The sequence below is a fragment of the Hibiscus syriacus genome, unplaced genomic scaffold (genome assembly GCF_006381635.1).
Source record: "Hibiscus syriacus cultivar Baekdansim isolate YM2019G1 unplaced genomic scaffold, ASM638163v2 tig00110013_pilon, whole genome shotgun sequence".
In the NCBI taxonomy this organism is placed as follows: domain Eukaryota; kingdom Viridiplantae; phylum Streptophyta; class Magnoliopsida; order Malvales; family Malvaceae; genus Hibiscus; species Hibiscus syriacus.
In genome coordinates this window covers 2,713,303-2,785,391 of record NW_024062563.1, presented here as the reverse complement: position 1 = coordinate 2,785,391, position 72,089 = coordinate 2,713,303, and the positions used below count along the sequence as shown (strand labels likewise).

Genomic DNA, 72,089 nt, shown 5'->3' with positions numbered 1-72,089 from the left:
GATAGAAGAAGTTAAACTTGTGATAAGTCTATCTCCGACATTTTAAATATAAGATGGTACGAGTAGAATAATGATTTATGATTGTACTGTGTGATATGCCTTGTATACATTATATTTTATGTGATGATCTAATTGACCATATAAGATTATATGCATAGATAATAACAAGGTAAAATGAAATAAGTTCAATGACATTGATTCAGATGATATGATCTACGTAAGTATGTGAAAATGTGATATAAATAATATGAACATGAACTAGGCAAGTACATGATTGTGTGATAATATATGAGAACTAATATACTGAAATTATATGATTAAATGAGAAGTGAGATAAGATAAGTAGTATGGACCTATAGAATAATAGGAAAAATAGTATATCAATTTGGAGACATGTACATAAAGGGTAATACGAATATGTAAGATGAGCTATATGGGAAAAATTTATATGCTTAGATGAAATTATGACATATGAATTATATGGTAAAGATTTACGAAGTCATAGGAGAAGGTTATAGGAACAATGTGAAATTGAACTAAGGGAATATAGGAAATTAGTATATAAATGGAGTTATATAAGTGATATATGTTGGTATGTTATGACATATGTTACGTGATCTATGTAAACATAAGAGAACAAAATATAAGCTATGTGGTATAGATATAAATGATTTTATGAACATGTAATATAAATTAGGGAATGATGATCTAGGTGTTTATATGTCTATAAGAAGATATAAGAACAATATATAAGCCGTGTAACATGAACTACGTAAATTAAATGTTATGTGATATTGTTTATGTGACTATATGAAAATGTGTACATTAGTACATGTATAAGTTTATATATTATTTTATGTGCTATGTGACATATGGGAACATATGTGAACAAAATATGACATATATGTTTGCATGAACACATGAGAAGTGATATAAGTTATGTGACATATGAATATGAAATCATATTAAAAGTGACATGAACTACGCAAAATTAAGCTACGTGATTACATTTACATGTGAATATGTCTATACAAGTGATATGAACTATCATAAATGATAATGCCCATGTTATGTGACCTGAGAGCTAGAGGTATAGTTGGTATGCCAAGAGTCGATGGTTATATGTGGTCCTTCGGGACGTATTTGTTATATGTGGTCATTCGGGACAAATTCATATGCCCCTAGTGGGACCTTATACAAGCTGTGGTGACAGCATATGTGCACAACCTCTATGTACTCACATATCTTTAGTTCTCACAAGTGTACCTGGACAAATAAAATATATGACATAAGAAACCTTGTGTAATGTTATGTGTTTTATTTTGTGGAATGTATGATATGATATGCATAAGTGTTAATGATAAGATCACAAGATTAAAGGAATGAATGTAAATAATACTGTTAATAATAATAATAATGTGAATGATGATAATGATAGTATAAATATATATATGTATGTAATGGTCATATGAATGGTTATATGCTTTTGCATGATATTAGTGTGTGAATTGTTTGTGCATTGTTAGATAATTAAAGTTTTTCGTATTTGTTTTATATGCTTTTCTAAGTAATAAACTTAGAGTGTGAGTGTTTCACACGTAAGTTTTGAGAAGATTGAAGAGCAAAGAGGAGCAAGACAAATCAGTTTCTTCTTTCCGTATATCATATCAGAAAAGTCTTTTATTAATATGTATTTTGTTATATGGAATGTAGTTGGCATGTAAATAAGAGATTTGCATTATATACGCTCTGATAAGTTTTGTAAATCTTTTATTGGAATAATATGAAGTTTTATTTAATATTAGTGTGAAATTTTCATTATTATGTACAAGTAAAGGTTTTGAAAAGTCAATGTGACATATCAGACTCGTATTCAGGTCGGATACGGGTTGGGGGTGTTACACCTACCCTGCATTTCAACTTAAGAAGTACAGCAAAAGTCATGGGTCTTTAATAATATTTCATAATTTCTTAAGAACTAGAAGAAAAGTGATAGGGTTAATTTCTTGTTTGGCCATTTCTTGGTCCACCATTTTCGCATAATTGTTAAACAAGGTATCCAAGTTTATCCCATTTCCAAAATGGTTGTAAAGCATGGATTCCTGGATTGCCTTCACGGTAATCGCCACCGCGGTGCCGTAGCTCTCTCTGCCTTTGACTTGTTTCTCGATCTCGTACATCTCCACCCTTTCCAATTCGAACGAACCATCTCTTCTCACTTGGTCTTCTATTTCATTTCTCGACGCTGCATAAAAGTGCACATTGTAACAATCAACCTTCTCCTTCTCAATTTCTCCCTGCAGAATCAAATAAATGGAACATGTTCATATTCATTGAGAAATTGATAGCGGAAACATAATCAACACGAGATTAACATGATCAGATATTAAAAGTTTAGGACCCGTGAAACTGATATGGCCAGACATCTTGAGAGAATCTCCCAAAAGAAAGAGTTGTCTCTATGGACATGTTCGTGGTCTATTCTTCCCAAAGTGATGAGCACCATTCTCCCGTTTGTGACGAGCTCTTCCGATCGTGATTTCAGGAACAATGAAAAATCATCCTGGAATTGGTTCCTGTATGCTCTGGACACACTCGGAGGGCTCTAGTCTGATATATAAACGCTTCCTTTGTTGATAGACTTGCTATGCTCATCGTAAAGGTCTGGAGGCACCTGCATGGCATGCATGTACGTAAATGATTAATAGGAAAAATGCAGTTTCAGTAACATAAATTAGGGTGAATGCTGATAATATTTGGATTCCACATTCAAATAGTGGTAAATTCACCCATAATATTTGATAAAATAGTCATTTTGATTCTTATATTTTTTTTTGAAATATTTTGATTCAAATATTTTATTTTGGGCAAAATATCTCATGATTGGATAAAACACTTAGTTGACTAATTATCAACAATTATCGCTGATGTGATAAGTCTTATGTGCTCAAATTGATAACGTAGTACATATCATATGTATATACATATATATATGACATGACATATGTCATGTGTATATAAATAATGACGTGACATATATTGTGCCATTACTTTGGACACATAATTTATCTGATCAATAATAAGTATTCATCGTACGTTAACTAATTGATCACACCTAATTAAAGGATATTTTATTTTAAAGTAAAATATTATGAGTCATATTATTTAGAAAAAGAAACATGGATTAAAGTATATATTTTCAAAACGTTAAGATTGATTTTTGATATTACGTCTAAAACGAAGCAAACCTTGGAGAGCCAGCGCAAGCTGTAAGAAGAGTAGATGAAGTGCAAGCAATTATTGGGGAACAATCTTCCATAAAACGAACCAGGGTAACCTGCTATGAATATAGCAGGACACCTTCCATTTTTTTCTTAAGGTCTCTGTAGAAATCAGGCAGGGACTTAAAAACCGAATTGAAGTCATTCGACGGAAGATCATTAAGGAAACTCGAAACTCCGGTAAGGGACGAAACATTTTGTGGCTACCGCCACCTCCTTCCACGGCTTCAACGACGTCTTTGATGGGTAACAACGAGTTGGGTCCTGAAGAGCAGCCCAAATCAGCTATGCCCAGACTCTCTGGACTCACTTCGTTGTAAAGCTGTTGTATCGTTTCCATGTTTATGTGTTTCACCATATCCGAAGCTTTTTTCTGGTAGAGAAAATAAAGCAAAACCAGTCAAGACTATAGCAGACACGGATTTAAATTGCAGTTACGGTGTATTTTTAATTGCGTTTCGTTCATTGTAATTATGAATATAACATATATTATTGAAGTCATTATAGATATTATGATCGTACAATAACGATTTCGGACGCACCATTATCATTATTTAAAGAGAAAATAACTTCAGTGACCAAAAATGCCTTATAATATACGATTTTAACCAACTTTTTTTGGATTTGTCAAAATGACCAACTAAATCGCAATGCGATCGATAATTCGCAACGCGATCTCCGGTATCGCAAATTAGTTTCCAGATTCGCAAAGCGAACTTCGACTATCGCATTGCGATTTACATATTCGCATTGCGATAGTCCAAGTTCGCGTTGCGATTTATTCCAAATTCGTTGCGATTTATTCCAAGTTCGCATTGCGATTTATTTCAAATTCGTTGCGATAGTCGAAGTTCACGTTACGATTTATTCCAAGTTCGTTGCGATAGTCCAAAATCGCAACGACGGTATTTCATTTGTTTCTTAAGAATTTTCTCTAAAAAGATAGTATTCGGGCGGACGTGTCGAAGACACGTATTACCACGACCACGACCACGACCACGACCCGAGACGGGACGGCGGCGGCGGCGGCGCGCGAGAGTCCCCCTTGTTCTCTATCACTCAACAAGGAAGTGGGAAAGCCAAGCCTTAAATACCATTCCCAATAGTGTTTCCAATACTATGTGGGATTGAGCATTACCAACACTTGTTTCCAATACAATGTGATTATTCCGGAAACAATTAACAATCATGCACCTTAAAACAACTTAATCAGCAACCAATTGCATTAGCATTATACGATTAAATATGTCATAATTAAATGTCAATCTACAATCAATCGCGATTATTGCAATTTTAAGCAAAATATTCAAAAATAATATCACTGTTTAAGGCTCAATCCCACATAGTATTGGGAACAAGTGTTGGTAATGCTCAATCCCACATAGTATTGGAAACACTATTGGGAATGGTATTTAAGGTTTAGCTTTCCCACTTCCTTGTTGAGTGATAGAGAACAAGGGAGACTCTCGCGCGCCGCCGCCGCCGTCTCGTCTTGGGTCGTGGTCGAGGTCGTGGTCGTGGAAGAAAATAGTGAGAAAAATAGAAGGGGAGGCCAAACCTGGAGAGAAGAGTTCTGGGCATAGCTGGTTTTGCCTACTCCTCCACTCATATGAAACACTTTCTCTATATCCATGTTGGAAAAGCTAGCTGTCTTACTGGTGAAATTCCAGTTGGTTCTTGATTTAGTCCCTTTTTAAAGCCAAAATTTAATGGAAAAAGCTTGCCCTGAGGTGGCGGGTGACCAAATAAGTAGTTTACCCTATATATCACTACTCGTTATGGTTGCTCAAGTTGCATTAACCCATAGTGGTGCTGAAAAAGCAAAGCAGATCTCAGATTTTGCAAGTGCTTGGTTTATGATGGGGACATCCATTCAATGAACAAATTAAAGCTTTAATCATCACTTTGATTCACGAATATAAGATTACATTTGGAAATAATATTATTGAAATATAACATTTTTAAATATTATATCATTAAGTTTGTTTAGGAATAAGATTACGATGTTTGGTTGAAGGAATATAAGATTATTTGGATATATATTTTATCAAATTATTCTTGTGATATATATATTTTTAAAAAAGTTAAACTTTAATATTAAAGTATAAATATTTGAATGAAAATTCATAAAAATATTTTAATTGTTATATTATCTAATTTTTTAAAAAATACATTTAATATATAATTAATATAATTAGTATACTAAGTTTATATTTTTAAAAAGTTTTCGTAAGTATCATATATATATATTTACATAAAATATAATATAATATGAAAAATAATATTATGATATCGAAGAATAAATATATTATTTTTTAACGTATTGGATCCATTTTTTTAATAACCAAAATTTATATATTATTTTAAATAATTATATTTTTATAATAATATTATTTTTTTATCCTAAAAATAATTAATATATTAAATATTAAAAAGATAAAATATTTTTAAATACTCAAATTTATTAATATTTTATTAAATCAAACTTTTTGTATATTATTATCATGTTTATAATTTTTAGTAAAGCGTTAAAAATTATGTAACACTTAAAAATTTGAAGAGAATAACATCCCACCATTTTAATAAAAAAATACTAGATAATAATTTTTTTTCATGAATTAAACGTGAGAATATAATTTCAAAAAAATATTCTCTTTAATAATAATTTTTATCGGAAACCAAAAGTGTCTAAAGTAATACTTTAATTTCCATGCCTCCATGAATTCACCACAAGGGATGTTTAGTTTTACTTGGAAGCGATTGGGTGGGATGAGTTTGTGCACCATTTGAAGCCTTGATGACCACCCTCATATCTTTGGTTCAGTGCTGTCTTGTCTTTGGCTTTTGATTAGAATTACAGAGTTTATCAAATCACAGTACTGTGCGTTAAACTTGGGTCAGGTGTAGGCAAGAGTCGCGCAAATGGCAGCCATGAGCCATAAGCTTCGTTGATCATGCAAATTAGGCAAATGAACCACTGTCATTACCAAATATAATACGAAAAAATAATAAAATTATGAGAATTATGGAGTGTTAAAATGATTGTGTCGCCAAAGATTCCAAGCAGCGGGTCCATTAAAACCAGTAGGGGGCATATGCAGAGGACCACAAATGACGTCCCCATCTCATTCTCACTTTAGCTGAGCCTGAGAGGCTTCCCCCTTTCTTTTAATTAATATCTTCCCTATGCAATACATTATTGCGTTAGGATGCAATCATGTCGAAGCATAAACTTATTTCCTTCTTTTTGGCTTCCTTCACGGAACTAGTCTTTGTCCGCCTCAAATTAACTAGAATAACCAGAAACTTATAGTTATACATACCATTCCCTTTATAAATTATAATCCTTCCAGCACGATCATACTCCACTCGCCTCTTGCTTTGTCCCAATAGAAGCTTCATTAGGATCTCTTCTCCAATTGCTGCATTCTCATACTTCTCCATTATTATATCCTTAGTCTTTGATTTTAACTTCCCTTTAATGACCATATAATTCCTGAAGATAAGTTCAGCTTGGGTGGATCGACTTGCATATGAATATCTTGGCCTTTATCGAATGCTTCCCATGCATGAATATTGAGCTGCTTCAACTTTAATGCTTGGCCACTCTGTCTATCACACCTTCTTCACGTTTTGCTCCTTTCAACGAGAAATCATGTGATTTTGTGAGTCTTTTTTGGGGACTTGTGTTTTTTGTTAACAGAATGCAAGTTTGCAATGTCGGTGAAGTATATCGTGGCTTTAAGAGGAAGGGGTGGCTAGCAAGTTATATTCGGGTCTAATAATAGAATTGACAATTGAGACTTGAGATTGGAGAGAGTTTATGGGATTGAAAGGGAGAAGAAGAGTTGGCCTGCAACTTTGTTTTGACTTTGTGAATGCATGCCTCTGCCTTCGCCATTGATATTTTGGGGAGATTCAACTTCAATCTCGGTATTTGATTGAGTCTGTGAGGATTGAACCCAATAAACTTTGCTTTTCCTTGCCGTGAAAGAGACCTCATTTTTTTTATAGAATATTTAAAAATGAAAATTATATTTTATCTAAAGTTCAAGGTCTAATTAATATTCTATCTAAATTTTATTAATAAAATTAAAAATTAATTATTTTTAATTAACGTGTCACATCATCCAACCAACTAGAGTTAACGTTCAATGATTAAAAGGAAACAATCAATAGCAATAAGTAATCAAAATTCAATATATCAATAACGTAAATGACTAGAAATTAAAAAATTTCAATTTGGTGACTAAAAGTATAAATATGAAAAAAATCAACTTAATAGTTTATCCATAAATTAAATAAAAATATTTTATAAGTTAAAAACAACTTATTAACGTAATATTGTGTTATATTAATAACTTTTTTTTAATATATATTATATCAGTAATTCAAAACATATGAATTGTTATATAAATTCTATGAAAAACTTAATACCTTAATGATCATTTTATCTAAAATCACATCATTATTATTAAAATAAGAATGATTGATGATTAAATTTAAGTCATCACATTGGGTAGTTCTACTAAAAAAAATAACATTTTTAGGTAGTATCTGATATTAATATTTTTTGTAGAAAACAATATTTGAGGTAACGCTCTACCGAAAATGTTAAAAAATATTAACATTTCTGATAGCATATTTTCTTAACCTTATATTAGGTTGCATTTCCTTACACATTTATGTTATATTATATCTATTTTTCAGCATTGGAAAGAGCCCAAAGTTAGGAAGTTTTACAGTGTGACACCCTTAATATACAACTAAAAAAAAAGACGTTACCGATTTTGTTATTATTTAAATAACAAAACCGGTAAAAAATTACTTAAAACATTATTATTTCTACCTAAAACATCAATGTTTTTTAACATTTCCGGTAAAGTGCCCAACAATAACAAAACCGGTAAAAAAAATAAAATCGGTAGAAATAATAATGTTTCCGGTAATTTTTTACCTGTTTTATTATTTAAATAATAACAAAACCAGTAACACATTTTTTAAACGACACTACTAAACTTATCAGGTCAAACCAGTTAATATATTGAAAATAATAAAAAAATTAGTCAAACATGTTGGAAACAACAATTAGTCAAATATGTTGGAAATAACAATTTTTTTCTGTCAGATCTTTTACTGGCAAGATGTTGAAAATTACAAAAAAAATTAAATTACAAAATTTAACTAAATACATTTAATTACAAAACCAAATATAATCATACATATAAATGATCTAATTTTGATTTTTAAGTATACTTTACTTTCTTCTCAACAATACAAGGTAATTTTGATTTTTAAGTACATTTCACTTTCTTCTCAACAGTGCATAATCCTGACCCGACCCGTCATCTTCATTCTCATTTTGATTTCTAAATTAGGGTCTGATTTTTTTATTTTATATAATTTTATTTTATTATATCTTTTTTATTTTGTTGCATGAATCTTGTTCTCATTTGACACATAAAAATGTCATTTTTTTTCTAAAAACAACTCAAATGATGTTGAATTTTCTATATCGACGTGCCTTTTTTCTCTAATCAGGTAAAACAATCACATATTATAATTTTTTTATTTTATTTACTACTGTATATATTTTGCAAGAGAATATCGTCCTAAATGAAATTAATTGAATTTTAGGTGTTTCGCTCTCACGAAGATTTAAAAAAATTGGGCGCAAAGCAAGGGGCGCTCTCTTGGTTACGTCATAATAACTCAAAGATCATACACGGATACAAGTGGTTTTTTGTATGAAGTCACGCTTATGTGTGATCTTGGTTGTGAATATAAACCGAATGAAACAAGTAAATATTATGCTACCCGAAAAATTAATTGTCCATTCCAATTGGTAGAAAAGTATTCAAATATATATAATGGTTGTTTGATAAGTGTAATATGTGATGAATATAATCATCTTCCTGCACAACATATGGAGAGGTATCCATATGCGAGACGATTGTCTAAAGATGAATATCGATTAATTGAAGATATGACAAAGAAGAATGTGCCGTCACGTGACATTCTATCGATATTAAAGTCGTAAAATGAAAATAACGTGTCAACACTTAAAGACATATATAATGCACAATATAAAATTTGCAAGTCCTTACAAGTTGGGAAAAGTACGATGCATGTAAAACATTACACATCTTTTTATGTTTCCTTTATATTTTAACTTTTTTAATTTCAAATAATCAAAGTGTAATTTAATTATGAAAATTTGAATGCAGGTTCTTATGTCTCTTTTACACTCCAATGGTTATGTTCACGACTTTTCTACAAATGATGTTACAAACAAGCTGGAAGCTTTATTTTTTGTTCATCTGACATCTTTTAAGATATGGCGTGCATTCCCATATGTGTTGATGATAGATGCTACATACAAGACGAACAAGTATAATATGCCTTTTGTTGAGATTGTTGGCATAACTTCTACAAGAAAGACATTTTGCATAGCTTTTTCCTTTATAAGTGAAGAAACGATGGACAACTATAAGTGGGTGTTAGAGTGTTTAAAGTTGACACTAGATGATTGCATGCTACCACGTGTTATAATTACCGATAGTGAGTTGGCTCTCATGAAAGCATGCGAAAATTTTTTCCGAATGTTACTCGATTACTTTGTAGATGGCACTTTAGCCAAAATATTTTGAAGAATTGCAAGCCAACAATCAAGACGCAACGTGATTGGGACTCTTTTCTTTCGACGTGGAAGTTACTAGAAGATTCTCTGACGTGGATATCGTACATGGAGAACTACAAGCAACTTCAATTAGTATTAAGGAAATATCCACATAATTTTTTATATTTGACATATTTTTATTTTTTAATATTATTTTTAATATTTCATATCAAATAATTATATTTTAATTTTATTTAACTTTTTAGGTGTTTTAAGTTATTTGGATGAACAATGGCTGAATAATTATAAAGAAAGGTTTGTGTCTGCATGGAGTGACCAGTCTCTCAACTTTGGCAATCGCACAACCAACAGAGTTGAAAGCCAACACGCCAAGTTAAAAAAGTACTTGAAATCCAAAAAATATTCATTAGATCAATTTATGGGCTATATCAATCAAATCGTGCAGTCTCAGGTTACAACAATAAATGAAAGCTTCAAAAGAAGTAGAATTTATCGTTATCATCAACATAACCAGCTATCTTTCAACTTATTATGGGGTTTTGTTTCAAATGAGGCTCTTGATATGATTTTAGGAGAACAACATCGATTGAGTGATCTTGAGTTTAACTACTCAACATATGGTTGTCAACTTCGTAAGAGTTGTGGGCTACCTTGTGCTTGCGTACTTTTAGCGTACTTAAATTCGAGTCAGTTTATTTAAGTAAAATCATTTGATTATTTGGAGGTCTTGGTTTTTTAGAACTAAAACTTATTTTTTCAGGTGAGGATATTCCTTTGGATTCAATTGATATTTTTTGGAGGACACTAGATGTTTCATGGTCAACACCCTTGGAAAATGAAGATATTCAATGTGACGATGAACTGCACATTTTCAAAAAAAGAATTCAAAAAGCAATCCTACACTGGAAAGAAGAGTTTCTTAAGGAAGCTAGGTGATATATTCAATCTAAGCACAAATCTTATTAGAGAACCCGCAGTTAAAAAAAATACTCACGGGCGGCCAAGCTTGAAGAAACAAAAAAAAAAGAAGTGTGTTGATCCGAAAAATCAAGATCCTGGTAAAAGTAGTTATTCCACCAGATTTTTTTGATATAGACTTGAATTTGGAACCGAAAAATATTGAAACGATGAGACACAGTTCATATGTAACAAGCGCACGCGACTTGTTCCTGGATTTAAACGAAGAACCCGTGAGAAACAGTTCATATGTAAGCCAGTCGTTTGCCAGACCTGGATCGGAAAGATTTTTGAAACAACTTCCACAAATTTTCCGTCCTTATCTTACAGGTTTACAAGATGTAATAGGTGACGGAAATTGCGGATTTCGATCAGTCGTTGTCGCTCTTGGTATATCTGAGGATCAATGGCCTCGAATTTGATCAGACTTGGTGCGGGAGTTAGATGTTAACCAGCAAAAGTATAAGTATATATATTTGGAACGACATGTTATAAAAAATCTATAAAACCGTACAGTTAGCTGGAAAATGGATGGAAATGCCAAACACGGGATTGATTATTACTTCTGCATACAATAGAGTTGTTATAAGTCTAGCTAATGAAGGAAACGTCGGAGGCTGTACTACGATTTTCCCGCTTTGGTCCAGTCCACCATAATCAGAGCCACATGGGACAATCGTCATTGCACATGTGAATGATAACCATTATATTAAAGCGACATTACGCGAAGGTTGTCCTTTGCCGATGACTCATCCACTTTGGATTATATATAAAAGTGACATTGTATCTGCATAGGAAGACCCATATGTTAGTCGTCAAGAATAGTTTTGTGAATATTATTTTCGTATTCCTGAAACTTTTGACCTATCGAAGTAATTATGTAACGTTCAATTTATTGTAATTCTAGTTTATTTATTAATTAATGTTTTAATATTTGCTTTTTTTATACATGTATGTATAATTAAATAAGTAAAAAAATAACAAAAAATTATTATTACCATGTTGAAGAAATAAATGAAAAACAATTTAATAGAAAACTTTAATAATGAAAGAGACCTTAATAGAAAACTTTAATAAAAAAAGACATCATTTTTACATAATGATAAAAAGCTTTAATAAAAAATTAAAAAAAAATATAATCATTACATTAATCTTTTGGTGTTTTAATAAAAAAATAGAAAAAAAACATAATCATTACACCAATCATTTGGTAGGTTTAATAAAAGAATTAGTATATTTAGACTAACCCCTTTTAAAACCGTATATGAAGGCTCCCAACAAAGTTGGGATAAGAAAGTTGAGTCACTATAACAAAACATGTTTTTTGTGGCTTTTTTTACCTATAGCGGCGTTTTTAAGCGTCACTAAAATCACATGCGGTGTTATGACAAACGCCGCAAAAAGTGCCACTGAAAATAGTACCGCTAAAGTTAGCGGCGTTTTCTAACAAAAAACGTCACAATAGGTTTTGTTATTTAGTGGCGTTTATCAAAAAAATGCTGCAATAGGTGTTGATGTTTAGCATTGTTTTCCCTACAAACGTCGCAGTAGGTATTGAGATTTAGCGGCATTTTACTTACAAATGACGTAGAAGGTTTTGATATTTTGCGGCGTTTTTCCCATAAACTTCGTAGTAGGTTTTCAGATTTAGCGGCATTTGTATCGAAAACGTTGCAATAAGGGTTGAGAATTAGCGGCGTTTTTATTTATAACGCCGCAATAGGTGTTGATATTTAGCGGCATTTTCATATAAACACCGCTAAAGTTCGGTATATAGCGACGTTTCTAGTATACAAACACTGCTAAATGTATGGTATATTGCGGCGTTTGTAGTTACAAACGCCGCTAAATGTATGGCATATGGCGGCGTTTTTTTTACAAACGTCGCTAAATAACACATAATTTAACAGTTTTAAAAATAATGCTTGATTACCCCAAATTTGTTTTTTCAACCTGTTCCATTATCCAACAAACAAAACAACAATAACATATTCTCTTTATCCATAACAAACAACATCAAATCCAATATAATAAATAAAAGTTTTCATTAACGTAATATAATTTCAGTTAAACAAGGTTCAGTAACATTAACAGAATGCTCATAACATAAATGAGACTACGATGGTGGATTCTGAGGTTGCGTTTTCTGTATCATTAATATCATATCATTGAGTCGTTTTTCAAATTCTTCACATCTCTACTGATATGCTGCTTCTCTCTGTGCTGCCGCTGCTTCTTTTTCTACTTCCACTACTGCTCTGGTTGCTTCCGCTGCTGCTCTCTCTGCTTCCACTGCTTCATTTTTCGATTTCAGGTTAGTCATTTGTTGATCCATCTCAACCAACTTTTCTTTTAAACGACTAACTTCGTGGTGGGAAGATCGAGACTGTGATGATATGTACTGTGATGAGCTGGATCCAAAATATTTGGTGGGAGTAACGAATGACCCTTGACAGCGCACCCAACCATATCTTACAGGACACAAAACATCATTAATAGCCTGGTTTTCAATGTCATCATCATAAACAATACCGTGACTCGATGCAGTAGCATGATGCTCCGCCTTTTTCTTCCTCAATTTTTCCTAATAATAAAGTGAATAATTAATTAAAATAAAAAAATGTCATAGTACAAATATAAATAAAGTCAGGTAAATTTAAAACGTCTACCCAATAAACGTACCATAATTTCTACAGCGTCAGTAGTCATAAGAGTGTCATCCTTCTTCGTATGTGTCATGTCAAAGAGTTAGATTCGACCAACTTTAGAACTGGATGTATTTTCCTACAATGTACCATAATATAATTACTATGAGTTAGTATGTACATGGAATACAAAAAACTATTTCAATAATCTATAATACCTCCTCATGAGCTATACAAGCAAAGCTCTTTGATCCAGCCATGTGCGTAAACTTTTGTTGTTGCCTGCTAGCAACACCAACATGCTCTCGGTCCTACAATGTAAAACAATCACTTTTAATAATGATTTAAAATTTGTTACAATTATTTCTGAAAAATACATCATACCTGTCCTTTTTTTAACTCGAAAATCTGACTGCATCTTCCCATTGGTACCTGAGCATTCATGGTGGGACTGTTTGCAACTTCCCTTCAAGGCTGAGATCATTCTTGAAGTATTTCTTCTTTAAGGAGCTCTTGTGGTCCCTCTATCTCTTCCCTAACGCTTGCTTCACATAATCGTCAGAGACCTCTAAAGAAAAGTTCTCCTATACAGCAAATAAGTGTGCACCGTAACTATAAATTAGTATTGAATTTCTATAGAGTATCTATTATAATGACATTATTACCTTAACAAAATCCAACGCTTGATTTTTGTTACTATTAGGCATTTTGCACCATGACTCGTAATTGATCGGTAACAGATTCGCATTACGTCCAACTATACCTAAGTAACCTGCTAGTAGACGTGATTCTGGGCCACTAGGTTGACCGACATCATTTCTTGAAACTTTGACACGATGCCCAGGAGGAAGTTGGTATAATTCCTTCAAAGTTGTACGTCCTCGAGTCTTGCGCGTTCCAGCATTTTCAACTATATAATAAATTATTAAATGCCAGTTTTGAAAATGAACAAAGTAATAAATAATGTTTCGAAGATTACTTTGAATTTCTACTTATTCATCAACAGTTTCAGGAACTTTGGAAGACTCAGGTGCATTCGATTTCTCGTTATTTCTTTCTTCATGGTCTTCAGAAGCTCGAACAACCCGCAAATCAGTTATTTTTCTCATCGACATGATATCTATAATAAACAAATATGAGTAATAAAAAAATGAATTAATTAATGAATATATTGAAAGACAACATGTTAAAGGTTATAACATTATAAATAAATAAATAAAGATATAAAATCGTACAAAAGTCTTATGTAATGTCGGTTGTCATAAATATCTTCATCAACGTCCTCCCGAACCCATTGAAATTGTGTTGTATTAGTGATAGTTTCATCTAAGTTTTGTGGTAGTAGAGGTAAACATTCTGATCTTGTTTCAATGTCATCTCTACTTCCATCCCCGATGTCTATCAAGTCTCTGGGAGTATTTTGAAGCACAACATACCAACCGTCATCCATTAGATCGTGACAATAAAATACTTGTTTCACTTGAGAAGAAAAAACATATGGTTCATCCATCAAATGTTGACCCGTGTGAATTAATCGAGAGAAATTCACCATTGTAAACCCGATTTTATCTCTTTTTATACATCTGTTTACATCAACCCAGTCACACCGAAACAACACAACCTTTCGTTTTCCATAATAATCTAACTCAATAATGTCCGTAAGATTTCCATAATAATCGACCTCTCCCTCATACGGATTATTGTCCCTTACAGTAGCATAACTTGTAGTTGACGAAGTAACTACGACTCCACATTTTTGTGTCCTCCTTAATCTTTCACGAGATTTCGTGTGGAACCTAAACCCATTATTGAGGAAGACATTATATCTTTTAACTATTATATTCGGACCTTGAGAAAGCCATTTAACTTCATCACTAACTTCTCTCCCACTCCAAACCTATTACACATGAATGGTGAATTAATTTGAATTGATTTCAATATAAAAAACAAGACATATATAATTTATAAGTGTGCCGTAAGATTTAGTTGCTTACCGTCTGGCCTAACCATTCATGAAAAGTTTCTGTGAATAACTTATGTAGCTCTCGCTAATTTAATCTTCGGGAGCGTGCTCGAGATCTCAATACTTCTTTAAACTCACTATAAATAATATTATGTCGTTATAAATTGATAAATATAAAAGATAAAGAGATTTCATTAGGATTGGATCCGAAAGACTTATGTACGAAAGGGATCTATTGAATTGTGATGGAAAAGAACATATCGGTATGCTTGTACCCAAGACGTGTCATCTAAGTGTGCAATTTCAACTTTCCCTAATGGTTGACCATAACTTCCAAACAAATAATGTTGAGGAAAGTCATCAGTACTTAACACATCATTTCGATTTGGTCTATTCCATCTTGTTTCAACATCTTCCAAATATCTTGAGCAAAATATCATGCATTCATCTGCCAAATAACCTTCAGCAATTGATCCTTCTGGATAACGCTTATTACAGCAATAAGACTTCAACTTGCCCAAGAACCTATACACAAAACAACATACTATGTAAAAACATTTGAGTGAGAGGTATAATCAGTAGTTCATTCATTTCGTGTAATTCAATTAATACCTCTCTATAGGGTACATCCATCAATAGAAAACTGGAACCACCAACTCTTGCTTCGTGAGGAAGATGAATTAGCAGATGCACCATAATTATGAAAAATGAAGGTGGAAATATCTTCTCCAAATTGCATAAAGTCAAGGCGACTCGATCTTGTAGTTTATCAAGTTCTTCAACCATTAGAACTTTCCCACATATGGCTTTCATTATATTAGAAAGTTCAATGATACAAGACGTCACCTTACTCGACATGCAACCGCGAACAGCTACTGACAGTAAATCTTGCATTAATATGTGATAATCATGTGACTTTAAACCATAAAGTCTTCGATCTTTAACACTGACACATCGAGAAATGTTTGATGCATACCCATCTAGGACCTTTATACCCGTCAACACCGTGCAAAACACTTATTTTTCTTTCTTCGAAAGAGAAAAAATAGAAGGTGGCAAGAAATTTATTCCATTTGGACGTAATTGTGGATGAAGATCATGTTGAATTCCCATGTCCACTAAGTCAAGTCGACACTTAAGATTATCTTTATATTTTCTACCATCATTCAGAATGGTCCGGATAATATTCTCACAGACATTCTTCTCAATATGCATTACATCAAAATTATGTCTCAAAATCTGCTATTTCCAATAAGGCAACTCGAAGAATATACTCCTCTTTTTCCATAAGCATACCTCATTTGGATCATCCTCTTCATCAGACTCATTATCAGTTTGTTCGTCAACTTCAACCTCTTCATTGACCTGCTTTGCCTTTTTCTTTGATCGTGTACTACTTGGTTGATTCATCTTTCCATAAGTAAAATTTATATTTTTCAACATTCTCAATATTTGAGAACTGATTGTTTGGTCAGGAGTATTTCGAAACTCTTCATCACCATCAAACATATTCTTTTGACTTCTAAATCTATGATTATCAGGTAACCACCGACGATGTCCCATATAAGAGAACTTCTTTCCATTAACCAACCACTTCGAACATGTTTGTAGAGCACAACAAGGACAAGCGTAACGACCTTTGGTACTCCAACCAGATAAATTTGCATACGCAAGAAAATCATTAATTGTCCATAATAAAGTCACATGTAAATTAAAGTTCTCATTAGTCAACATATCATACGTTTCGACCCCTTCCCATAACTGTTTCAACTCTACAATTAACGGCTGCATGTAAATATCAATATCATTTCCAGGGCCTTTCTCGCCATAGATTATCATGGATAAGATGAAAGATGATTGTTTCATGCAAATCCATGGCGGGAAATTGTATGGAACAAGTACAACAGGCCAAGTACTATACGAAGTACTCATGATTTTGAATGGATTAAACCCATCAGTTGCAAAACCGAGTCTGACATTTCGAGGATCTCTCGCAAAACTTGGATATTTGTTGTCAAATGACTTCCAAGCTAAATAATCTGCAGGATGCCATAATAATCCATCATCGGTTCTGCCATCATGATGCCACCTCATAGACTCAGCAGTCTTGGAGGACAAAAACAACCTTTGTAGCCTAGGTATGAGAGGAAAATATTGGAGAATTTTGACCGGCTTCTTTCTTGATGGTGCTTGAGCTTCATCCTCAGTAACATTTTCTGCATCCCTACTCATCCATCGAGATTTTCCGCATATATGACAAGACTCCTGATTTTTTCGATCACCCCAATACAACATACAATCATTCGGACAACTATGAATTTTGTCATATCTAAGACCCAAATCTTTTATCATTTTCTTCATATCTTTACTTGATTGAGGGATTTTTGCAAAAGGAAACACTTCTAGTAACTCTAACAACTGCGTAAAGGAGTTCCAGTCCAGCCTCCCAGGCATTTTAAGTGGAAAAGACGAATGCATAAAGAAAGCTTTGAAAGCTTTGATCCGTCATAAAGTTGTTCATTCATTTCATTCAGCAACTTGTAAATCTTTGCCGCTTCTCTATTTGGCTCTTAATCGCATCCAATTCTTCCCATCTCAATGGAATCATTAACATCATTCTGCCAATAATTTTCTGTAACATACGGCTGACTATTGTGCATATTAAATGCATCTCGTAACATCCCTTCCATGTCATATTCTCTAAAAGTTGGATGGTGAGAAGGAGCAGGATAAGTCGAATAACTCGTGGAAGCATGTCTATCTGATACAAACTCTCCATGAAAGATCCATTTTCTATACCCCAAACAAATCCAAAAATAACTAGATGCTCATACACAACTTCACGAATGTGTCAGTTAATGTTAACACAGTTCCTACAAGAGCAAAGATTCATATTCTCTTGGCTTGCATTCATAAAAGCTAAATTTAGAAAGTTTTCAACTCCATTTCGATATTCGACGCTTACCCTTGAGAAATCCATCCATGTCTTATCCATTTCGTATTTCTGGAGTTCCAATTTCAAATGTTAAATGGTAACATTATAGAAAAAGTTAGAACCTAAACATAAACATTAAACTATCAGATTTAGTGAATACTAATATTTGCATAGTATACAACTAATCACTCCTAAATTATAAGAGTTTTAAATTTATAAAATGATATGGGAGCAATTGTATCTATGTTATTTTATAAAAATTATAGGGGTGCATATATAGAACTACATAGTATAGAACTAATCACTTTAGGCAAATTAGGCAAAGTTTTTATTTATAAAACTAAAGGTCAAGATACCGAATTAGGCAAAGTTTTTCAGTAAGAAAATAATATAAATTAATCAAAATGTAAACTGAACTAACTGATGAATCATAAGTATTTGAAAATGCTAACCATAACAATATTATTGAACTATATAATTACCTGCACTGTACAATTTTGAAGAAGAATACGTTGGTCAAAACGGTAATGAACACTGGCTCAGATAGCAATGCATTCAGAGGTGACTCGCCTACAATTTACACAAGTATACTAAGCATAAGAGGATGGAAACCTCAAATGGCTATAAAAAGGGTAAATATAAAATAAAGTATAAAAGTATAAAAGAAATTAGCCACAATAACTACAGTTCGTATACAAGGGTTCTACAGGTTAAAGAATAAGAGAAGAAATAAGCTTACAAAGATCTGGAAATGAAAAAGAAAGAGCTGAGCATGAAAATGATTTATTTTGGATATGTAATGTCTATCACAATTATTTATTTTGGATGTGTAAATAAAGAATATAAAAAGAAATCAAGTAGTATATCTCGAAACGGGACATATGCTTAAAATGAACATAATTTGAGAAGGTAGTGTATTTTAGTTTTGTGAAAATATGACAAGAGGAACAGGTATACAAGAAAATGATATGCATTCGTATAACACATAAATACATACATAGTCCATTATAATTTCACCATTAACAACCTAGATTTTGCATTATAAACTCAGACAAAAAATCAGATTTATGCATTTCCAGAAATGTAAAAGAAAAGGAAGAGCACAAGAGTTTAAACGTATACTGACTATTTAAATGTGTACAGTTTTTTTGTAAAAAAAATGAATATTCGAAACATTGCTTACATGTATTGAAGAGAATGCATATGATTGATGGAATAAGGGACACTTCCTGTAAATTGATTAAATGCAAGATTGCTACAGACAAATAAACATTATGTTACACATTTCTAATATGGATAAACTATACAACTAGTCACCAAACTATTTTAACTTTTCTAATATGGTCACTAAACCATTTTTTTTTTGACAAAATCACCACTAACATTTATACGTTTGGTATGATTTAACTCTACGAGCAAAACTGGTCATAAGTTCCCAACTGCTAAGAGTATCAAAGTCAGAGAGATGGAACCATAAGGGGTTTATGCAAATTCCTCGGTAATGGCATGACCAATTTCTTTGTAGTAGTTCTTGATTGTTCCCTAAGACTACTGTTTTTTTCTATATATATATATAACTCAATCAAGTTCTTAACTTTGAGAATTCTTATATTACCAATGGAGGTTTGCAAATGCAGATTTATAACCAAAATCAGTAACAAAATAATATTTTTTATGAAACCAATAATCAAAAATCTAGAGCACATGTGAGTTTACAAGGAAAAGCTTAACTATTTCATAAGTTGTTAAAATATTTTGTCATAACATGGAGAAGAATTAGTACAAATCTAAACTCGAAATTGAAAAGATGAGTAAAAACTCTGACGCTAGACAAAATAGTGATTATCCTGCAAGCGCTCCAACAGATGATTCACAAGAGAAAATTCGCCCAAAAAAATCCAGAGAAAAAAAGTCTCTAGGATTTAATAAAATATTATCAAATCAAAACAATGTCAAAATCAGTCCACAAGCCGGACTGTTATAGCCAAAAATCCTCTTTATTCGAATTTTGCCAAAAATAGCAAAATCCCGAAAATCACTCTAAATTGAAATTCGAAATAAAATAAGTAATCTCCAAAAAATCCGGCCTAAATCGGATTTAAATTGACTTCCTAATTGACAATCGAAATATTACCATAAATAGTAAAAAATATCTAATTATAGTGATTCGGAAGGGAAAACGGCAGAATTTGAGGTTGAAAAAAAGGCCACATGGAACATAGCTCATGTGAAGAGCGTGCGCATCGAAAAGAGCTTTTCGGATTGGGGTCTTATGCGCGATTCTGACACCTGTAGCCAAAGTTATGGCCAAAAGACTGAAACATACTCAAAACGACCCCAATGAGGAACATGTCACAATCAATTCCCGCCTTTGCTCTGATATGCCAATTTATGGTATCTCAGCGCCATCAAGGTGCAATCTGACAGCTCAGCATCATCTGTCTCAGATCCCCTGCATCAAACTCAAGTAACAAATAATATCTATTCAAAAAAAAGCAATATTTGTTCATTCTCTTCGTTCAAATTTAGTCATGTGAGTGGCTACAAATTACCAAGTGAAGTTAGTTTATTGCTAACTGATGTACTACCACTCCTACCAATCGTAGCATAAAAGTAATGGATGATGCAGTGACAAATCCTGATTTTTCTTACCATAAAATATCATTATTATTCTTTTTCGAATCAAAAGAAAACTAGAGGTTTACTTTAACCCTAAGTTTTTCTTTCCAGTCCGTAATTAGCAATACACGAACAAAACAAAACAGACATAAAACTCGAAGAAAGAACTGTAATCTGCTCAACTAAATTTCCAAGGACTTCCTGTGCTCCTGTCATTAAATTGCAACCATTTATCATTTGAATGATATTTGGATATTAATCTAAGTATTTGAGGGACATCAAGCTAATTATTTTACAGAAAGGAGAAGTATCTAGTTAAAAGGATTCTAAACTATTGAAAATCTTACCTCCGACAAAAAGATAAATACCCTGATTTCCCGGTTGGTATGACTGCAACTTATTAAATCTCATAAACAAAGGTTTCAATGGCGAAAGACTTTTATGACCTGCTCAATTCGTCTCCGGCAAAGCGGACAGTTGGTTAAGTTTGAAGAGCATGTCATACAACAGCACATATGACCGCACCTGCATATGATTAGCAATCGGCCATTCATTCATTATGAATAAACAATTCCAAAACAAAAACAAGTAATATCATGAATCTTAAGTTTAAAGTTGGGTGTGAAGAAACAAAAGCCAAAATTTGCTTAAGAACAATGCCTATCATCTCACATGCTAGAACAAATCAAAGAATCTAACAAAGTTTACAAACTTTACATATAGGTCAAACATAAATATTAATATTTTTGAGAAACCTTTCTATTGCTATTGGCATGACGCCTCAGTGAGGCAAGGGAGGGAAAAAGAAAAAGAAAAGTACATTATTTTCCGGCGTTTTCTCATAAAACGCCGCTAAAACCCCATTTTGCTGTAGTGAGTGTTTTTCTGGAGCAAGGCAAGCTCCGTGCACATCTCCAGCGCAACGAATTCCCAGGCACATGTAGTATGAAATTGCCCGCAAAAAGAGGAAAAGACCGTTTGGTCCGACATGAATTCCCCGAGTCCCAACATTTTTTTAATGGAAAGTCCTTGCATTTCGCTCAAATTTCTTATTTGTAATGAAAAAAAAAAGATTATTCACATGTTTCAAAAGTTAAAAAACCAACTCGAACGCGATAGCTAGAGATTTGGTTAGTAATATTTGAATGCTGTTGGTTAGTAATATTTAATATCGTATTTGCAGAGATTTTGGTCCAGGGGGGGTCGACGACTGCTTGATTCTTCTCCCCTTTACTGTTTCTCTGTCTGCAAAAATTCCTTAATAGCTTCAAATAATGGCCGAGACCCAAGGTTTTCTTATTGTAAACCTTTTCTTTTTCTTTTTTTGCTGCTTAATCTCATTGTACATTTCTTTTTCCCTTTTTCTGTATTGATTTGGTACCCTTATATACTGTTGAATGTTGATTACGGTCGTTTGTTGTGGCATAACAATAATGGTATCCTGGTGATATATTATTTAGTTGCTATTTTGTTTATGATGATCACTTAGAAACCAAAACATAATGTTAGTAGATGAGAATGCTTGAAATGGTTTCTTTTAGTATATACATATATATTCATTTCAATGTCAATTTCTCCATTGTATCAGATACGGACGGATCAGCAAAGATGACGACAAGGAGTGCATCCAATAAACTCAGGAATTCTATGTCAAAGAGAGGTAGGAGGAGCAGTAAAGTAATGTCTATTGAAATTGATGATAAGCGTACTCCGGAGGAGGTGCGGTCTGTTGATGCCTTCCGCCAGGCTCTTGTATCGGAGGACAAGCTACCTGCAAGACATGACGATTATCGTACGATGCTCAGGTTACCATCTTTCCGGACTCTTCATTTCCCTTAGAAGTACTCATTGCTGACATATTTCGATATGAATACCAAGGTATAAGCTTCTAAATATATGAATTTTTGTTGTACAACATAGGTTCATCTATTTTGTTGTAGAGAAATACATTGTTATATTATAAGGCTGAGTTTTAACGTGTATTCAGGTGTAAGCAGGATGATTAATGGGTTTGCTTGTGAATCCAATTGTAGATTGCAAGTTCAAGAAGGATTTGAGCAGCAATACACAGTCTGATTCATGTGGCCATTTATCCCCAAGATTTCAGATAATTAGATGTTCGACGATATTATATTAAAGTTTCAACTTTACCGACCTCTCTATAATGCAGGTTCTTGAAGGCCAGACGATTTGACCTCGAGAAATTAAAGGAAATGTGGATAAATATGCTCCAATGGAGGCAAGAATTTGGTACCGACACAATTATTGAGGTATTCTTCTTACAAAACATAGAATTATTCTATTTGTTGAATGTTCATGTCGAATATGGCGTTTCTGAAAAAGCTCTAGAAGATGACTCCCATTTGCTTTCCCTTTAGGGTGCGTTTGGTTCACGGAATGTAAGATTATCGGTGAAAATAAAAGACTACCAGGGAATAATATTACTGGGAATGTTGTATTTTGTGTTTGGTTGGTTTAGCAGGAATGTAAGATTACCCTGTTTTGTTAAAGGAATAAAATATTATTAAAATGTATATTTGACCGAATTGTCCTTATTATATATTTGTATAATATTACAAGTTGAAAAATATTTATATATTTTCTTTAAAAAATTTAAATTCATAAAATTTATATAATTTTTTTATAAAATAAAAAATATAAAAATGTATAATGAAAGGGTAAAATTTTATTTTAACCCCTGAACTTCATATAACATTTTAATTATAGTTTTTTTTGTAAATCTAAAATAGTTTAAGGATAAATTTGTAATTTAACCTTCGTATAATTTTTATTATTCAATGACAGAAGAATGATATTTTTGAAAAAAAAAATTAAGGGCATTTTAGTCCAAAATGTCGGTAATGTTACAATAACTAAGGGAATGGAGGTAATAATATTCCCGGTAATATATCCCAAAAAATCCACTATTAATAATAAAACATTACCGGGGAATGACATCCGGCCAAACCCAAACGGGGGAATGTGGGATTCCACCCCATCCAAACGACCCCTTAGGACTTCGACTTCAAGGAGCGTTCAGAAGTGTTGAAATATTATCCCCAAGGGTACCATGGGGTCGATATGGATGGACGACCAGTTTATATAGAAAGACTAGGCATGGTAGAAGCTGGCAAGCTCATGCAAGTGACGACAATGGACCGCTATCTCAAATACCATGTAAGGGAGTTTGAGAAGACCTTTCAAATGAAGTTTCCAGCTTGCTCAATTGCAGCCAAGAGCATATTGATCAAAGCACAACCATCTTGGATGTGAATGGAGTTGTGAGTGAGATTCCATAATCACTATATCTATGTTTCAACAAATTCAATACTCAGTTTAACAAATCCGAAATTAATCCTGATGGTTCTTCTAGCTATCCTCTTCGACCTTCTTTGTAGAAAAAGGAAATGCTCATTTCAAACCAGTCCACCTCAGTTACCTTTACAAAGAAAGAAGGAAAATTTTAATCATGTGTAAGAATGCCTTCCGTCTTAATTTCGTTAATGGCACAGGGTCTTAAGAGCTTCACCAAAGCTGCAAGGGACCTTGTAGGTAGTCTTCAGAAGATTGACAGTGACAATTATCCTGAGGTACTGATTTCCTTTACATTATTCATGCATAATTGCCAGGTTTTTGATTCGGTAGTGACGTTTTAAACATTAGATGATGGAATTGTGATGTGCAATGTTGTTGCTTTCTGCAGACGTTGAACTGCATGTTCATCATCAATGCAGGTTCCGGATTTAGAATGTTGTGGAATTCTGTCAAGTCTTTCCTTGATCCTAAGACCACAGCCAAGATCAATGTAAGAATGCATATTACATTCGCTTCCTCACACTCGAATTTGCAAATTTTAACCAATAAGAATTGGTGAAACCGATTACATACCAGGTTCTTGGAAACAAATTTCAGAGCAAGTTGCTTGAAATAATTGATAAAGGGTATATTCCCATTAGATTATCTAAATTTTGTTTATTTTTCACGATGTTGAAACAAATCACTGGTGTTACTTCTTTTCTTCTCATATATATCTACATATAATTTTTTTTCTTGTTGGTGCTCTATATCAGTGAATTGCCTGATTGTTTGGGAGGCATTTGTACTTGTGCCGATCAAGGAGGTTGCATGCTTTCCGACAAGGGTCCATGGAAGGACCCAGAGATCATGAAGGTGAGCCAGTCGTTTTTATTTCTTTTTTATCAGTTGCAGTCATATTGATTATCTAGTATGGTTTGTAATCAGGATTCTAGGCACTCCTAACCAATTTTTTCCATCTTGCAGATGGTTCAAAGTGGTTCTCATAAAGGCTCAAAGCAATCTCAGGCTGAAAGCACTGAAGAGAAAACAACTTTAGAGGTTAAAACTGTGACCACGGAGGTTCTACTTTCTCTATCAACATGCTCTTAGCTCGCTCTTATTCCCTCTATATCGATGACCTATGTTACTCTGCCACTTCATTTTTCAACGATTGACCAAGTAGTTTGTTTCACAGGCAACACAGGCTAGTGATCCCGTCGATGCTGAGCCAGTTCCAGATGCTGCAGATAAACGATCAAAGAATCAAGTTGAGCATCCGGAGCCCGCCCCTGTACTGGATATTGTAAGTTTAGCAGCCTTCTTTCTGAATACTGTCAATTATTAGGAGCTGATACATGCAAGCTGTGAAAACTATAGAAGCCTTAGACGATGCATTGTCTATCAACATAGTTTCTTCTGAAATTCCCAGGTCCCAAAGGCATCAATGGAAATTGTTCCAGTGGCTAAATGAAAATTTTGCTCCTCTACCGAAAGGTACATGGCTTACTCATATTGTGATTTACTCTGCATGTTCCTTGATCGTGCGTCAATGTCAGTTTTGTTATTTTCTGTGTCATAAGTGTCTAAGATACCATATTAGGATTCTAAATTATAGCAGGTGCTAAGGTTTGTTGTGGAAATCACAGATTCTTTTACCAATCAAGAAAGCCACAAGAACCTTTATGTGGTTAGCTCTCCTCTTTTCAATGGTGTGATGGCCTTTGTTATGGGAGTCGCCACCATGGTGAAAGTGACACGCAGCATACCGATTAAGACCAGAGAAGGTATCAACATATATACCAGTCAACATCTAGTCTCGCTATCAACATCTAGAATTCAACATCTAGATGTTATCAACATGCAATCTACAATAATGGCTCCTGAGAAGGAAGAAATGTTGAATTCTGCACTAAGCCGGGCTGATGCCTTGGAACAAGTGCTTATGGCAACCAAGAAGGTAACTGTTGCTATTTTTTGATGAAATTATTTACCAGTCATACAATTGACTATCATATTAGCAAAAGCTATAACGACACATATCTATATTGCTTCGACTCTTCTTTTCTCTTGAAGTACTATAATTCGACACATATTTGGACATGAGTATGCGATTTAGTCCTTCAAGGACCATTCAAATACATGGAAATCCCGAAAATTTTGTCACTCATGTCAAACACTCGTACCTGACGAGTGTGAGTCATATACGAAAGAGGAAAAAGAAACTACAAAGCTCAATATTTAGTGCCTCATTTTTGCATGGACTTAAAAGGTGATTGTCATTTCCTTGCACTTTCATATATACCTGTCGCCATGCATGAGTCCGGCCTATTGTGTTTTTTTTAATCTGCCTGGTTTAGAAACCAGGGCTTCCAAAGCAAGGAAATGAATTCCCCTAGAAACATGTAGGGGAGTTTAATTTTTATCAGTGTTAATCTAAATTCTATTCTTTTATTGAAGTTAATATACATATTTACTTTATGGTCTCTGTTATAAAGCAATATGGGAAGGATAATCAGCCATCTAAGTACTATTCTTTTATTGAAGTTAATCTACAAATATAATTCCCAGTCTCTGTTATAAAGCAAAATGAGATGATTATAATTTATATGATAAAAAGTAATTATAAAACTTTTGGGGTTCTCTCATTAGATACAAATGAAACATTCTTAGAAATATTTCACATTTTCTTGTACTCTGTTGTTGTAAATGTTTGGATGAGTATAAAATACAATTAGTTCATATAAGGCTAAAGAAAAAGATAAAAATCGATTATAATAAAAAAAAATTACCAAGGTAACTTTTTAGAGTAAAATATATAATATTTTAATTTGAAATCGAAAATATTAATTTTTTTTATAAAATTAATGTAAATTAAAAAACTATTTCACCTACAATTTAAAAAATTATTGTCAATATATTTTTGTTATGACTAAATATAAAATTGTATAACTTTTTAAAATAAAAAATAATTTTTTAAAATCCGTCATAATATAACATTCTTAGGGTGCGTTTAGTTCACGTAATGTAAGATTATCAGGGAATAGGATTACTGTGAATGTTGTATTTTGTGTTTGGTTGGCTTAGCAGGAATGTAAGATTACTGTGTTTGGTTAAAGGAATAAAAGATTATTGGAATGTATATTTGACAAAATTGTCCTTATTATATATTTATTTTTTTAACAAGTTGGAAAATGTTTATATATTTTCTTTAAAAAATTTAAATTCAAAAAATTTATATAATTTTTATAAAATTGAAAATATAAAAAGGTTTAATGAAAGGGTAAATTTTATTTTAACCCCTGAATTTAATATAAAATTTTAATTATAGACTTTTTTTGTAAATCTAAAATAATTTAAAGATAAATTTGTAATTTAACATTCGTAGAATTTTTATTATTCAATGACAGAAAAATGATATTTTTTAAAGAAAAAAAATAAGGACATTTTAGTCCTAAACGTCGGTAATACAACAATACCTAAGGAAAGGGGGTAATGACATTCACGATAATATACCCAAAAAAAATCTACTATTGGTAATCTTATATTACCGGGAATGAGATTCCCAGGCTAACCAAACAGAAAATGTGAATTACATTCCCATGAAAATTTCACATTCCCTCATCCAAACACCCATAAGTAAATGATTACCAATTAAATGATTTTTTAAGTTGAAACAAATAATATTTTAAATAAAAATTAGTCATAAATTAACTTAAAAGAGTTACCCTCGCACAACTGGAACTACCCTAAATGTTGACATCGATTTTACAAATGGAAAGGCAGATAGAGACGGTCTAAACGCCGTGTTTACTTGGAAAAAAGGAGTTGAAGTAGATGGCAGGTGTGGTTGAACAATTCACTTTGATAATTAAAGGAAAAGCAAAGTCAAAAGGCAATGGAGATTGGCGAGAATGTATTCAAATGAAGAAGGCATCTTTTCCACGCTTTTATCAATGCAAGGCCAACCCTTTTTAGCCACTGGGAAGATGAGATAATAAAGTCTTATTAACAGATAAAAAAACTTGAACACATGTTTGCAGTATATAGTTGCTGTCATTTTGTTAAATAATTGGTCATACACCCGACAAATCTTTGGGAATCAGTACTTTTCCTCTGTTGGTATTACCAAATTATCTAAACATGAAGAAAAAGAATTATTTTCTGTTCACTTCCCTCAAAATGGTGGAAAAGTAGAGAGAGAAACAAAGAAATTTCAAGTGTATGCATGGCAACGCTTAAGCAAGATCAAACGGCAAATTATCAAAAAAAGAAAGAGCAAAAGGAGAGGCTATGGTGATATTTCCTAAAATCCCAAACCAAAACAGTGCATAGCTGTCGTTTATGCCTCAAGGGAAAATGCCATGTGAGCGTCACGTCGCTGTCCCTGGTCTTTCCTCATGCTCTTTAAATATATTTCTTCTCCACTCTCTTCTCTCTTTAGTCTGATTGGAAATCCAAAATCTGATCAGATCAGATCACTTGGATAAGAGTTTTGCAACTTTCTTGGGAAGACAAATGAAAGGAGCTTTTTTTTCCTTCTTTTTAAGGAGGAATGATCTCAAAGTTGTGAATATGAAGGTGGTTTAGAGTTTGAAGAAAAGGGTAGGCAAAAGGTGGGGTTTTGGGTAAGAAATGAAGGCCAAAGTTTGGAGTTTTACAGAGGAATAATATGAATTTCTAGAAGGAAAAGTGAAGAAGCTGATTTAAAAAGATCAAAGCAGGAAGTAAGAATTGATTCTAGGCCCCATTATTTGTTTTTCTTCTTTCTTTTGGGTACAAAAGGTGGGGTTTTTATGTTATTTTTTTTCCTGGGAATTTCAGAGGAATGGCGACGCTTGTGGAGGCACCAAATGGAGTGAAGCCAGAAGGGAAACATTACTACTCAATGTGGCAGACCCTTTTCGAGATTGACACCAAGTATGTCCCAATCAAGCCTATAGGGAGGGGAGCGTACGGCGTCGTTTGCTCATCAATCAACAGGGAAACCAATGAGAAAGTTGCTATAAAGAAGATCAACAATGTGTTTGAGAATCGTGTTGACGCGTTGAGAACTTTGAGGGAGTTGAAACTCCTCAGACACATTCGACAGGAGAACGTGATAGCCTTGAAAGATGTTATGATGCCCACTCGGATAACGAGTTTTGGTCTATGAGCTTATGGACACCGATTTGCATCAGATTATCAAGTCCCCTCAGCCTCTTTCTAATGACCATTGCAAGTATTTCATATTTCAGGTAAGTTTTTTGAAGTTAAATATAGTAATTTGGGTCTTATAAACTTCCATATGCTTTAGATGGTAATTCTGTATTTAGATACATTGCCTATTATCTATTAGTTTGCATTATGGTTTTTAAGTACTTGAAATGGTTCATTAGGCTTGTTAGTAATTACCATGAGTTTCCCATTTTTGAAGCATTAATAGCCGCTCATTTATACTGCAGTACTGTGCAATTTTGGCTTTAGGCTTTGATGAGTTCCGTTCTATCATCCGGTTGCTATGTGAATTTAGTTCGTTAGGAAAATGAACATAAAAGGCTTCTAGTTCTTTGGCTTATTACAACAATTTTTACTTTACCAGTGGAAACTCGTTATTAGATTCATTTCGGTACAAGATGATGACAATCGAGCTAGAGTTCAAGGGAAACTGATGCATTTTCGATGAAGGAGAGTTATTCAGTTCATTGTTGTTCATCGTTTCATATATTATGTGATGTTCATCGTTTCATATACCTAGGGTCTTTTCTGATTGTTCTGCATCTGCATCCATTTCCTTTTACTTTCCCTTTCTTTCCATTTTGTCCACTAAACAACAGGTTCGCTCGATCCGGTTTCCCGTAAAATGGTAAAGAATATATTACTGTTAATCCTCCCTCACCATTTTTTTTCAACATAATTGCTTCACTATGTACTTAACTGCTTGATCAGATGCAGACTCATTCTGTTTGGTTTTCAGCATAGGATATGTATATTATTAAAAGAAAAGTCTGAAAATATGATGCCTGCTTATCAGCAACACACCTAAGAGATACCGAAACTTTCTCAACTGTTCCATGTTGAATCTTGAGTAATAGTGAATCTCTATTCCGTTGCTACGCCGAAGAAAACTTAGTTCCATATAAAGTTGTAAACCATTTTTTTAGCTTCTGTTAGATATTAGTCTGGTTGTGACTAACCTTAGTAATATGTTTTTAGTTACTACGAGGGCTAAAGTACCTCCACACAGCAAACATCCTTCACCGAGATTTGAAGCCTGGGAACCTCCTTGTCAATGCTAACTGTGACTTAAAGATATGTGATTTCGGGCTGGCTCGAACCAGCAGAGGCAACGAACAATTCATGACAGAGTATGTTGTCATCCGCTGGTACTGTGCACCTGAGCTCCTACTCTGTTGTGACAATTACGGAACATCCATTGATGTTTGGTCGGTAGGATGCATCTTTGCAGAGATTCTTGGTCGGAAACCCATCTTTCCTGGAACGGAATGCCTCAACCAGCTTAAGCTGATTATCAATGTTCTTGGAAGCCAACAAGAGGCTGATCTTCAGTTTATTGATAACCCGAAAGCTCAAAGGTATATCAAGTCACTTCCACACTCTAGGGGCATCCACTTTTGCCATTTATATCCACAAGCCAATCCGTTAGCCATAGATTTGTTGCAGAGGATGCTTGTTTTTGACCCATCGAAGAGAATTACTGTCACAGAAGCACTCCTACATCCTTACCTGTCAGGGCTATATGATCCGAGGTGCAATCCACCTGCTAAGATCCCGATTGATCTCGAGATAGACGAGAACATGGGAGAACCGATGATTAGGGAGATGATGTGGACTGAAATGCTTCACTACCACCCAGAGGCTGCATCTGCCAGTATGGTCTAGGTAAACATTGTTTTCGCTATCCTTGGTTTTGCTGGTTTGTTGTAATGAACTCCGAGAACCGATATTATTGTTTCAACTCAAAGAACACTATCGAGTCTTCTGCCACGGAACTTAGATATGGAGATTTTGTTTACTTCATAGTATTTTGTTTATTGGCATGGTTTTGTTGTGGCGAACTTCGGCCGTGTAACTTGTAGAAGTGCTGTTAGTTTTAATCTAGAGGACTTGTCATTTTCGTGGTGACCCTTTATAAATCGTGTTATCCGGATTGTTTTATTTGCAGGTTTAGATGCATTTGAACACAGATACTGAAGTTGCAATGATGCTAACTGATCTACGTTTGGTTTTTAAATCAAAATAAACATTCATAATCAGCTCGAGCTCTTGCTGATGGTGCAGCCATAAATCCTCTCAAATGCCACACACACATAATCTCAATTTTAAAAAGGAAAATTTGCTATTTTCTCTCACCTATCTATATTTATAAAACAAGAAAAATAACATTATTTCCTAAATAACATCAAAGGAAATATTAATTACAGTTGAGAAAAAGTAGCTTAGACAAAGAACATGGGACTGGAATAACAAGGCGACAGATAAAAGGTCAAATTTATAATTCTTCTTTTAATTGAATTTTTTTATCGCGAGAAAAACAAAGAGTTGTGTCATAACCCCAAAAATGTAATTTCACTTTCAAATAATAATTACTTTTAAAATATGTTTTTTAATAAAAATGTAAAAAAAAAGGGTGCTTTTGGATTACCAAAAGCATTGGGTTGGGTTAAAACCAAAAGACAGTCAAAAGTTCTAATTGTATGTTCCAAGGAAAGGTTTAAAGATATTTACTCTCTTGCAAGGCTTGCTTTCCATATCCATCATGCTTATGGATTCCAAAACTCAAAAAGAAAGACTTCTAAATAGGCTAATGATTACTCAAACGTATTAGAAACGCATGAGTCTGACAAAATCAACACAAACAAGACAAGTATTAAGCTAAGACACCACAAATATGGGTAACCTCTTTGCCTTTCACTCTTTACTTTTTTGTTAGGTATGTTTCCTACACGAGCTCATGGAGAAGTAAGTACTAAAGCTAGCACCAGAAGTATTTGCTCTATCGTTTACTCTTGAACAAATCTTCTACACCATGAGTTCTGATCCTCATAGAGACAATGATCAGCCCATGTTTGCATCCAAAACTCCCCATTTTTTCAAAATAATTCTTCAGGGAGCTGTTGGAGATGATGGGTTGCTTGTAAGTATTTCTTCTTCTTTTTCTCCGTTTCATGATATTTCTACTTTGTAATCAGATTCATTCGTGGAAATTTCCATTAACTGATCATCAGGGGACTCCTAGAAAATTTGTGAGAAAATATGGAAACCAACTGTTAAGCTTGAGGTCCCAAGTGGTGCAATATGGCAGGTGGAGCTTACAAGGTTTGAGGAAACGGTGTGGTTCCAAAAGGGTTGGCGAGAATTTGCAGAGCATTACTCACTGGAATTCGTGTCCTTTTTGGTTTTTTGATATCAAGGGAATTATCATTTCCATGTATTGATTTTCGATAGAAGTGCTTCAGAGATCGAATATGCCTGTAGGAAAAACAGAGAAAAACCGACTTGCCATGTCAACGACCACAAAAGAAAATGAGAACTGATTATTCATCATATGAAACTGGAACTGATTTTAAGTTAGTGGATTCATCTTTGCACATTAACCTTGATGCCCCCTGCTCTAGTAAGATTGATCTCGGGAATCTCAATAAAAATGAGAACTCACATGGTTCTAAGGCCACAGTTGATGGTATGCATGAATTCTTTATTTCAATTTTAGCAGTGGTTATGTTCATGCCATTTTTTTGTTTTCTGCGTTTTGATATTGTTGTTTTCTATGATTTCGAGTCCATCTACGGCAGGAGTTGGAGGAATTTCAGCTTGTGGAAGTGAGAAAACGGAGCTATTTAGCTGCTCCCAAAGGTTGACAGACACTGAAAAGGCTCGCGCAATTCAGATAGTTAATACTTTCAAAAGTACTGAAAATCCAGTTTTCATGGTGGTCCTGCAACCATCATCTGTTAGTAATGGTTATCAAGTGGTAACATGTAAAACGAAAAATCTGGATACTCTCGAATTCATCATTTTGCTGACCCCAAATTTCAAATTGTTTACTCTTTTGTTTGGACTGAAAATGTTTCGTGCTCTGGTTTATTTTCCCTTCTTGAATTCCAGGCTATACCATTGGACTTTGCTAGGGAATTTTTGACAAAGCACAAGTGTAATCTGACCTTATGCAATTCTGCTGGGAAAACTTGGCCTGTGGGGTACTACATGAATGCAGGAAATAGAAAACTGCGGGCACAACTGTATGGTGGCTGGAAGGCATTTGTGCAAGACAATCATCTTTGTGTCGGTGACATTTGTGTTTTTGAGGTAATTAAGCTCCATGAAATATTACTTAGAGTGAACATCTACCCGGTTGTTGAAAATGCAAGCAAGGCCTGCAGGTCGCAGGGTGAGTAGCATCTGTTATATAGGTTATCGGTTTGTTTATATGACAATCTATAGAGATCCCTTGTTTCTTCTTATCATTTCATTTTGTTGCAGCTCATAAGAGCAAAGCCAGTCCAGTTAGAACCAGCATGGTCATTGATACTGAACCTGATTGTCAACAAACTCGATGTTCCTCCATATCCCGAGAATTTAAAGGCTTGAATCTTGATGAACAGGAGAAGAGCATGGATTGCATATATTCAACTAAAGAATTTGGGGGTCATAATCTTTTTCTTCAAATGTTTTTTTAGTTTAAGCAATGGTATGTTTCCAAAGTTAGTTGTCCTAAAAGTTCCAATGTTAACAGGTGATGTCGAATATTCTGCAAAACATGACAACGGAGGAATATCAAGTTCTTGGGGATGTCTGAAACCTGACCTTATGGGAAAAATCAAGATGCAACCATCGACTCCAACCAAGAAACAAAGAACAGCGGGTATTGCAAGTTGGTCTTCATCAAGATTGAGTACAGAAGTTAAATATAATCTTTGATAAGAGTGCTCCATAGATCAATCTATGTACTAACAGTGAAGAGGATGATATATTTCTGTTGTTTCAGGGAGTAGGAAAAGTAAAGATAAATCCCATTTTCCAAGTCCTCGAAAAAAAATGAGAACTAATTCACCTAGTCAACATGGAACGAATTCGAAGTTAGTGGCTTTATCTTCTGGTATAAGCCCTAATGATGGGATCAATTTCGGAAATCTCAACAAAGTTGATGGTATGCTTTCTTTATTTCAATTTTGGCAGTGGCTTACAGTTGAGATGCCCATGTCATTTTATCCTTTTGTAAATTATGGCTGAGAGGTGTAAAAACTGAGGTTTTCAGTTGTGTGCAACGGTTGACAGCCATCGAAAAAGCTCATTCTGTTCAGATATAGATAGTGCTTTCAAAGGTTCTGGAAGCGGAAATCCTGTTCTCGTGATGGTCATGCAGCCATCATACGTTAGCCATACATACAGAATGGTAACTTTTAAAACTAGAACCTGGCTATTCTCTATATCTTCATTTTGCTGACACTAAGTAGCTTAAAATCACAAACTTATGCATCCCATTCTCTGGTTTCTATCCCTTTCTTGAATTCCAGTGTGTACCGTCAGACTTTGCTAGGAAATATTTGGCAACGCACAGGAGTAATTTGACCTTGCGCAATTCTTCTGGGAATACTTGGCCAGCAATTCAGATAAATTTCAGGCAGAAAACATCTATGGTGGTTGGCGGGCATTTGTTAAAGATAATCATCTTCGTGTTGGTGACATATTTGTCTTTGAGCTAATTAAGCATCCTGGAAGTGAAATTTTAATGAAAGTCGACATCTACGCAGTTGTTGAAGATACAAGCAAGGATTGCAAGCCACCGGGTGAGTAGAACCTGTTATAGGTCATTAATTTGATGATATATTTGTTCTTGTGACAATCTTCGGAGATCTTGATTACCTTTTACCATCGTAACAGCTCATGAGAGCGTAGCCAGTCGAGTTAAAAGCAGGAGCTTGGTCAGTGATAACGAACCTAATTGTCAACAAAGTCAGATTTGAAGACCTGACAGACTCGGACATTGAAATCTTGGATGGGTTTCCTGTGAACCAGAAAACAAAGGAGAAATTGGCACCTCAAGCGGAAGGGGACTAAGCTCGAGAAAGAAAAGAAGAGCATGGATAACAAAAGTAGGTGATATCGTTTGTGTTTGAAATGTTTTTGAGCTTCTTGTTGTGATGCGTCCCATGGCATGTTTATTTCTTGTAATTCTCTGGTGAGATATCTGTTGATTCATCTCTTCTTTTTTCGTTTATCTATTATATATATATATATATATGTATGTATGTAGATTGGCTATACCATTCTTCACTTATTTAATGATGAACATATTCAATGTTATGGTTTCCTACCTCTCTTGGAATATAGCCTTTCTTTGTAGATGCCAAAAAAAGATTATTCCATGCAATAAGGAATAATGAAATCGTCATTGGGCTGAATTGAGCTTTGTTTGTATATGGATTTTTCATTATAATTATAAAGATATTTTAATAAATATATATATCATTTAAATTTAATTATATTTAAACATATTCTTAAAGTAAAAAATATCCTTATTTATATTTAATTTTATTTATAAACCTATGTTTTAAAATAAAATAGATTACGTGGACACAAATAAAATTTTAAGATAGACATCCATAATAAAACGGACAATTAATATAAAAAAAATCAGATTTCAAGGTAGACACGTCTCTACTTGTTCACCCTGAACATGATTTGTATCCGTAAAATCAGATTTCAAGGTAGACACGTCTCTACTTGTTCACCCTGAACATGATTTGTATCCGTCATTTTATACAAGTACAAATCAAGTTACATCTTTAATTAAAGGAATGATTGTTATTTTTAGAGGTTTTGAGTACGTATAATGTAAGATATTTGAGTGTTTATTATTAAATAATTAAAAAAATTTAAAATATATGACTACTTGTAATCATGCTACGTGAGTTGACCAGAATTAATTAAGACAAAACCTTAAAATCAGAAAGGAAAAAAATAATAAAACATATATAGTTAAGAGATAAATGATTGATTAAAATCTATAATTAAAGAGAGATAAAAAGAGAAAGTTGGAGGGGATTCGTCGTTTCATGGTGACCTATTTAGAGGTATTTTGGAAATGCTTACCGAAGTGCCTTTGAACTAAAAACTTCGTTTAAAATACAAAAATAATCTTAAATGTTTTATTAATTTAAATCAATAAACTGTAAAATCGTATTTTTTGCGTTTGGAAAGTTCTTTTGAGAAGCAGCCGCGTGGGCATTTCTGTAAACAAGTTAGCTCTGCAGCCCATATAAAATGAAGCTCCAGAAATAACGGCAGCGCGAGATGCGATCGGCGGTCAAGGTCCCGAGCCTGTTTTTGCTGCTAGTCACCGCCGCCGCCGCTGCGTTTTTCTTTTCAAATTTCTGAATGAAATGTCACAATCACAGTGGCAATGGGAAAATGCAACCGCCGGTGCGGTGGCGGGATTCGCCACTGTAGCCGCGATGTACCCTCTGGACATCGTCCGTACGAGATTTCAAGGTCGTTCTCTCTCTCTCGCTCTGTCTGTCTGTATACGCAATAGCTTAGTAAAATATATTTCAGTCTTTTCTTTTGTCGCTGATTGGATTGAGTTTTATATAGTTAACGATGGTCGAGTCACCAATTTCCCGACTTACAAGAACACCGCCCACGCCATTTTTACCATTTCTCGCTTAGAGGTTCGCACCTTATCCATCCCTTTTCTTCTCCTTTTTGTTCTTGTTTGTTTAGCTCGTCAAATTGTATTGCTTAAGTATTAGAATTTTGAAGCTACTGAATTAATCATATAACCATGAAATTATGTGATTATTTCATCTATATCATATAGACAATCCAATTACACCATATTTACTTAGTCTAAGGTACTTTCATTTGGTTGTCTTCATGTAGAGTTGCTTTCTTTCTAACTTTCATTGGAGATTACTGTTTCTCTTTGTAAATCCCCTTTTTCTTTTGATAGTTAACAGTTTTGTGGGTTGATCATGTAGGGTTTGAAGGGGCTTTATGCTGGCTTTCTTCCTGCAGTTTTAGGATCCACTGTTTCATGGGGTTTATATTTCTTTTTGTAAGTGTCACTATAAATTTACATTTGTTCTCATCAGCTTGATTACAATACATCATTTGGATTATTATTATCGGTTAAAAAATGTTTTGTGACAATCAATTAATATGGTGTTCTATTGTTATTCCTTGTAGCTATGGCAGAGCTAAACAAAGGTATTCCAAAAACAGAGAGGGGACGCTTAGCTCTGGTCTTCATCTTGCGTCTGCTGCAGAAGCTGGAGCTTTGGTGAGTATAAACTTCTAATAACATGATTTGGAGGGAAAATGGAAGATTCGCACTTCTTAATAGTATCAAAACTTACAACTGATATTAGAAGACTAAAAAAGAAATTACTTTTAACTGTAAAAGTTTGCTAATAACCGAGCTTAAAATCTTTTAGGATATGGTCTAAGATGCTAACCGACAATAGCATGTCAGTACATGTTGCTGCAGTTGGATGCTAATTGAGTTCTCTTGGTTTAAGTTAGTCATCTACTCATATTCACTCTGCTGATGCTAGGTTGAACTGGTCTTTAATTGACGTTAAACAAGATGGTTTACAATTCGTATTCTATTAACAATTTGAAACTTGTGGCCTTTTTCAGGTTTCCTTGTGCACAAATCCTATTTGGCTTATTAAAACAAGATTGCAGCTTCAGAATCCTCTAAATCAAAATCGACGTTATGCTGGTATATATGGTCAGTTCTTCATCTTTACATTAACTTGCTAGTAATGTGCCCCAAGTCTGAGATAATAATTTCCCTGGATAGGTATAGTAACTCTGACTCCAACTCCTAGTAAAGCCATTTGAATTGATATTTTTGGTCCTACAGAGATGTCCATGCCTGAAATTTTTTAAGATGCACCTTTTTCTTTGTAGATTTCTTGTGCCGGTTGAAATTTCTAGAGATGATTTAACTTTATTAATCAGATATGGTTTTGAGCACTGATGTGAAATTAGCTACTTTTGAAAACGATAGATGATCAAGAGAGGTTTATACTTTTCAACATGAACACCTTTTAGTGCCTTAATGTTTTCATCTGGAATTGTAATCCATGCAAAATGGTTTTCTGGTGCATTTAATCTCCATTTCTGTTGCTGCTATTTCCTCAATATCGTTGTCTTAATTATTTCAGATGCCTTAAGAACAATACTGAGAGAGGAAGGATGGACTGCACTTTATAAAGGACTTGGTCCGGGTCTGTTGATGGTAGTTTTCTGGATGTTTTACATTTAGTTTTTATCCTGCTTTTTACATCATTATACGCTTATTCACACACATACCTTCCCACCAAATTGTTTAAGTAATACCTATGTTACTCAAGAGTTAAATGTGAGTGATTGACACGGATATGTATCCGGCACTGCCACACGAGTATGTATCCGACACCGCCACACAGCTACGTTCAATTTTTTTTTCAAGTTTTTCATTTTTTTGGAGAGCCTTTGGATGATCATACAATATACCCCCATCTGTGGATAAGTGTCGAACATGGGTGCCTGACATGGTACTTAAAGATAATGAAGAGCCAGAGCAACATAACCCCATACTTCTCCAATTTACTGCATATTTTGACTTTAGCAGGTCTCTCATGGAGCTATTCAGTTCACAGCATATGAGGAACTGCGTAGGATAATGGTTGATTATAAAGCAAGAAAACAGAAATCTGAAAGTGCCAGTAATTTGTTGGTATGTAAATGCAGTTCCGTTGGTCTAAACTTCGGGTTTACATGCATAACAAATGACATACAAACTCATGATTTGTGCCATATGCTCTTAGTGTCTATGTTTATTGTGTTTTTGGGCACATGGTTCTATCATTTGAGGAGGCTACAGTGGATAACGATTTCTAACAATCTCTAGCATTTTGCGCAGAACTCATTTGACTACGCTGTTCTGGGGGGGTCTTCTAAAATTGCCGCCATTCTTATTACATATCCATTTCAGGTATGCATTGTTACAAGTGGTGTGAAGCATTTGTTTATAATCATCTTCTCCGAGTTTTCTGGTCATGGTGTGCCTTACAATGGTGATTTTTCTTTCCAGGTTATTCGAACTCGAACACAGGTAAAGGGCTAGGAAATTTGAATATAGATGTGTTAGACACCCCTGGTGTCTAACACTAATACCCAAACCCAAGTAACGAAGAGATAGTAAATTTAACTTAAGATAATTTGCAGCTAGCCTTTGGTTTGTATGGAAGGCTGTAATTTGAACTTACCTCTTTTATCTTTTTCAGCAAAGACCTAGTGACGAGGGAATTCCAAGATATATGAACAGTTGGCATGTTGTGAAGGAAACGACACGGTGAGAATATATCGAAACCTGAATTTATCATCTTACTGCTGAGGATAAACTTTAACCATTGTGAATGCTATTATTTGCAATTCCCTTCCTCCATAAGTTGATGTTTTCTTTTGGTATCTGAATGACTTGCAGGTTTGAGGGTCTTCGTGGATTTTACAAAGGGATAACCCCAAACCTTCTGAAAAACGTTCCTGCTTCTTCGATAACATTTATCGTTTACGAAAATGTACTCAAATTGTTAAGACCGGTAAGAAAGAATGATTGAAGAAGGCATCGACATCAACAATGAATGCATGGGGTTGAGAAGGAAGAAAGATTCAGGACACATCAACTTAATTAAAGTATAAATATCACATTACAGAAATAGAGTTCAACTTATTTTTACAATATTATTCACCCGTGAGTTAATACATTTCGGTCATCTTATTCTATGGTTATACCATATTCTGTGTATGCTGTCGGAGGCCATGCCTTTTGTTAGCCAAATCAATGGTCTTCATGGAAACAGTTCGGATCTTCCCCCTTCCCATTTTCAGCTCAGTTTACGAAATCATTGACACTGAATGTGGAAAAACGGTCTACACGGCCGTGTTTGTTTTCTCTGCTCTCAGCTCTATGAATCAAGAGAGTGTGGAAGAACTTTATACGGGTTGAGTATCCCATTGGGGTCAAGCAGCTTTTTTATGAAACCCATTGTTTTCACCTATCAAAGCAAATTCTTGATTTAGACAAGCTCCGAAGCAACCGTGACTGGGAGAAACAAAATCAGCAAGCAGAACTTTGTAGCATTCTTTTGTTTAGAAGAAAACTCACGGTTTCAGGAGATTTGCTGTAATAAATCTTGTTAGCTTTCATTAATCCCAGGCCATGTTCGGTACAGATACTCCCTCGGTGCTTAGATGTCCATTCATAGATGTAGGGTTCGATTTGTTCTTAAATCTGTACAAATATATTGCAGATGATCAATAAAAATATTGAAGCATTTCTTCAAGTTTTAAACATGGATCTTACTTAATCATCATACTGCGAAGCAGATACATTAAGATGCAAATTTCCATCCCCCAGGTGACCGTCTCCAACTACTCTGGCCAAATCACCTGAAAATTTAAGATACAGAGAGAGTGGATTTTTTGTGACATTTATATTTCTGTAAAATGCTGGACTAGTAATTTACTAACAACGGAATAACATTGAATTAATCGGAAAAGAAAAGTTTTATAGATAGAAACAATAACAACTTAGCTTACCAAGTCTTGTCGACAGGCAATGACAAATCGTATTTGTAAACGGCACCAGCTTTCATCAGTGCTTCTGGCACACCCTGCAACGTAAGAGAAGGAACATTAAAACTAAATACTTGAATATAAGATGACCAATGTCCCCGATGATTATCGATTATAAAAAATGTGGTTTCGAGATTGGAACCTCACGTATTCGCCAGAATGAGGATGCTTGATTTATGTCTTCTGCAAGAACACCATCAGAAATTAAACCACCTTCCATAGAGCTAAGTAAGAAGGCCTCAAGTTTCTCCCTGCAGGAATTCTAAAAATTGTAAACACATGGAAATATTACAGGTGCTGATAGCTTGCAATAGATGTTAGAAGGAATCCCAAAATATAGTACAATCATCACTGATCTTTAATCTTTTCCTTTCCTTTTCATTCAGGAAGCGGAGCCAGAAACGATAAGAACCAAATTCATGTATACCGTCCATAAATGGTTAATGAAAGATCATTTGATAGAATCAAGTTCCAACAAAACTAAAAGGAAAAATGTTAAAAAACTCGAGAGGTAGGTTTTTAGTTGATTTTAGCAATTTGGAATAGCAATCAACGTTAGAGCTTCAGCTACGTTTGTGTGATATGAAAGCAGGAGATTTAGTATAGTAAAACAATGTATTTAAAACAAGCTTAGTACCAGTACATGGATAATAACCAATTAACAATGCTACCTATCATAAGATTCATCACTGCCCGTTGTCTCAATTAGAACATAAAAGTTGTGCATTGAGGCGGGTAATGGATTCCAACTCCATCTAAATGATTCAAGACCTGGCAGATATAATGTAATAAGTAGGAAGCAAATAGAGAAAGTATAAAGAATCGGCAATGCTTCTATTCCAACCTTCTTTCAACAACAGAAAATTAGACTTGCAGGACTATACATTAATAAGGAAATTTCAACCCTTAGTCCAGCCAAAATATGAATGTAAAAAAAGGGTATTTAGCAGCAAAACTAGTAGCATATGATGCACAGACTGGGAAAAGAGTTGCAGTATGCTACAGAAATCTAACCAAATCCATGGCCTGGATATCCAAAAACTCAAATGCAGATAGAATTTCCCCCATCTTTCTTTTTGCTTCCATGAGTAGATTCTGAAAAACATAAGAAAGAAAATGGTAAGCAGAAGAAAAAGGTGTCAGCTATACTATTATTCTGCATTAGTTTAGCATAAACTGATCCCAAGAAAAAAATATTATGGAAGCAGATCAAACCTGGCAGCTAGAATAGTCTCTGCACGCCAGAAAAGCTATATTTACCGAAGACAACTTGGGAGGGGTCAATATAGACACTTTCGTTACAATTCCCAGAGATCCTTCACTTCCTACACCAATGATAGGAGAAACATAAAGGAAGTTGAATAAACTACTGAAAATGCACTTGCAACAATCCACTACTAAAGGCACTCACCTATAAACAAATGCTTCAAGTCATACCCAGTATTATCTTTATGCAAAGTCCCGAGCATATCAAGCACATCACCATTTGCTAAAACAGCTTCAAGGCCTACAATGTTGTGGCAAAGATAAGTTCAAAGTAGCGTTAATAATAGTTAAATGGCTAGACTTTATTCAGCACCTCAACTTCAAGATCATTCACTTCATTCTAACATTAACATTAATCCATCTTCAGAGTTTCATGTTTCATTTTCTTTTAGAAAATGAGCTTCAAACGCCAATAAACTTGAAATACTTTGAGATTTGTCTATGCAACCATAAATCCCAAGTACAACAATAAATATACATAACCTCATATAACCAGATGGATGAGAATGCAATGCCTTAACATTTTCATATTAGCAGTTTCACTATGCATAACATTCAACAGGCTCTTTTTCAAATTTCCTTTCCAATTAGCAAAACTACCTTACTTCTGTATGTTTACACTGCAGGAATTAAAGGGCATAAAAAGGGGGAAATGAAGAAAAAGTCCGAAGTTCAAATTCAAAGCTGGAACAAGTGGATTCCTCACCAAGTACATTCCCATGAAGCGAACCATAACATACAAGGAGCAAACCACCAGCATTAGTTGAAACATTTCCACCAATTTGACAGCTTCCTTTCGCACCCAAGTCCAGAGGCATGATAAATCTGAAAATAAAAACATGTATGGATATATCAGGAGTTAAGGCAGATCAATATCCTCAGATATATTGACAGTAGCAAGCAATTACCCTTGGCTGTCTAGGAAGGAGATAAGATTTTTTAATATGCATCCTGCTTCACATACCAATATACCACTGACCTGAAATATAGCATATAAAAATCTTTCATATATACGTGGTGGCGTGTTTTCTTTTCCTTTATAAAGTGGCTTCATTTACTGTTCTGAATTGATCAGGATCGATCAGTATTACTAAATGTTATTTCCCTTTTGTTCATTAAGTCCAATAATGCGATTCATTAGGTCCCTAGTGAATTTTGATAAGTAGGATCCACAATGCATAATAATGATTCAAAATGAAAGGTCCTTATACGTCTATAATAAGGGGTGAGCAAAACTCAACTCAACACAAAAAAAAACCCGACTCAACTCATAATTTAATAAACTTGACTGGACTCGAAAAAAATTCAAACTCGAGATGAGTTATAAAATAGAACTCGAATAACTCAATTTTAGTAATTAGTGGATTGATTTTCAAGTTTGAGTCGAGTCCTTTAACTCTGCATGAAATATGTATAACTATATAGCATATGAAGGAATATATATGTATATTGTATATGGTTATAGAAAATCTTTTAAATTGGAATCAAATAGTATCATAACATTATGCATATTTACAATAAATTTAAACAGAAAATCAAACAACTCGACTCGAAAACATTTCAAATAAAGTGAGTTATAAAATAGGACTCGCCAACTAGAATAATTCAAAAAAAAAATTATTCGACTCGACTCAACTTGATCGAATGCTCACCCTTATCTATAATTGGCCAAAAATAAAAACAGAATAAGCAAGAAACAAACAGAGAAATAACATAAAAGCATACCTCGTCAAAACTTATGATATTATTCATTGAACCAACATTGACAATAACCTGAAGAATTATATCAGCAAGTGCAGTTAATTAAATACAAGACAGGCACACTGCCAAAAGGACTATCAAACCATAGATTATTGATCAATAATTGGAAACAATTGCCAGCACCTCATCAAAAACAGGCACACTGCCACCAACAAGACCGGTATTTCCCCCTTGAGGAACAACAGCCAAACACCTCGAATTACAATATTTAAGAACCTGTGCCACCTGCAATACAGAATTGAATATAAAAATACATACAAAGACCTTGATTTTAGTACCGGTGAAGATACAACAAAAATGGACGAGGGAAAATTAAGAAAATGAACCTCCTCAGTACTTCGAGGCTGAAGCAAAAGTTTACTGGAGCATTTGTACTTATGCATCCAATCTGTATTTACAGTTTCGAGCCTATCCTCATCTTGAATAACACTTTTCTCTCCTAGTAACTGCTTAAAATAACTGATATCATCGGAATTTAAAGTCGAAAATGCAGGATTTCTCTGAACAACTGTCGACACTGAACTGAAGCATCTGTACCGAATAGCATTCGCTTCTCCGGAACTTTTGTAATCTCGGATCAGATCGGCTGACAACTTTTTTCATTCAAATATCTAAATTCTGTTGAGAAATCAGAAAAACGTTATGATATCTAAACCATATTAATAATTCTTAAAACGATAGTACGATACTCAAATTTTCTGAAGAACGATTGAAAGGAGTTGAGTTCAACGCAGCGGATAAAACGAAACAGAACTCAACTGACGGTTGACAATCGACTTCAATGATCGCCGGAGATTGCTAGTAGCTCTCTACTTCTCCATTTTCAGTTGCCCTTTTTGTTTGGCCACTAGTTTCATGCCTATCCAATGGGCGAAAGTAGGAGAGCTGTACTTAAACACGCATTCTTAACAACATATCACAGCTCGATGATCTAATCCAAAAATTCGACTCACTGATTTCAGAAAAAGAATAACCAATTTAATTTGATAATTAAAGAAATAAAAGAAATAAAAGGGTACACGTACACTACACTCCTAGTTATCCAATTATTATTGAAGCGTTTTCTGTTTTTATAATGGAACTGTAAAATTTTCAATTTGATCACTACCCTTTTTTATTTTGCTATTGTGGTCCAAATTACAGAAATGGAAAGTTATTACAGTTTGATAATCGAAACAAAAATGTAAAAATAATTAGATGATTAACAGAATAGTTTATCTTCAGATAAATTATTCAAATAAATCATTTAAATGATTTCATTTTAAAATCTTAAATAAATTTAAATGATTAACACTTAAAATAATATCAATTTAAAATATTCAAAATTAAACTAAAACTACACTACAAAATAACTTGAAATTTTTTATGTATTTATATGCATACATATTCACCAAAATGAGAACCGAATTCAAATATTGTACGTAAATAATACTCCATTTCAATTGCCACCCAAAAAATGCTTCTCTCTGTTTAAATAAGCAAATTTAGCTCTCGGCGATGGGCCTAGAGTTTTTTTGTATTCACAATCCTGCCAGAAAATCACGTACGTAGATTCCTATTCAAAGTAAACAAGGACACGCTAAACACAAACAATCAGTGTATGACCTTTTGTTTCAACCGTTGGATTGAACTAGTCAATATTGATTATGATAAGATTTTTCAAAAGTCCGCCCAAACCTTTTAGAACACCACAATGGCCCGTTTTCTTTTTGTCGAACCAAGGCATTATTATATCACTCATTAAACTTAAGGTCCGATTGAACGATCTTATATCAAAATGGTAAAATAGAGTATTATTTTCATTAGATGTCTCAGAATCGAAAAGTTACCTTTGCAGGGTATGTGAATATAAACTAACATGAAACGTATATATAAATACCCGTGAATATTAACAAGAAGATCTTTCAACGTTAATGGGACTGGAGAGTTGAAAAACTTAAAAGCTACAATTGGATCAAATTCTTGAAACAGTAAGTACCAAGAAGGAACCAACCAACCAGAAGGGCTGCAAAGAGGGCCAAGAAAAACAGGTAAGTTGTTCCACCAAACACAAGTCCAAGACAAGATACGACTACAAATGGCAAGAAAGATCGCAAAAATCCAACTCTGTTCACCCACTGGCCCTTGAGTAAGACGAGAAGAACAATGGTCACTACATTCCACCCACCAGAACGAAAGCCTAACCTGTTCAGGTTGTTTGCTACAAATGAATGGCAGTTGCAGGTGAAAAGGCTGTATGCTCGGTGTTGGAACTCCATCGTGCTTTTTTGAAGAGCATCGTCCCATGTTAATGGCTCCCTTCTAGGATCATCAAGCTGGCTTTCAACATCCCCTTTAAGCGCAGATGAATGGGGAGAAATGCTGCATTCCTAGTAAAAAAAAGAACTCCAAAGATTACATCTTTAACTAAGGAAGAATGATTAAAAAGAAATACGCAAGCATAAATGATGGCATCAACACTTCCTGTCATTGTCACTGATCATAAGTATAACTATCGATAATCAAATTTTTGCCCCCAAATCCACCATAGTGCATTCACAAATTATTGAAAAACATAGAAACTTATAGTCTATTAGAGTTCCTCTCAATTAAATCCCCATTTAAGGCAAAGGTGTAAAAGCAAAACGGAACTGATAATTTCAACTTAAAATGTCTGCCATAGTGCCTTCATAATCATGGGAAATTTTAGTCTACTACAGGGCAGTTATTCCTTATCAAATCACCACCTAAGGAAAACGTGTAAACCACAATGAAACCGATAAATCTGTTATGACCCTAGTGTGATTAGAGAAGAAAATTAGACGAAGAAGAGAGAAAAGAGATAGATGAAGAGGAGAGAAAAGAGATAGATGAAGAATAAAGAGAATAAAGATTAAGGACAGAAAAGAAGAGATTCAAAGAAGTTTAGAATTCATTCAATCAAAGCATGGCTTTCTCCTCCTCCTGTACATGGTTTTATATAATTACAGTTTACTAAGGCTAACGTTTTCTTGACAGCTAGGGCAAATTCTTCTCTTGGGCTGCCAATTGAATTACTGTTGTGCCTCATTTCTCTAGCTTCATCTTATCTGCCAGCATATTAGGTGACCCATTCCTTCTCCCTCAATTTCAGAATTTTTATTCCCTAATTCCATGTTCTTCTCTTTCGCAATCCTTAATTCATTTTCTGAAGCCCTTTGCCTCGTGCTTCTCCTCTTCTCCCCAACCATGACAAAATCCTACTTTCGAGGTCTGACATAGTGCATTCACAAACTATTGAAAATCATGGGAAATTACAGTCTGTTACAGTTCTAACATATCAAATTCCCAAATAAGGCAAAGGCATAAAGTACAATGGAAGCGGTAAATCTTGCTTCCATGGTCTTCCATAATTCCATTCACAAATTATTGGAAAGCATAGAAATTCAGATAGTGTAGCCAATCACAATTCTTCCCCATCAGATACCCCAGCTAAGATAAGGGCATCAAGCACAATGAAACCGATAAATCCTACTTCAGAAAGGCTGTCATAATGCATTCACAAATCATTGGAATTTATAACCTATTACATTTATTCCATATCAACTCCCCAACTAAGATAAGGGCATAAAGAACAACGGAACCAATAACTCCTACTTCAGAAAATCTTTCGCATCATTGAAGACAATAGGAATTTCTAGTCTATCCCAGTTATTCCGTTTCAAATCCCCAACAAATCCCAATTTAACATTCTTAACCCAGTTAAAGTTACCATTTCATTTTCCTGTACATCAAGCTTTTTCTTTTGAACCAGTAAAAGGCATTCAAGAAGGTCACGACATGATATCTTATACCTTATCTTTGTTAATTTGCAAATAGCGAGCCACTGGTCCAAAAGGGAAATGGTCAACGCAAACAAAATTAGGCCCTGCAAAATCTAGAATAGTTCCATCTTCTCTGCAAATACCAACGTGGCCGATGATAGGAATGAACCATGAAAGAACGGGTAGAGGTGTCCAAACGATGCAGCATGGAAACCGTTCCCTTCTTGGATCAATATCCATACCATGTGGATACGGGAAACCACTTTCCACCCTTAACTGGTGACCCGAATCTGCATGTTCTTGCATTGCCAACTGATCTAAAATTGCGAAAAGAAACAAAAAGAAAAGTCCATCGATTTCTAACCAGATTGAAAATTTGTTACAATTTTTCCGAATCAATCATCCATTAAGATTGGAATCAAGGCAGAATAAACGCGCGAAAATGGTATTAACAAATGAAAGAGGGTTTTCGTAGGAACTGATAAATCATGATTATTCGAAAATAGAAAACTTGAGATTAGAGCGTACCTCTGTCGTCTGAGAAAACAAAGGAAGATCCAGCGGAGAGTGCCCCAGCGTTGGGTTAAAAGTGGGGCTTGCTTCTCTTTTCAAATTTGGTGTTTGTTTGGGTAGTGGAATGTAATATTCTTACACCACCTCCGGATTAGTGTATCAGGTTGTTTGTGTATTATTTTTCTTTTTTATATAATATTTTATGCTTCTTTTATGGGCCAAATTGGGCAAATAAGGGTGGATTATTTGGCCCAAGGCACACAAACTTTTAATTTAGAGATATACGATAATTGTAAAAGTCCAACTCGTCATGCTGGGATATAATTTTTTAATGGACCGTGTCAGGTGAATCCAATAGTCGGAATAAATTTAATATATCTCTCAATAAAAAATTATTATTTTTTCAAAAAATTTAAAAGAAAAATTTTAAAAATAATATTTTAATGCCCGTAGAACTCATCACGCCGGTGTGATGAGTTCCAACGGATATAATTTTGACTTTTTTGACTATTGGATTGATCGTTGTTCAACGATCAAATTTTTTTAAAGTTCCAATGGAACTTGTCACGTCGGTGTGATGAGTTCCAACGACTATTTTCAATTTGAAAATATTAGTCGTTGGGTAGAGTAGTATAAATAGAGGTTTGAGTTGAATTGATTTTTCACTTGTAATCAAATATTCTTTTGAGAGCAAAATCTTTTGTGTTGAAATGGCGTTAAGAGAATAAATGTTACGTCTTGATGATGTTCATATTTCGTCGATCGAGTTGACAATGATAAGTTTAATTTGTTTTATTTAATTTTAGTTTTGACAAAATTATATTATTAATAATAATTATTTATGTAATTGTATTAAATAATTTATTTTCAAATTGTAGCGAGAATAACGAGTCATTCGTCATTCCTCGATGACGAATGAAGAGCCAAATGAGCGGATGGTGATATATCTTTCACAATCCGGATTATATGGAGCGACGTTTCTTCGCGGATTTAAGGTGATGTCGGCACTGATATCAGCGTTGATTGAGCGTTGGAGGCCTGAAACGCATACGTTTCATTTACCTTGTGGTGAAGTGACGATAACTTTGGAAGATGTTGCGTATTAACTTGGCGTTCCGATTAACGATATGTCATTGGTACTTCGCAACACTTATAAGGTAAATGATGTTATTTCAAATTTATTGGGAAAGGAGGCTCCAGCCGATGTCATTGATGGGTTGCGGGTACGGATGACGTGGTTGGAAAGATAATTTAGAGTAGATGAACAATCAACAGAGCAAGAGGTGATATATGCAGCTCGAGCATATCTTATGACGTTGATTGGATTGATCTTGCTACCGGATAAATCGGGCAATTTGGTGCACATCCAATATCTTCCGGTAATGGAGGATTTTGCTGTATGTCGCCAATATAATTGGGGTTTTGCAATTTTGACGTTTTTGTATCGTGAACTATATAAGACGACCGTAATCATTAGAGGAAAAAACATAATAAGGCATACAACGACATACTGGAGAAAAAATTCGACCGTTGAACAACGGTATTTAAACTTAAAGATAAACTAACATCGTATCCTTTAAATATCTAAATAAGATTGAAACTAAGAATTAACTAGTTAATATATACGATATTTATAATTTAAACTCTCTTCAGACCGATGAGTATAATTTATGAAACTTCAACTTGGATGAAAGCTTATAAAAGGTGAAGTCTATTGGTGAGTACATCGATTAATTGTTTATGAGTATTCCTTGTAAGACTCAAATTAATTCATATTCGCAATAAAATTGTCTGATTGTTGCAAGTGTTAACGTGTTTCTTTTAAGGTATTCCTTGTAATTTCTCAGTAAAGTTCCGTACAATGGAGTTTTACAATTAGATGAAAAGTAGAGTACATTTTTGTGTGTATTAAATTAGAGATGACGCTTTTAGGAAGCATAGGTCTTTACTTTTTCGTCATGAGGATAAAATTTTTGACATATCCTCATAATCTACACCATAAAGATAAATGGTTGCTTACCACATGGGGGTTAAATCGGTTTTATCACATTTTGAAGAGATATAGATGGGATTCTGTTGTCGATACAAATCTTTAAAAAAAAATGTATAGAAAGTACATTGGTTGAACTTCATATAAAAAGGACTTTAAATATATATTTCGATCCGCATTAAGGATTTGGTGCAATTTGATAGTTGACGCCACTTGAACCAACATTTATACTAATTGTCCAGCAAAATGTATATGCTAACCGAAACTTTAAAGTTAAGGATTTATCAAATTTGGACAAGAGGGTAAACTCCATTGATCTTGCTGAGTTGAAAATGTTTATGATTGAAGTCATATTTTTGCCTTTCGATGCAACTTATTTCTCTACAATAAAATAACATTACAACCTGCCTAAAGAACTTGGATTTTTTTATACCGCACCTATCGATATTTATAGGTTAATTATGTTATATTACTTGAGTTTTTCTTTTATATAAAATAACATCAAAGGTACTGAGTTTTTTAGAATATTTAATTTCTTGGAACTCCATATAAACAGGAAATTCAGGTCGTTCGTTGTAGCTCAAACGTCCATCATCAGTGTAATGACAAACTGAGAACTGTGGTAAGTTTGTAATATTATAAATATTTTTTATTCGTATTATATTATTTTGTTTTTAATTTATAATAAAATCATTTATTTTACAGGGTTTTGACAGAAATGATATCTATATATATGTAAAATCATCATAATTTTTATTTTTAATTCTTGTTACGTAAATAATTTCACTTATGTTTTGAAATAGGTGGCCAGATTTTTTTCGAAACTATTCATTGGTGATTTATAAGATTTAAGTTATTTTTGCTTAGATTTTTTTTATAAATCCCGTGACTATCCTGTAACTATATGGTTGTAAATTACATTGTTTGTTATTGTTTTTGGTATAACCATCGGTATTCGATTTATTGATCGACTAATCTAGATCGAGTATTGTAGAGGCAAAAGTGACCCTCTCCCAACCCAGTTTCTTTCATTCACAATCATCAATATTCGAACTCCTAACCATGCTTAAGAGATATAGTGGCTCATCCCACTAGACTAACTGATTGTTGGTATTACATTGTTTGATATCATTGTTGGTAAGATATGTTTTTGGTGTCAGCAGAATGAAATTTAAATAAATCTTGAAGAACAACCTTACTCGGTGCTAAGTGAGTAAAGAAGAAAAAGGTTTATTTGATTTGAAATAACTTGCTAATTTTTTGTCCTCCACCTATTCGTCTTTATTTCAATGTTGAATCGGTTCTTGTTTTTTCCTTTGGTCCTATCTCCTGCAGCCAACAGTTAGTGCTGAAGGTAGAGCACCGCCGACAATAAGAGAATATCGGACACTTGAATCGTATATCTAACAAACTTGTTCAGCTTGAAAATGACAATGGTGGAATTCAGACATATCTGCAGGTTTTAAATTCCTACAGTCTTCATTTCGTTTTTTTAGTCATTTTTCAGTGTTATGTGTAATTTTACAATTTACAACACTTAATTGGGCTTGAAATGTATTTTAAATTTCTGATCTGAGACTGAGAATAGAAGCAGACCTTAATTTGTTCTATTAAGTGTTATCTAACATTTGATCTATCCATTCTGTGTTTGCTTTGGGACAAATATAAATTATCCATAATCAGAAGTCACGTGAAATGTGGAACCATGAACCATATTTAGGTTAAGAACTTTCTATCGGCTGAGGACAAAGAAATGAGAATCCGAAGCAAATTACAGAACAAATTGCAAACCTGCAAAAAAATATGACAATCCTTTTCATGAAATTATAATTTTGGAAGTGTTAAAACAATGTATAAAAGTAACTTTATGTATATAAAAAAAGGAGTTACATTCTTACTTTAGCACCAAAAGTTAGTCAACTTTGGAAAAGCTAATTATTGGGAGATAGCCTTTTCCTATGTCAGTAACTCCTCTCCTTTTCCCTAACTTTGAGCCTTGGGATTTAAAGTTCTGATCATTGGGATGATCCCAGGTTTATCAATTGCTGACAGATGCAAAAATGTTATTTCCCCAATTTTAGGAGTTGAGTTCTTAATTGCTTTTCATTTGCCAGGAAAATAGTGAATGGATTGATTGGCAGAAGAATGTTCTATCAAAACGTAATGCTATTGAAAATGTTTACCAGTGGGCATGTATAGGTGGTATAGGTGGTATAGGTGGTCTCTTTAGAGATGAAGCTGACCATTCTATCCTTTCCTACTCCCTTTGTATTGGTGCTGGTTCAGCTGCTTTGGCTGAATTCATAGCCCTCGTGCACGGTATGAGCTTATTCAAGGAGTCAAATTGGTTCGGAAGAGTTAAGCTAACTGTGGAAAGTGTCTCAAAGGTGGCTATTGGGTGGATTTCGGATTTCTTATAGGCTCCGCCTATTATTCAAAATGAATTACGTTTGATTGCTGATTTCGTTTCTGAAGGCTGGTTGGTTACATTCCGAGGTCTATAAACGTCGAAGCTGATGCTCTTGCTAAACAAGGGATTGGGTGAAGCTACTGCTGTCTCTTCTTTCCCTTTATTGTAGTATTGTCGTACAATATCCAGAGTTAAGCAGAGCACTTCAATATCATGGAGGCTGCTTGTTAGATGTTTAGGTAGAAAGAGTCTCTTAGTTTCTCAAGCAATTTGCTAGAAGACCATGGAAATGAAAGCTCTGTCTTCAATGGGAAAATCCATTCTAGTATTCAATCTGAATTAGTTTGGTCAATGATTATAAAAAAAATTATTAAAATTATTTTACAATATGATTTTGGTAATATAATTATAAAAGAAGGTAACACTACAATATACAAGAAAATGCTTGTTAAAATCATCATTGTAAGATATTTTTCCACTTACAGTATATAAAATAATAATAATAATAATAATAATCTATTCATTTATCTATCATTCATTTTGTAGCCTTTATCATTATCTTCTATCTATGTACTTGTAATATAATTTGATTTGATGATAAAATATAACTTGAATAAGATATTTTTTTAAGGAAAAAGGTAATCAAACCAAGCCAAAGCTTACAACGCAAAGAGTGTTCATTCTGCGGTTCAATTGTGTTTATCAAGATTCTTGATAATAATAATGAATGTTGTTACCATCATTATACATACCACGATTGTGAAATAATTATTGCAGATGATATTTTTATCATCATATAATTATCGTTATTCTGATAATAAACTATTACTTAAATCTTTTATCAAACGTTCGTCAAATAATAAATAACAAAATAAAGAGTAAGAGGTGTAAGGATTTTTTGTTCACCGATTTACTATAATATTTTTTTTGATAAAATGTAAGATTGTACCTAATAATTAGTAATTTACCTAAAATATTAAATATCAAGTTTGATTAATTTGATCAATCGAATATAGAATTATTTTAAAATATATTTGATTATAATATATTTTTAAATTATATTTTATTATTATTAAAAATTTATAATTTGATTAATCGAATATCAAATTATTTAAAAATATATTTTATTATTATTCAAAATGTTATATTTTATTATTATTCAAAAATATATATTTAAAATTTTACAATTAGTTGATAGTACAATTGTATTATTAGTCTTCATCTTCTTGTTGTATCTAAGGATGGGCATGAGTTGGGTCGAACTTGACCCGAAGATTTTACATCCTTCACCTGACCCAATTCGACCCGAACTCGACCTAATTTTTAGATAAAATTTAAACCCGATCAGACCCGACCCGAAATAATAAAAAAATATTATTTTTTATTCAGTAAAATAGTGATTTAATTGAAAAAATAATATATAGAATGTTATTATTGTAATTATTTTTAAATATATAAGATAAGATTATATTTTTTCGGGTCGGGTCGGATCGAGTAATTTCACCCTAAACCCGAATACGACCCGACCTGACCAACACCTTTAAAAAACTCGAACCGACCCAAACCCAAATTTTTTAAAAAAATCCTATCCAGTCGGGTCGGAACTCGTCGAGTTCGGGTCCCATGCCCATCCCTAGTTGTATCTTGTAAGACGGTCAACCGTTATTGTTACTATTTTATTTTCCTGATCTTGTTTTATCTAATAACGATATATAATTTTATTATCATAATCAAGTGATTCAATTGACGCAATTCTTATAATTAAGTGACAAAATTCATATATCTGGTTAAAAGCTTTTAGTTTCCATTTTTCCATTTTTTAGGGTGTGAATTTAATTTTATTGAACAATTCTCAGCTAGACGAGGAAGGAGAGTTTTGTTCCAAATAAATGTTGAATTGAAGAAAGGAAAGATGGATATTATAAGCCTTTCAACCACTTACTTTAAAAATTATTATGTAATTGCCGAATATACTTAACCTTATTGATAATAATTTATAGTAATTATGTTTTGCTCCGTATCTTGTATCATCATATCCAAATCTTAATTTTCCAGTTTTGTTCGAGTAAACTTGACATAAACAAAACTATATGTACCTCAAAACTCATCATCTAGTCGTTCAAAGTGTTATTCCTTCTTGAAATTGATTGATCAAACATCTTCAGTAGACAAGCATAATAATCACCAGTAGACAAGCATCTAATTATACAAGAAACAAGGCACCAACTCATAGTTTTTACACCATAATAATCACCAGTAGACAAGCATCTAATTATACTGACATGTTTCGATACAAGATTTCATCAAATAGAACCCTGTGGTCTGCCGGTGTAGGAGTTGAGGCTGAGCTCAAGTGAAGCACGAGCGCCGGTGTAACCGCCGTCATCGGACCGGTACCAATTCGCCGAGTAGCAGCTGTCTGATTGGGGCTTAAGATTGCTGCAGAAAGCATTGATGTGATCTTCGCCGTGCATGGGAAAGAGAGGAAGGGTTTCAATATGTGGACCTACACCTTCTTCTTCTTCTTCTTCATGTTGCAACCGGCCTCGGGATTGGACTTCGATTTAAAAAATGTGGATTGGAGTCGCCACCGATCATTTATTTAAGAATAAATAGGTTGATCGGATACCTTATTTCTTACCTGATCTGCGTCTTTCCAAAGATGTGTCGGGTTCGGGAGTCGGTTACAGTCAAGGAAGGATTAACACCATTGAACTGCCCTTTCGGTACTACGTAATTTCCAGTTGTCTTTGATTTTAAAAAAAAATTATAAGTTTAGATTAAAAGATAAAATAATGATCCAAAATTACTTACCTTTGACGGATTTACAAATATACCCTTTAAAAGTCAAAATATGAGTTAGAAGAGATGAATACATAATAAATAAAGTAAAACAAATAAAATAAGGAGATTAAGAAAGAAATAAAGTAAATATAAAATGAATAGAATATATAAAATAAAAAATATGATAATACTAATATATACATAGCAAACAACTAAATAAAAATAAAATGATAATGCAAATAAATAAATAAAACAAGTAAAAGAATATAAAAACATAAAATATATGATAAAGATAAAAAGAAAATAGATAAATAAATGAGTAAAATATATAAAAAAGTAAAAGTATATATATATAAGTAAAATAATAATAATAAAAAAAGAAAATAAAAAATAATATATGTATTTATACATGTAAAATAGGAAATATATAAATATATATATATATATAATAACACTAAAAAAACATATATACATATATAATAAAATTAATAGAAAGTAACATGTATATATAACAAGAATAATAAAGTAGGAAAAAAATAATTTAGGGGGGTGAATTAAATATTTAAAAAAAATGAACACGCCTCGGGGGTAGATCTAGGTTCGAAACTTCGAAACCCCACCCCTTTTTGGTTATATGCGCAACCCACGTTTTGGGTTGTTCGAACCAAATCTCAAGAAAAATAACGTGCACATGCGAGAAATGAACGAACCAATGTAAAAAAGATGCTACCTTTTATTTCCTTTTCGAATCGTTTACAATAGCTTTGCCTTTGTATTTTCTGTGCTTTCCTCTGTGTTTTGTGTGTAAATCGTGTGTTACAATAGTGAGTTACAATGGCTATTTATAGTGTTTGTGGATCCTATCTTTATGAGTTTAAATCATAGTAGAACTCTATCCTATTTTTAGGAGTTTGAATCCTAGCAAAATTTCATCCTATTTTTAGGAGTTTAAATCCTAGTAGGACGAAAAGGTGTGTTGACAGCTGCCCCTCTTTGCCCATAGTCGTGTAACGGGGATAGGGCAAAGATTAAAAGACACACTTTTCGTTTGGTGGAGTTGAAAATTGACTCTGATGTTTCAATAACTCCCTGTCGAATTGAGTTACGGATGACTCCTCCGTCGTGAAGCCGAGTTCATCTTGAAATGATATGAAATTGAAGCCGTAGTTCGGAATTTGAATCAGCACGTGGCTTCTCGTTTCCCTTCGGTCTTCTTCTCGGTTTAAAGACCTTGGATCGGAATCGAACTCAGAAATCTTCATTGACAGATAACTTTTGCTTGAAAATGGTTACTTGTCACTAAAGCACGGCTAACCCAGGTCCTCTTCTCGACTTGAAAACCTCAATTGTAACCGAAAAGTAGTACGATTGATGTGTCATCGAGAATGAAATCTAACTCGACAATTTTGATGGCAGATAACCCTTCTAGCCTTGAGTTATGATGTAAATGATGTGCCTTGGAGCTGAGCGTAGTCAAACTCGAAGGTCTTTATTGACAGATACTCCTTCTTTGAGTTGGATATCCTTCGTCGTGAAGTTGAAATTCAATCTAAAGATGGATGATGCTTGTGTGCACGATTCCCTTCGTCGTGAAGTTGAAACCGCGGGTGGCCCCTTCGTCGTGAAGTTGAGCCTGGAATTGGATATCCTTCGTCGTGAAGTTGAAATCCAAGTAAGTAGCATTGTTCCGAGTCCAATATCCTCCGTCGTGAAGTTGAAATTGGCTCTGGAATTGGGAAGTTGTTTATTGACAACCAGCGGTCCCTTCGTCGTGAAGTTGAACTTGCGTTGTCTTGAGTCCAATATCCTTCGCTGTGAAGTCGAAATTGACTCTGAAATTGGGAAGTTGTTTATTGACAACCAGCAGTCCCTTCGTCGTGAAGTTGAACTTTTGTTGTCTTGAGTCCAATATTCTTCGCTGTGAAGTTGAAATTGACTCTGAAATTGAGAAATTGTTTATTAACAACCAGTGGTCCCTTCATCATGAAGTTGAACTTGTGTTGTCTGGAGTCCAACATCCTTCGTTGTGAAGTTGAAATTGGCTCTGAAATTGAGAAGTTGTTTGTTGACAACCAGCGGTCCCTTCGTCGTGAAGTTGAACTTGCGTTGTCTGGAGTCCAATATCCTTCGCTGTGAAGTTGAAATTGGCTCTGAAATTGGGAAGTTGTTTATTGACAACCAGCGGTCCATTCGTCGTGAAGTTGAACTTGCGTTGTCTTAAGTCCAATATCCTTCACTGTGAAGTTGAAATTGGCTTTGAAATTAAGAAATTGTTTATTGGCAACCAGCGGTCCCTTCGTCGTGAAGTTGAACTTGCGTTGTCTGGAGTCCAATATCCTTCGTTGTGAAGTTGAAATTGGCTCTGAAATTGAGAAGTTGTTTGTTGACAACCAGCGGTCCCTTCGTCGTGAAGTTGAACTTGCGTTGTCTGGAGTCCAATATCCTTCGCTGTGAAGTTGAAATTGGCTCTGAAATTAGGAAGTTGTTTATTGACAACCAGCGGTCCCTTCGTCGTGAAGTTGAACTTGCGTTGTCTGGAGTCCAATATCCTTCGTTGTGAAGTTGAAATTGGCTCTAAAATTGAGAAGTTGTTTATTGACAACCAGCGGTCCCTTCGTCGTGAAGTTGAACTTGCGTTGTCTGGAGTCCAATATCATTCGCTGTGAAGTTGAAATTGGCTCTGAAATTGGGAAGTTGTTTGTTGACAACCAGCCTTCCCTTCATTGTGAAGTTGAACTTGTGTTGTCTCGAGTGGCACGATATCCTCCGTCGTGGAGTTAAAATCGTGGATGGCCCCTTCATTGTGAAGTTGAGCCTTGACTTGAATATCCTTCGTCGTGAAGTTAAAATCCAAGTATTGTATGTTACGGGTGGACACAATTCCCTTCGTCTTGAAGTTGAAATCATGGAGACCCCTTTATTGTAAAGTTTGGCTTCGAGCTAGATATCCTTCGTTGTGAAGTTGAAATCCACTCTCGAGCAAATTGTGTTGTTTCGAGAGAAACTTTCAATCTATCGAGTTGGTCAAAGTGTAGCTTCTTGCTGCTGAGTTAAGCAACCAACATGAATCTTTAAAGGTGCTTTTGAATCGAGTATCCTTCGTCTTGAAGTCGAAACTTGACTCTAAAAGCTGCAAAAAATTATGTATGTGGAAAATGATAAATATGATGCTCTAAAATGTATGCATAAGATGCATGTAACATGAATTGGTTATATTTTATCTCCTGAAAAAGGTCTGATAATTTGCATTAGAATGTTGAATCCCCAAATGATGCCCCAATATCTAAAAATGCCCCAATATTTGATGTTGAATCTTCAAAGATGCCCTAAATGTTCCTCATTTCTTGCTTCAGCATTGATTCTGAGCATGAGTTTTGTATCTAAAAGTCACATGTCATTTACCAAGATCCACTCTAGAGAGACTGTCTTGTTTGAAAAAAATGTTTTTCTTTCTCTTTTATTTTCAAAGTTATGAAAACATCAATTAAAAGAGTTTTGAAAAATGTTTGATCCAAAGTTTTGAAAATATTGTCACTTTCACGGTTTTACAATTGAGAGGAATCATAAACTAGAGTTCTTCGGATATCAAAGAATTAATTATACTGTTAATCCTTCAATGAATTATAGCTATTTGACAAGTGTCAAGATCAAAGCTATTTTTGGGAAGTGGTTAAGTAAGGAAAGGATAAAAAAGTCTCAGGTTATTGTGTTTGGTCAAAGGTTTGGCATTTGATGCTCTAAGGTTTGATGGGGTATCTTACATGCTCCTCTACTAGAAGTGTTCTCTGACTCCCAACCATAGTGGTCACACTTGGATTGTGCGATGCCGTATCAAGGAACTTGTGTGATCGCCTCAATTGCACAATTTTTATATTCGAGCCGCCTTTTCAGGTTTTCAACTCGAACCCTCCTTTGTTATTTTTCTATACCATGCATTAATTACATTGTTTTTTTGCAAACAAAGATTAATCCTGATGGGCGGGATGAAATCTGAAGATAGTCTCTTCTGTTTAGAAATCCATGTATGATTAGAAGGGACTTTTAAGGCACGTAATGTAGGTCAGGGCTCATGGTTATGAAAGAAAAGGATAAATAGGTCCAAACAAGTGTTACAGGGTTTTGAACCAAGGATCAATTCATTTTGATGCCTTCAATCTTGTCTTGCTCAAAATGTCTCTTTCTATTGATGCTCTATGATCTTCGAGTGAAGTGATTCAGTGATTCGGTAATGATTGTGCTTGATCAATCTCATAGTTTGAAGCTTGATGTGCCATTTGTCTTTAGGGAATCTTTGCATGTGCTTTTTGTCCCTTTTTCTTTTTGATTTTTGTTCTTTCTTTTTTCTTTTGTTTCTCTTTTTTATTTGTTTATTTGTTTCTTTTCTTTTTTGTTCTTGATTGGATCTTCGCACTTGCCATTTGGTCCACCTTTGGATCGATGTCTTCACTCATGTGACCAGATTTCTTCCACCTTACCCCCTAGTGTGGAGGGTGATCATTGGTTAGGGTTGAATCAGAAGAAAAAATACTATAGGCTCAAAATGGGACACAAGGGATATATATTTTCTCCTGTTGTGAAGGGATAAAGAAAGAAAACCATTCATCATTTCATACATGTAAGTCTTCACATAAGAGGTATCCCTAGGGGGATAGATTTTCAGGATTAGTTCTATTCACATGAAAACAATGTAGTTAATGCATGATAGAATTATTTCGGATGAATTCTTCTTCTTTTTCCCCCAGATGTCTCAATGTTCAAGCTCCCCGCGAGATGCCCCAAGTTGTGTCTTTAGAATAATGCTCATGTTCAGATGAACAACTCAATGCCTTGGGTTTTAATGATATTAAAATGTCAATTTTGAGTCTAAAAAGACAGTTGTGTGATTTTATTGACTCAAAGAAAGGTATGGGTGTATCGAAAAGATAAAGGCAATGTTCAAGAATTTGGTCTTTTTGGTAATGAACATGAGTTATTTTGGGTAAAGAATTGAGGTATTTTATTTTGGGGTTTGAGACATGATAAGAAAGGTTTAATCTTGTCATATGTCAAAAATCTGTAATTCTTGAAGAATTAAAAGAATCCTTAATTCATTTAATATTCGAAGAACTAAAGATTAAAATTTATTCAATTGCCCCACTTTAGAAAGTAGCATAAATTCAATCCTTTAAAAGATTAAGCAAACATGAAAGATCAAAGACGTGTTCAAACAAAACAATCCTCTAAGTGCAAATGGTATATGCCATGCCCCCTTCTTCGGCAAGCGCCTTACAGTTTTCAGATGAATGTTTGGGGCTTCTTATGTGGTAACAGCTAACAGCTTTAACATCGTAGCCCTTAGAATATGGGGATTCTTTTCTTAGATCATCCTGACAGGCTTTGTCCTACCATCAGCTGATCAAGCTCTTTAATGTTACAATCTTGCTTCCATGTGGTTAAATCCACTTCATCGAGTCCTTCATGACTTAATTTCATGTTTGTGAAAATGCTTAAAAATGTAGATGAAGATGCAAAAAGGCAAAATACAAAAATGCATGAGATGTTCGAGGCATTGATCCAAGAAATGTGCCTGTTATTATGAATAATCCTTATTGGGGACAAAAATGTTTTATCTTTTAAGAGACAAAAATATCCTAACAGTTTCTGACATGTTGACTAGTCTTCTTCTTTCGTCTTTCACCGGTTGAATAACCCGTCGAACCGCTCCGGCCTCTCTGGATGAACCGTGAAAATGTTGAGTTGTTTTTTGTACTGGTCCAAGAAGTCTCGAATGACCGCATCTCGAGCATTTACTTTTGTTGAGCTTGTTCCTAACGAATTCGTCATTGGAGCCCTTAACTGATAGGAACTATGTGAAGTTCATTAGTCTGTTTCTTGAATTCGCCAGCAATGGTATCCAATTTCAGCTATCATTTTTCCATTTTCGTGTTTAAAGGGACTTCCAAGATACATAACCTTCATCTTGTCCCTGCAACCTCTGCCAGTCAGTTCTTCAAAGATAAGCTTTCATTGTGCTTGATGTAGACTCAGTTCATTCTGAGTCCTTTATAATGTAGCAGAGTGATACTCTTCAATTGTGGGCACCACGTCTTCTGGATTGAATGTGACACATAGTCGCCTTGTAGACTATCATTTGTATTTTCATCTCTTGTATTACAACCCCTTTGTCCATTAATGCAACTTATTCATGTTTAACAAACACGTTTTTGGTGGATCAACACATCTTTTAAATGATGAAAGTGATGAAAATAAAATAAAATAAAGATGAAAAGAGTTAGTGAGATGAAAAATAATCAAAAACAATCATAAAAATGAAAATCCTACCCCACATGATATCTACCCCACATGCTTATTATTCCTACCCGGACATGATCTCTATCTCGCATGCTAATTTCAAACAAATCCTAACCGCATATTTGTCTAGTTTGCATGCTTTGAACAAAAGGTAAAGCATGAAATAATTCCGGCATCCTAGAGTTTGAAATGAGGTTTTGGGGTAGGCTCTAATTCTTCAAAGTCTCTCGGGTTAGGTTCTAAAAAAACGGTACCCGAGTTCTCCTTGCTGGTGCCCCATTGGGCCTGCCAGACCCTTAGTCCTAAACCCATCACAGGCTTGTGTGGACTAAGTTAAACTCGAGAGGACACATTCCCTTATGTCTATGCGGAGAATAAATTCACACGAAGACATAAGGTATATGAATCCCGAAGGCTACTTGCTAGGCATATGCGGTGAATAAATTCACACGAATGCGTCGCTTTCACCCCCACTTAAAACGGGTTCGGAGCTCGGGTTTAGAGCCTTAGATGAAAAAAGACTTTAAGGGCTGAAATCATTGAAAAAACGGTTAGTACAACTATTTACTCAAAAAAATATAATCAAAAGTAAGCAATAAGGATCGAAATGTTACCTTAAAATTTAAACTTACCCTTTTCGTTAAAAAGACAACTGAAAATTACCTTAGCCTGACTTACTTGAGAGTCCCCAGCGGAGTTGCCAAGCTGTCGCAACCGTCTTTCGGTTGGGCCCCGGGATTGGGCTTCGACTTAAAAAATGTGGATTGGAGTCGCCACCGATCATTTATTTAAGAATAAATAGGTTGATCGGATACCTTATTTCTTACCTGATCTGCGTCTTTCCAAAGATGTGTCAGGTTCGGGAGTCGGTTACAATCAAGGAAGGATTAACACCCTTGAACTGCCCTTTCGGTACTACGTAATTTCCAGTTGTCTTTGATTTAAAAAAAAATTATAAGTTTAGATTAAAAGATAAAATAATGATCCAAAATTACTTACCTTTGACGGATTTACAAATATACCCTTTAAAAGTCAAAATATGGGTTAGAAGAGATAAATAAATAATAAATAAAGTAAAACAAATAAAATAAGGAGATTAAGAAAGAAATAAAGTAAATATAAAATAAATAGAATATATAAAATAAAAAATATGATAATACTAATATATACATAGCAAACAACTAAATAAAAATAAAATGATAATGTAAATAAATAAATAAAACAAGTAAAAGAATATAAAAACATAAAATATAGGATAAAGATAAAAAGAAAATAGATAAATAAATGAGTAAAATATATAAAAAAAAGTAAAAGTATATATATATAAGTAAAATAATAATAATAAAAAAAGAAAATAAAAAATAATATACGTATTTATACATGTAAAATAGAAAATATATAAATATATATATATATATAATAACACTAAAAAATCATATATACATATATAATAAAATTAATAGAAAGTAACATGTATATATAACAAGAGTAATAAAGTAGGAAAAAAATAATTTAGGGGATGAATTAAATATTTAAAAAAAATGAACACGCCTCGGGGTAGATTTAGGTTCGAAACTTCGAAACCCCACCCCTTTTTGGTTATATGCGCAACCCACGTTTTGGGTTGTTCGAATCAAATCTCAAGAAAAATAACGTGCACATGCGAGAAATGAACGAACCAATGTAAAAAAGATGCTACCTTTTATTTCCTTTTCGAATCATTTACAATAACTTTGCCTTTGTATTTTCCGTACTTTCTTCTGTGTTTTGTGTGTAAATCGTGTGTTACAATAATGAATTACAATGGCTATTTATAGTGCTTGTGGCTCCTATCTTTATGAGTTTAAATCATAGTAAAATTCTATTCTATTTTTAGGAGTTTGAATCCTAACAAAATTCTATCCTATTTTTAAAAATTTAAATCCTAGTAAGACAAAAAGGTGGGTTCACACATCATAATCATCTTCTCCGATGAATCTTTTCTTGTCAAAGAAAACATAAGATGTACCACCACTGCTGCTACCATACCCATAGTTCCCAATCTGCCCAACAGTAAGCACACCATTTGAAGAAGAAGAATAACCTGCAAAACAGACAATTCGTTGAAAAAAATGAACACCAAGAAAGAAAGGGAAATAGAAAACATCAGAAACCAATTACCTGGAGTTATGGTGGGATACAGCTTGCTGTTATTACCATTTGCAGCAGCATTAGGTCTTTGCATGGGGACATGATGATCAGTAGTTGTGGTGGTGTTGAACCTTTTCTTCTGCCTCTCACGAGCCTTGTGGTTCTGAAACCAATAAAACACATTCTTGCCTTCGATTTTCCCGTACTGTCTAAGCCGAGCGGAGATCCTCTGAATCTGATCCGCACTGGGGGACCTAACCCCATTGTTGTAGTAAAGTTCTTTCAATATTCTGATCTGCTCAGTGGTGGGTGTCCACCGTGTACTACTCTGCCTACAAACAAACCCTTCTTTCCCACTGCTGCCATTCTCTTCATTTGGCTGTTGTTGGGGTTCCATAGTGGAAGAAAAAAAGAGAAGCAAACAAAAGCTTAGCTTACAAAGAGAGCAAGTGCATGAAATGGAATGAGTTAGCAGTGGGACTATAGAAGGAGAGAAGAAGGGGTATAAGAGAAATATCTGAGAGGTGAAAGACTGAAGTTGACAGCGATGTTCATAAACAGGGAAGTGACAGAAGACGCATAGAAAGGAAAAACGATTAATGCATGAAATGATGAACCTTGATATAAGAGAAAAAAAATGAAAGAGATTGTCTTTGAAACAATGATTAATGCATTAAATTGATTGCCAACGCAATATTAATGGAAAAGAAGAGACTTTGCAAACTTAGGTCGGTTATGAGTCCGGAAATGACATTAGGAAATTATTATTTTTGGGTAAAGTATATAAATAATCTTCGAATGTTTAGGACGTTTGTATTTTGGTCACCTAACTTTTGAAACTTGTAATACAGTCATCAAACATTCAATTCGTTTTTATTTTTATCCCATCAACTCTCTTCTTCTTCTCCTCCTCCTCCTTCTTCTTATTAAAACCCTAACCTCCAAAAAAATCATAACTCAAAAATCATAACTCCACTGAAAATTATAACCTCCACAAAATCAAAAACGCAAAAATCATAACCCATTTAAAATCATAACCTTTACAAAATCAAAAACCCAAAAATCATAACTCTACAAAATATGATTAAGGTTTACCAGAGAAAATCATAACATGTACTATGAAAATCGAATTGTTTCCGGAGAAGTGGAAAAGAGATGGATATCGACATGTTCCTGTAGAGGAAGGATTAAGGATTGGTGTTGGTGGAGCCAACCTCCATGAATGACAAAAAACAACTCATACTATCTTTGCCAAAAAGATAAGAACGAATCGTAGCTTAAATATCATTAGGAAGATTACACCACTGTCCCATTTATTCAGCGGAGAATTTACACCTTTTCATGATTTGTTTATCCTCAAAACACCGGACAAAGAATAATGAGGGGATTAATTGATATTTATAGGGCTCACGCCTTTAGCAAATCAACAAGCATACTCGGAGTTCAATTTAGTTTTTCTTCTTTACAAACAAAACAATAAAGATGAACAAGATAAAAAGATTCTTTATTAGACCTGGATCATGTTACACGTATGAACTAAGGAAGAACTATAATTTTGTGAGCAATCGGGTGAAGTTGGGGGAGATGAGAAGCACATTCTGGCACATGATTTAATGTGAGCAATGTAGGAAAACCATAGAATCGATAAGTCGATCCTTTGTTTGGTGAATGGGTGGAAGAAAAAGAGTTAACCAGCCTGAGACATAAGCAACCAACCATAGTTGGAGAATCATTTTGTGGGGTTATGATTTTTGGGTTTTTGATTTTTTTGGAGGTTATTATTTTTAATGGGTTATGATTTTTGGATTTCTGATTTTGTGGAGCTTATGATTTTCAATGGGGTTATGATTTTTGGGATTTTTATTTTTTTGGAGGTTAGGGTTTTTAGAAGAAGGAGAAGAAGAGAGTTGACAGAAGTTTAACTACCACATCAGCAAAAGATTAACAGAGGTAACGACAGGGGGGAAATGAAAACGAACTGAAAGTTTGATGATTATATTGTAAGTTTCAAAAGTTAGGTGATCAAAATGCAAGAATCCTAAAAGTTTGGGGACTATTTATATACTTTACCCTTATTGTTTTTTACAAAGGGGTAAATAAAGAAAGACAGAATTAGTGTAAAATGAAACCCCTGGGGAATTGAACACCCCTACAATCCCCTTCGAGCATGAACTTCACCTTGTCCGACGATTGGGTAAAAATAACAATATCATCCTCAATCTCACAACCCATTTTTGACAGAATATCAGCACAAAAATTCCCTTCGTGAAATTGGTGTTGGAATTCGACATTCCACTCCCGATCACGCCGACTACGAACATCTACTATAATAGAGCCCAAGGGATGCGTAGAAACATGACCATCTGCAATCAAATGAAGAGCCAAATGGGCATCCACTTCACAAATAACCAAGCAATTGTAAGACCGATACGGATAGCATGGAGCTCAGCTGCAACACTCGAATACTATCTGAGATACGCCAAGAACCTTAAAATCCAATGGCCTCTTGCATCCCGAAAAATTCCACCATCTCTAGCAATTGCATGATCTCCATTGCTCGCTCCGTCAGTGTTCATCTTAATCTTTCCCCTCGTCAGCGCTTCCCATGACTCAAGTCGTTGCTGGACTAGCTTTCATTCAGGTGGTGCGACGGCCAAGAAAATTTCCCTCGAAGAATTCAGAATGGATTGCCACAAAGAGACATCATTCATGCTAGCATCATTCTCATCAAACATCCTTTTACAACGACTAGTCCATAGCTTCTAAAGGGACGCTGCAAAACAAGTAATCCGAGGCAGCGAATGCACTGCAATATCAAGCTGGTCGCGCAACCAAGTCTGTAAATCTGTCACGTAAAAATCATTCGAGGAATAAATCACAAGAAATTGGTTCCAAACTCCCTTAGCAACGCTATACTCCCTCAGGATGTGGATCATGTCTTCCTCCAAACCGCCATAAGCCGAGCAATAGGGAAGAAAGTCTGCAGACCAAGAAGCGCGTCTAGCATTCGTAACTAAATGATTTCTCCAAACCAGCCATAGAAAGAAAATCCAGCGAAGAGGTAAAGAGAGTTTCTAAATCCACGACATATCATTCCCACTTTCTCGAAGGAGAGCTAAATAAGTTGATCGAGTACTGAAAATCTCGTCCCCAATATATGTCCAGATAAATGAATCCCGAGACATTTGAAAATTTTTAGATAAATTCTTTTGCTTATAGTAGCCTTCAAAGAATTCATATCTAAGTAAACGAATACCATGGTTTTCAATCCAATTAAAATGTACACATAAAATTTCTAATAGATTCACATGATTTTCTAGAACGAAATTATTATTTGATGATTATATCTATTTAATCGGTTGAATCATAAATAATCATAATTATTCTCTGTCTGATACCAATAACTCGAATCACTGTAAATACCTCTTAGCCACGTTTGGGAGAGGATACCGACTATATTCTTCTCCCACTTTATTTCCATCCTCTTTCCATGCCTTTATTTATCTTCATAAAAATACTATTTTACGACTATTATCTTATTGAATATCACTCTTTATCTGGAAGAGATGAATAAATCTGTTTCCATCAACGAGATACGATCTAAATTTCATTCTGATTGAACTTGGTCCAAATTTATTCCGTTGAACTGTGAATAGAATCACACTGTAAAGAAAGTATATCTTTAGTCATTTTCAGATGTTGCAATCTTCCATTAATAGGTTTCTTAATTCTTTATAGAGCTTTTGATTACCCTATGCATTAAGAATTTCAGGGATTTTGCTTCACACAATGCTGTACCTTGGATTGGAGCTCCAGGTTCCTATATGAAATGCTGTTAAAGACGATACCCTCCATAGCTAGGTCTAGCAAGTACAGTTTTGGAAATTGAATTCACATCTGACAAACTAGCTTCTATTTGCAGTAAAATAAGCAGCTTTGGCAAACCAGTTTTTGAACCGAACTAACGAACCAGTTTCAGCTTTATTTTCCCTAAATTTTATGTTCCTCCATAATGCAAATAACAATGCTTTATTTCTAGCAAGATGCAAATCGTTCTGCAGTCGAGTTCACTTTTGTTTTACGTACTGAAACTTGAAATGAATCCCATGAAAATTCAACAGGAGAGATGAATAATGATTTTGCCGTGTCTAGTTTAGAGTACTTATACACGCTATAGGAAGCATGCATGCGCCACAAAAACATATGCAATTAATGGCATTCAATAAGGGGATCATCGATCTCAATTGCTTGAGATTTTGGTGCACTGGAAAGAAGGAAAAAAACACTATCCTTATTTGCTTAGTGTTATGTTGTTTATATATTATCCTCCTTGAGTTCAACTTGTAAACAGTCTTTTATATTCCTTTTTCCCCCAATAATTATGACTGTGCCAGCTGCTGCAGCAGCCTCTTTCTTTCAGATTTGTGTTATTTGTTTGATTTCGGACATTAGCATCATGAGATTTCATATCCTTATCATGCATTTGCACTAAAGCTTCTCTTCCCCCATTAAAAAAAACACTCTTTCTCCTCATGTGGGTTTGTAGGTAACTAATAGAAAATTCTAGTCCAGTCTTTTCTTTTCATCCCAACTTCTTTTAGTCATTGAATTGGTCGGGAAAGTTATTAGAAATAGGACTGATATAAAATAATATCCATAGCATTAATTAATAATAACATAATAAAAAATAGACCGATTTATTGTGATGTGGTAGAAATTATTGTTTTATGAGTAATTTTACACGAATTAGTATAATCCCAAAAATAGATGTTGTCTCTGAGAATAATTTAGTACCCCAAACTTCGTACAACTGAAGTGAGTAATTGAAATCGACATGTATTGCTCTATTCAACCAAAAAAAAAAATTTAAGAAAGAAAGAAATGAACGGAATTGTACGTTCCAATTAAGAAGATGAATTATCCTTTTATAGGAGTATTAGATGGATAAAATTATTAAATGACAATTAACTACTTTGACCATTCCCTATATATGGTAACTCACTCCCTAAACTTAAACCCCTCTAATATTTATATTAGTAAAAAAATTCACATGAACATGATTGTATCTTAGGATAACTTGTATTAAATCGTTAAATAGATAAAATTTTCTTAATAGATTAGATTCAGGTATGATAAATTTAATAGGTAGACGAATCTTTTTATCGATAGATCCAAATGATATTATTTAAAACCCTATTATATATAAAAGTCATAAGAAGTGGGCTATTACGTTTACCAGTGTGTAGAAGTAAACACCCTTTTCTTTCGGGTAATCATCCATTTTGCTGTGATTTTCTCCACCATATCTGTGAACCATACATCACAATATCATTCCATGTCTCTGTCGCTCGCTTTCTGTCTTATTAATTCTAAGAAAATGACTGTTGCCTAACCCAAACCCTAGCCACAACCTCCTTTTTTTTCCTTTTAATCTTTCAATTGCTTAAACAAAACTTACCAATAAGGGATGATGGACAGACACAGTGCGTACTCAAGTTTGATAAGAGACAGTGTCTTTGATATAATATAAATATAATGTTCGTGTATCAGTTGTAGAGTGGACCCAAGTTAGATGAATTAGGGTTTTGGCCTATGGAACAATAAAATAATATTGGGTATGGACCACAAGTTTCCGCTTCCCGTTGTACTAGTTGTATCTTGACTGAATCTCTGCAACAAGCGGGGTAAACGATTGTTTTCAAGTTTGAACTTTGTTTGGTCTTAGGTTAAATGTTTGTGGAATTGTCTAGCAATGTTGTATATATTATATGGAAATATATGTACATGTGGATGCGTATAGTATTCAATTATAGTTGTCAGGAAAATTCTAGAATTCCATTCATTATAATTAAACCCTCCCTGATCTAGATGGAGGGAAAAGAGCGCACATGATCAATGAAAAAAGGAATTAAACCTGCCAACAACAAGGCTACAAGAACTTAACTACACCATAAAACACTTGCACTACAGATAAGCAATGGAAGAACACCACCAAAACAAGAAAATGCAACAGGGAGAATACGAAATTGTTGTTTAGAGAAGCCCCAGAATTGACTTCTCAACAATCAACACAACGAACCTTGAGATGAGCAAGTAGCAGACCGCACGAGCAGCCGTGAAAAAAAAAAGCAATCCTTCGCCGAGCAGCAACCAGCCAGAATACTGCACCTTCAGAACAGTAAGGCGCACACTGAAATCTAGAACCACTAGACTCTAAACAATTCACCAACAAAGCTATATATCTCAGCAGAATCAGTTCATTAGTATTTCTGAAAAAATCCAACGTAGAGAAGAATGGACCCAGTTTGAGCATTTGCTCCAGAAAGCTGTCAAACCAATAGCCGAATCGACTATGGAATCTGAATCACAACTTTTATTTTTGAAAATAGCCTCATTCCTATGCAACCAACCAAATATACCAAAGAAAGCTAGCTTCAACATTGAACGAAATCATATCAAAATTATCTTTTTGAACATTCAACTTTTAAAAGTTACATAATGGATATTAAATTTTAATTTTGTTACAAAATGAGCACAAAACCATTAAGAAATATCTCAATTGACCATTCAATTATAATTAAAAATTAATTTTACTCTTAATTTTAATTGAAACAACTTTTATTATATTGATTGAATTGAAAATAAAATAGATATAGATAAAATAAATATCATCTTTTAATTTTATATTATAAATATTAAATTTCTACCATATAAATTAACAATTATTTGATATGATATTATAATATTATGGATGTATGATAAATTAAATTTAAATTTTTTAAATAAAAGTCAAATGTTTAAATCACATCGTTAATCAAATTTTTTATTATTATTTGGAAATATAAATTCTCGGATGTTGAATATTATAAACTTTTTATTTTACAAATACAACCAATAATAATAAAAAAATATTTTTTAATTTTAAAATAATTTATTTTCATTTGACAAGTTACTTATGGTTGCCTTTGCTCTTCGGGAAAGTTAAAGATATGTTCGTTCTGAATCAACACCACTATTAAGCAAACAATTGTATATGCTGACAGAATTCAATTAACGTTTATTAAGCTTTACGAAACTAGATTCTCGCACTTCCATTTTCTCCTGGCTTCAAGATACCCCAATATTATGACCTTCATGCCTTACAAATATTAATACAAATCATAAAAGAAAAAGAAAAGTTTTCAAGTCAAAAAGTGATCACGTTTTACATCTTTAAGGACACATTATTTAAGAAGAGGATAATAATTTATATTAAATTTATTCTTTAATTATTTAATTTCACATCAAATGTTCATCGGATGAGAGAGGATATTACAAAAATAAATAAGAAAGAATATTATATCTTGTAAAAATGAAGACATTAATTTTATATAAAAAATTAAAGGACTTAAATATACTCGTAATAAAAAATTAGTCATTCTTTTGAAAAGAAAATAGTGACTCTACGACACAAGGTGGCCTTTGCCAACAAAACAAACTATTGAGGCATTAATTGTTCGGTCACTGGCTAGCTGTAAACTGATACAATCCAACGCATTTGCTATCCAACACTATTGTCAAACTGCTTATTTATTCCCAAAGAGAGTACCCCTGCCTAGCCTTAATTACAAGAGCCGACACACTAGGAAGATAGCCTAGCCACCATGGAAAATAGCGGCAAGGATTACGTAGACCCGCCGCCGGCACGGTTGGTGGACATGGATGAGCTCAAGAGCTGGTCCTTTTACAGAGCTCTCCTAGCTGAGTTCGTTGCTACACTTTTGTTTCTTTACATCTTAGTCGCCACTGTTATCGGTCACAAGAAACAAACAGCCGCTTGCGACGGTGTTGGTCCTCTCGGTATTGCTTGGGCTGTCGGTGGCATGATCTTCGTTCTCGTCTACTGCACCGCCGGCATCTCTGGTATCAGCGAAACTAATTGCCTTGTTTGTTGTGTATAAATATGTATCTAAGATGGTTCTTAAACTTGAGCAGGCGGTCACATTAATCCGGCTGTTACTTTCGGACTGTTCGTTGCCCGGAAGGTTTCGTTGATTCGAGCAGTGGCGTACATGGCTGCACAGTGCCTGGGAGCCATTTGTGGCGCAGGTTTAGCCCAGGCATTCATGAGGCACGCGTATAATCGGCTAGGGGGCGGTGCCAACACCGTGGCTCCTGGATACTCAAATGGCACCGCCTTGGGAGCCGAGATCATCG

At 34.2% G+C, this 72,089-nt stretch overlaps 5 protein-coding genes and 3 pseudogenes across 7 annotated transcripts in view; 4 read left to right on the top strand and 4 right to left on the bottom strand.

Annotated features, from left to right (window-relative positions):
* Positions 1 to 1,958: 1,958 nt before the first annotated feature.
* On the bottom strand, positions 1,959 to 4,997 carry LOC120212329 (annotated as a pseudogene).
* A 17,659-nt stretch (positions 4,998 to 22,656) lies between these two features.
* Positions 22,657 to 25,808, top strand: LOC120212419 (phosphatidylinositol/phosphatidylcholine transfer protein SFH12-like). The gene is given in 11 exon segments (XM_039210727.1): positions 22,657 to 22,845; positions 23,211 to 23,310; positions 24,056 to 24,275; positions 24,278 to 24,321; positions 24,553 to 24,630; positions 24,744 to 24,845; positions 24,932 to 24,981; positions 25,111 to 25,210; positions 25,322 to 25,417; positions 25,533 to 25,640; positions 25,767 to 25,808. Coding segments are annotated over 11 exon segments (1,098 nt in total). The 5' UTR covers positions 22,657 to 22,687.
* Positions 25,809 to 28,493: 2,685 nt separating this feature from the next.
* Positions 28,494 to 31,389, top strand: LOC120212530 (annotated as a pseudogene).
* Positions 31,390 to 36,571: 5,182 nt separating this feature from the next.
* On the top strand, positions 36,572 to 40,095 carry LOC120212527 (folate transporter 1, chloroplastic-like). Of its 2 annotated transcripts, none has more exons than XM_039210803.1 (11): positions 36,572 to 36,829; positions 36,932 to 37,008; positions 37,318 to 37,394; positions 37,526 to 37,619; positions 37,979 to 38,072; positions 38,512 to 38,585; positions 38,958 to 39,065; positions 39,252 to 39,323; positions 39,423 to 39,443; positions 39,616 to 39,683; positions 39,816 to 40,095. In XM_039210803.1, the coding sequence occupies exons 1-11, from the start codon at positions 36,721 to 36,723 to the stop codon at positions 39,946 to 39,948; spliced, it is 927 nt and encodes a 308-aa protein (XP_039066734.1). In that variant the 5' UTR covers positions 36,572 to 36,720; the 3' UTR covers positions 39,949 to 40,095. The 2 variants fall into 2 exon arrangements, with proteins under 2 accessions (XP_039066734.1, XP_039066735.1); XM_039210804.1 differs by having other exon boundaries at positions 36,573 to 36,829; positions 38,961 to 39,065.
* LOC120212529 lies at positions 39,983 to 44,814 on the bottom strand (annotated as a pseudogene).
* Positions 44,815 to 45,886: 1,072 nt separating this feature from the next.
* On the bottom strand, positions 45,887 to 48,408 carry LOC120212526 (protein RTE1-HOMOLOG-like). 2 transcript variants are annotated; one of them, XM_039210801.1, is made up of 3 exons: positions 48,304 to 48,408; positions 47,806 to 48,092; positions 45,887 to 46,362 (listed from the first exon to the last, which is right to left on the bottom strand). In XM_039210801.1, exons 2-3 carry the CDS (start codon positions 48,079 to 48,081, stop codon positions 45,937 to 45,939), a joined length of 702 nt encoding a protein of 233 aa, XP_039066732.1. In that variant the 5' UTR covers positions 48,082 to 48,092; positions 48,304 to 48,408; the 3' UTR covers positions 45,887 to 45,936. The 2 variants fall into 2 exon arrangements, with proteins under 2 accessions (XP_039066732.1, XP_039066733.1); XM_039210802.1 differs by lacking the exon at positions 48,304 to 48,408 and having other exon boundaries at positions 47,806 to 48,108.
* A 15,301-nt stretch (positions 48,409 to 63,709) lies between these two features.
* On the bottom strand, positions 63,710 to 64,290 carry LOC120212418 (protein WUSCHEL-like). The gene is made up of 2 exons (XM_039210726.1): positions 63,924 to 64,290; positions 63,710 to 63,846 (listed from the first exon to the last, which is right to left on the bottom strand). Exons 1-2 carry the CDS (start codon positions 64,288 to 64,290, stop codon positions 63,710 to 63,712), a joined length of 504 nt encoding a protein of 167 aa, XP_039066657.1.
* A 7,211-nt stretch (positions 64,291 to 71,501) lies between these two features.
* The window catches only part of LOC120212525 (aquaporin PIP2-7-like), a 1,318-nt gene continuing 730 nt past the window's right edge, over positions 71,502 to 72,089 (top strand). Inside the window, exons 1-2 of the mRNA XM_039210800.1 lie at positions 71,502 to 71,795; positions 71,868 to 72,089. The exon at positions 71,868 to 72,089 is cut by the window's right edge and continues 74 nt beyond it. Of these exons, the coding sequence (XP_039066731.1) occupies positions 71,537 to 71,795; positions 71,868 to 72,089 (481 nt within the window). The 5' untranslated portion in view covers positions 71,502 to 71,536. The remainder of the gene's footprint in view (positions 71,796 to 71,867) is intronic.

Excerpts from the sequence above, each read along its gene's own strand:
- LOC120212527 (XM_039210803.1), top strand. The coding sequence starts at position 36,721 with ATGTCACAATCACAGTGGCAATGGGAAAATGCAACCGCCGGTGCGGTG. Across the intron at positions 36,830-36,931 it reads CGTCCGTACGAGATTTCAAG|TTAACGATGGTCGAGTCACC; the intron begins GTCGTTCTCTCT and ends AGTTTTATATAG. Across the intron at positions 39,684-39,815 it reads GTTGTGAAGGAAACGACACG|GTTTGAGGGTCTTCGTGGAT; the intron begins GTGAGAATATAT and ends AATGACTTGCAG.
- LOC120212526 (XM_039210801.1), bottom strand. The coding sequence starts at position 48,081 with ATGCAAGAACATGCAGATTCGGGTCACCAGTTAAGGGTGGAAAGTGGT. Across the intron at positions 46,363-47,805 it reads TGCAAATTAACAAAGATAAG|GAATGCAGCATTTCTCCCCA; the intron begins GTATAAGATATC and ends TTTTTTTACTAG.
- LOC120212418 (XM_039210726.1), bottom strand. The coding sequence starts at position 64,290 with ATGGAACCCCAACAACAGCCAAATGAAGAGAATGGCAGCAGTGGGAAA. Across the intron at positions 63,847-63,923 it reads GTATCCCACCATAACTCCAG|GTTATTCTTCTTCTTCAAAT; the intron begins GTAATTGGTTTC and ends TCTGTTTTGCAG.